The sequence below is a fragment of the Amphiura filiformis genome, chromosome 11 (genome assembly GCF_039555335.1).
Source record: "Amphiura filiformis chromosome 11, Afil_fr2py, whole genome shotgun sequence".
NCBI classification, from domain to species: domain Eukaryota; kingdom Metazoa; phylum Echinodermata; class Ophiuroidea; order Amphilepidida; family Amphiuridae; genus Amphiura; species Amphiura filiformis.
In genome coordinates this window covers 17176826-17248914 of record NC_092638.1, presented here as the reverse complement: position 1 = coordinate 17248914, position 72089 = coordinate 17176826, and the positions used below count along the sequence as shown (strand labels likewise).

General features: G+C 36.8%; 2 protein-coding genes across 2 annotated transcripts; one reads left to right on the top strand and one right to left on the bottom strand.

The window, feature by feature from the left end:
* Positions 1–794: 794 nt before the first annotated feature.
* On the bottom strand, positions 795–11566 carry LOC140164456 (uncharacterized). The gene is made up of 5 exons (XM_072187739.1): positions 11500–11566; positions 8164–8450; positions 5459–5694; positions 3556–3681; positions 795–2403 (listed from the first exon to the last, which is right to left on the bottom strand). Exons 2-4 carry the CDS (start codon positions 8412–8414, stop codon positions 3587–3589), a joined length of 582 nt encoding a protein of 193 aa, XP_072043840.1. The 5' UTR covers positions 8415–8450; positions 11500–11566; the 3' UTR covers positions 795–2403; positions 3556–3586.
* Positions 11567–19724: 8158 nt separating this feature from the next.
* LOC140164119 (sphingomyelin phosphodiesterase 4-like) lies at positions 19725–50071 on the top strand. Its single transcript, XM_072187364.1, has 17 exons — positions 19725–19858; positions 23634–23720; positions 26556–26768; positions 28269–28371; positions 29937–29998; positions 32062–32228; positions 32684–32716; positions 33108–33345; positions 34455–34600; positions 35959–36049; positions 36718–36833; positions 39588–39751; positions 41188–41459; positions 42766–43008; positions 44507–44623; positions 45864–45992; positions 47247–50071. The coding sequence occupies exons 1-17, from the start codon at positions 19790–19792 to the stop codon at positions 47637–47639; spliced, it is 2643 nt and encodes an 880-aa protein (XP_072043465.1). The 5' UTR covers positions 19725–19789; the 3' UTR covers positions 47640–50071.
* Positions 50072–72089: the final 22018 nt, after the last annotated feature.

Genomic DNA, 72089 nt, shown 5'->3' with positions numbered 1-72089 from the left:
TCCTTTCATGGGTGTTTCTTATAGTTGATGTTGAGAAACTCTTCACAAGTATTGGTTGAGGTGCTTTGAATGTTTTAATTTGTATCTCCTATAGATGAGTTGACAACAAAGGCAAGGGACCGGTATATCGATATGCTTCAGCGAACAGCATACAACCACTACACTGTTCAATCGCCTTATTGTGATGTGGCGGAATGTTTAAAAGCACATGCCCTGAACAAAATATGATGCACACACATACTGCCAGGCAAAAAACAAAGGAAATTGTGATGATGCGTGCGCATACTGCCACAGCCAGGCAATGACTTCAGAAGTCAACTAATCTATAGACCCTGTTTGTATGCAATATATACCAGAACAGTATAAATTTGTAACTGTTGAAATGGCAGCCATGTTGGAGGACATTTCTAAGATGACAGAGGGACAGGTCTCTAGCTTGATATTCCACAACCATTCATATCTATCACCTGTTTACGTTGTATCATCATGCATATAGCCCCATGGAGGCTTCCTGGAGGACATCATTTTATTTATCTCACTTGATGATGCAGAATTCTTCAAACAGTAACTACACTGGAAAGGTTTCATGCATTAATTGGTATGCATCCTTCCATATCTAGTCTTGGCACTTGTCTGTGAGAAACACCAAACACAGTACATGCATTTGTATGCAAAGATGTAAGTGGCCTGAATTTGCTTTGCAGAAAAATGTGTGAATTTGGACTTCAAAGCAGGCTGAAAATGGACAAAAAGTGCAGACATTTAGAGTAACAAAATACCGGAAAACTCAACTCTTTGTAAGTTTCTCTGCAGTACACTGGAAAGTTTCTCTTTGATATGCACATTCTTTTTATGCAACGTCGTAACACTTGCCTATAAGAAACTCCTATCATAGTATTTGTATTGGTCAGATTTCTCTTTGGTATACGTCCTTTCATGTTTAGTCTTCCGACCTGCCCATGAGAAGCTCTTATTGCAATCTTTACATTGGTATGGCTTCTCTTTGGTACGTGATCACTCGCCTAAAATGAAGCTGAGGAGAGCTTTTTATCACTAGCCTACATTTGGTGTAATAATAATACAAGTGATTAAAATCATTCGCTTACAGCTCACCTGGTAAGTTTTGAGGAGAGTGATTTGTCACTCGCCAGCAATTTTCAAAAGACAAGGCCTGATATACAATCGTGTTACTTGATAAGAAACTCTTCACACAGTATTTATAATGGAAATGTCTCTTTTGTTTCAGCATTCCGTTCATGTAAAGTCTTAACTTGCCTGTGAGAAACTTATTTCACAGTATCTACATTTGTAAGGTTTCTCGTTGATGAATCATTTCATGTTTAGTCTTCATACCTGCCTGTGAGAAGCTGTTGTTGCAATATTCACATTGGTAAAGGCTTCTCTTTGCTATGAATTTTTTCATGTACATTCTTGTTACTTAAAAATGAGAAACACTTCGCACAGTATTTACAATGGAAGGGTTTCTCTTTTGTATGAATCCTTTCATGTTTCGTCTTGCCACTTGATGATGAGAAACTCTTAACACAGTATTTACATTGGTATGGTTTCTCTTTAGTGTGAGTCCTTTCATGTAAATTCTTGTTAGACGTTTGTGAGAAACTCTTGTTGCAATATTTACACTGGTAAGGCTTCTCTTTGGTATGAATACTCCTTTCATGTACATTCTTGTCACTTGATGATGAGAAACTCTTACCACAGTATCTACACTGAAAAGGCTTCTCTTTGGTATGAGTCCTTTCATGTAAATTCTTGTTAGCTACCCATGTGAAACCCTTGTTGCAATATTTACACTGGTAAGGCTTCTCTTTGGTATGAATCCTTTCATGTTTAGTCTTCCCATCTGCCCGTGAGAAACTCTTGTTGCAATATTTACATTGGTAAGGCTTCTCTTTGGTATGAATCCTTTCATGTACAATCTTGTCACTTGATGCAGAGAAACTTTTCATACAGTATTTACACATGAAAGGTTTCTCTTTGGTATGAATCCTTTCATGTGCAATCTTGCCACCTGATGATGAGAAACTCCTATCACAGTATCGACATTGGTACGGTTTCTCTTTGGTATGAATTCTTTCATGTACAGTCTTCGTACTTGATTGTGAGAAACTCTTCACACAGTATTTACATTGGAAGGGTTTCTCTTTGGTATGAGCACTCCTTTCATGTAAGGTCTTAGAACTTGCTTGTGAGACACTATCACAGTATCTACCTTGGTATACTGCCTGTTGGAAAGACCCACTCCTGTACTGATGTATCCAATGTTCATGGTGCCTTAAATGAAGCAAATATCTACTAGTATCATAATAGAATCTTTGCCTGCAATACTTGCATGTATGACTTGGTAAACGGTCCACCCAATGAGTTGAAATATTCACCATGATTCTGCAAGAACAAAACAAAAGAAATGACTTTGAATATCAACAAACGGCAGCCCGTAGCCAGGAGGGATCAAATGGCTCGATCAAAAACTACAACATATGAAGAGCTTGTTTCCAAACCATGTTAAGTCCACAACCACATGTTTCTCATTTACTTGTGGATACAATCAGGCGGCGGATGACATGATCGCGCCCGACAACTCGTGAAACCGCCCGGCCGTATGGCATTTTCCATATACTCGGTTAGTTTTGTGGGGTTCATTATCGAACCCCAACGGTTTTAGCTTGTATTTATATTATTTATCAACATAGGCCTATTTGTTTGTGATATTTCAAGCGATTTAAAATTTCAAAATAATCCCATTCAATTACACGGTTGACGATGAAAATTTACTGAATTTAGGGACTGCATGTCATACACCACCTGGATACAATAACAATTACTTTGACAAGTTTGACATTGGCAACAAAATTGTACCATCAACAAGCCATTATTTACCACAACAGTGCTGCTAACAACACAGAGACTATTGTTTTCATTTGGGAACCAAAGGCCTCACAAATTATTATTACTGTGCATCCATGCACTGTTTGCTTTATAATGGTGCATCCAAATGCAATTACTATACCTATAGCATAACAATCCATTGCAATATCGCACAGGTAAATCAGAAATATGTGTTTGTAAACAAGCTCTTCATATAATAAAACAAGGTAAGAATAAAAATCTGTTTAACAAGGAATGTGCCGGCAAAGGATGAATTGAGTAATATGAGCTTTCATTTATAATATAAATATAATGGATAAAATAATGATAAAGTTAAAGATTATTTGGGTGGAAAATGTGTTTTTTATGATTCTCTCAAATAGGGCAATTTGAATTCTGATGACTTGGTTGCAAGGGCATCAATCATAGCAAGGGTTCAATGTCTAATGTCGCCCCACAGTTTGGCAACTTTAATCATAAAGTCACAAGCACAATGTTGTTGACTTCGAGCAAGCACAACATTATAGTCTATAAATTATAATGCACCAAATGGCTTAAATTGGGGCTTCATTTTGAAAAAATCTGAAAAAAAAGCAATTTTTTTTTGGCAGACTATTTTGAGAAATCATCACCCCAGGGGTAAACATAAATACTGCACTCTGCACCTACCTGGACTTCTTTTCAGCAGGTCCTGATGATGCTAGTGCAGGTACAGCGTTGGTTGCCTCCTCTTGAATGGTGTCGATGTCAATTCTTTCTTTGAAGTTGGGAGCAAGCTACTAATACCTACTGGTTCTGAAAAGTGAAAATGATTTGTGTAAAACTGTACATGAATACAATCTCTGCATGTGTCAGAGGCTCCGGAAGATTTAGAATATTGGGGGGGCCCAAAATTTGTGGCCTTCTCCGAGACATGAATTGTACCTTACATTTTGTATTATACCCTAAAATAATGAATTTTACCTTAAAATTATGAATCTGACCCTAAAATTATGAATTTTACCTGAAAATTTATGAATTTGACCTGAAAATTATGAATTTTACCCGAAAATTTATGAATTTTACCGAAAATTATGAATTTTACCTCAGATTATTGGGGGGCTCTAGGGTACTTGGGCCCCCCCCACCAAAATTATTGAGGGGGCCGGGCCCCCCCAGGCCCCGGCGGTTCCGAGCCACTGTGTGTGTTTTGTAAGAAACAAGGAAGTGAGAATGAGAGAGACAGGATAGAGCCCCGGGGGATAGAGACTGAGATATATAGGGTCCACAAGTTCCCCCCTAAATACTTTTAAAAATAAATCGAAAAATATTTGACGAAATGCAAACGTATAAAAAGTTATAGTAGCCTTATTTGTTTTACACATATGGACCAAATTATAGCGTCGCACGTCATTGCGTTCATTCACAATGGTTCATTATGTAAAAAAAAGAGACCGTTTTAAACAGTGTTAAAAGTGGCATCTGAGTCCATAGGAGTCAGATCTCAAACAATACAGTAGGCCAGGCCTATTCATGTGATTGTTAAAGAAACCCGACTGCTATGGACTCAGGTGCAACTTTTAAAACAACCTCTTTTCTTACACAATTAACCATTGTGACTGAACGCAATGATGTGTGACGCTATAAATTGGTCCACAGGGGTAAAACAAATAGGGCTATACAATGTACATATCTTTTTACATTGTTATATTTCGTAAAATATTTTTCGACTTATTTTAAAAAGTATTAGAGGGGAACTTATAAGTTGTGGAAGGGATTTACAAGTTATGCCAGTTATATAAAAGTTGCATAAAAAGAGTTATTGGCAAAAGGTCAAACTTGGTTGGAATTTGGGCTCCATCCATATAGCGGTCAAATACAGAAAAGTTACCCAATTTTTATGAAAATGGTCTCAAAATGTTTGTAATATTGCAATCATTTAGAAAACAAAATATTTTGTACCATCTATGATGTTTCGGTATCATGGTAACACACAAAAAGGAGTTGCTGCCTGTTGAGTCTAATTGATGTTGACGTATTTTGGTAACGCAATGTCGCACGGCGCACACACATAGTGAAAACCCTTCTTTTTCTGAAATATTATATAATAACAAGACGACATTTTGAGACCATTTTGATCAAAATTGGATAAGCTTTATGTGCTTGACCCTCATGTAGCCCAAATTTCAACCTTAGACCTAAGAACTCCAGACTGATTTGTGTGACAAACTATATTATATTCCGAGTCCTTGTGACCTGAGGAATATTTTGGAATAGCTTTTAACCAAACCTGAGAAATGTTTGACCTCTGTATAACATTTGACCTCATATTTCTTTTATTGCTCAAGGATGCTCACTGGGCACCTGTCATTTTTGACCTCAGCATGTTAGGCATCAACGTGAAACAAGAAAATGTTACTCATTATGCAAATTTACACTAAAAGGGTAAAGAAATAAAAATCCCTTTAAAAAGGGATGTGCTGGGACATGGTTGTTCACATTGAGTAACTTTATATTTCTTTTTATAAAAAAAGTCAAAATAATTTGAAGGGAAAAGAAAAAAGGGCATCTACTCGACTAAAATTATACTCACTGTCTTCAAGCTGTGAGCAGTCTATTGTTACTACTTTCTGATTAAGTCCTACTGGACTGAAGCAAGGGTCATGTACACGTATGTCTTCTGCAGGGTTGGCTGGGTTTATCCTATCTGGTATGTGTACCTCTTGGTTCACTGGTGTGGCTCTCTTAGATGAGGACCTGGATACTGTTTCATCAGACTTCGTGGTGACTGATGTAGGAAAGTCAACCTGCATTTTTGCATTTTCATTTCTGCATATAATGAAAAAAAAAAAGGACACATGGATGCATTCATGAAAACTGGTCTTGGGAAAAAAACACTACATTACAATTTTCTGTGTGTTTGATTCCAAAATAGCCTGAAAAACACTGAAGACAATAACAAAAAATGCTCAAATCAGCTAAAACGTTGAAAATTTTCAAACCTGTGGATGGAAAATTATAGCTTCAGCTGTATAAAGCACAAAGGTCATGCAGATGGGCCAATTTTTACATGCAGAATTCTAAATGATGTGTGCAGGCAATTCTCAGTTTTTAGGGCATAACTCATTTTGTATATATTTTAAAAACATTTTGGGTTAGGACAGGCTAGCGATACTCATTATAAACTGCCTATACCGATTTGGAGGACAGAAATTGTTTAACAGTCTCTTATACCAGCGGTTAGGTCACGGTCTGTTTACATGACAAGCAGTGAAGGTAGTGAACTGTGCCATCCCTCTAGGTATAATCAGGCCTAATAGTCACCTTTTTGTACCGCTCTCAGAACAGGATATCTGCATAACAACAGCCTAAAATATGGGCATAATGGCTCCACCCAATGAACTATGCATCGCTGTCAATCATTATTAATACGTCATGAGATACATGTGTAAGTCATAATGCCGCATTTTCATGGCCTATGTCTTATTATAGCTCATTAATATAATTACCTATTGCGAGTCACTTTTGGGCATGGCGGACAGACTTATACACTGTCTATGCTCTTCCACAAGGTCCTGAGCTCAATCTATCCTCACTTTTGCGATTGAAGTAGCCCCTCTCTTCACTTAGTACTCTCAGGTTAGGGTATAGATAGGATTAGGCATCATAATTAGGGCAGGTTAGGGTAATTACGGGTTAGGGTCGAAGTTAGCATTTGGGTAAAATAATTTATGCCCCTAAAACCATGAAAGTTTTCAAAAATTAAAGGAGTATTTTGTGATCTTAGCATCCTCTTTTTATGACATTTTTCAGTAGATATCCACGAAAGAAGCTTAATCCAAACATTTCAGCCGATTCTGATTTTGCGAATTATGCATGATTATGTGTATTACATTGCTGTATAGACAATGTGTTGTAATTTCATGCTGGTGTACCAGAATGTAATTCAAAATTCACAATATTTTCGCTAAACAAATAAATTTGCAAGAAATTTTTTGCATTCACATTTTGAAGCCAGAGGTTTCCAGTGGTATAAAAATCTCAACTTTTTTGGAGAAAAGTGGCGGATGAATGCTGTAGATCACGAAATGTCCTTTTCAAAGGGCATTTCGTGATCCACAACCTCATCCCCCCACTTTTTTCAAAAAAAATGGAGATTTTTATACCACTGGATACCTCTGGCTACGTATGTTTATATACCAAAATATTCTTGCAGATTAATTCGTTTGGCAAAAATATCGTCAAATTTGAATTTCGTTCTGGTATCAGAACGAAATTACGTATCAGAACGAAATTACAACACTGGCCTATGGAGCAGTGTAATACACATAAATCATGCATGACTCGCAAACGCAAAATCGGAATCGACTGAAAATTTGGTCATCCAACAGGTCATCTGGGGTCAGGGTTCGATTTAGAGGGGTTTTACATGCACAAATGCATGTAACTTTGGCTCTGTGCATGTAGAATTTTGCCTGTGCATGCAAAATTTTGTGTTATTCAACCCTTTTTGAGGAAAAAATCAGAGTTGTGCATGTAAATTTTATTTTCTAAATCGAACCCTGTCTGGGGTCAATGGTTATATGGGGTCAACGGTATGAAACAGTATCCTATCAGCTGGATTGGTCATTTGGGCTTAAAATTGGTAAAATAAATCGGAGGAATCGGGCTTAATAAATTAAAAAGTCTCTATGATTAGGCCTATACCATTTTGAGCTGGTGATTGCATTAACCCTTAAAAATGAAGAAAGAAATAGTCAGTTAAATAAATACATTAATTAATTAATTAATGTCAACCAAGGTCAAAGGTCATCAAACAGAGGATAAAGGTTATGGGTTCATGCTATGTTGCTGTTATGCATACGGGCATATTGCAGTGGCGTACCGTGGCCGCCCCAACCCTGGGGGCTGAAGAAAATTCAATTTTGCCGCCCCTTCCTCAACAGCCCAAAAAAATTGACCCAATTTTTGTATCGGTCGTTTGAAAAGTGAAGAGCAAAAAAAAAAAAGGGGGGGTTTCAGGCGCTAGCGCCCCAGCACATTTTGATGTATAGTACCATTTTTTCTAATTTTTTTATGCTTTATCAAATTTTTCCGCCCTTTTTTATTTACTAATTCTTTTTGCCGCCACCTTCGTTTTTGCCGCCCCTGTTTTTGCAACCCGTCTTCCGCCGCCCCTTCATTTTGGCCCCCAAAGGCCCCCAAAAATATGCGCATGTATTGAGCTTAATAATCATTTACGCATACGGGTATTAGCTCTACATGTAGTTATATAAACATTGAAAAACAATAACTCACCCTCTACACATGGAGCAGAATTTGGCATGAATATCAAGGAGATGCGTCAAGAATTCCGATGGTGGAACCTGTGATGTTTTGGATTGAATTGGTTGTTGTCCATCGGGCATTTCAGGAAACATTACCACGCCATATGGCAAACTGTTCCCTTCACAAAACTTGGCATCAAACAGTTCTTTTTGTTCATACCATCTAGGAGATGATTTCCCCAATGATATACGTGTAGGGGGTCTTTCGATTTTTTGCACCATCTTTACAGATTTAGCATCTGAACGCTGACGTTTCAACTGTTAAACACATCAAAAAAAATCACAAGTATTTAGCATATATAATAATGCCTCAAAAAATTATTGTTCTGGTAGATAGGCCCTCTCTAATCCCGGAGGGGCCAGGGGTGGAATTTCGTAAAGTGCCACAGGAGTCCAAGTGGATTCTCGCAAGAGAGTTTTGCGAGAGTCCATGGATTTCCGTAAATGGATTCTCGTTGTACAATCTTGCGGGAGTCCAAAAGGTATTATATGTAGGCCTACATAAAATGCATTCAAACTAACAAACTAACTAAACTAACAAAGTTAAGTTTTTAATATATATGTGTCATCGTACTCTCACTTCCATAATGTCATTGCATCTTTGGCGACTTTTCCTTTATATTTTGCTTAAACTTAAGTTGAACTTAAACTTAAGTTCGCTGAGCCGATCATTTCCAGCGCGAGTCCACATGGACTCTCGCAATAGGACTTTTACGGGAGTCTCTGAGAGAGTCGACTCTCGGACTCCCGCCAAAATTCCACCCCTGAACTCACATGCAAAGGTGTTACGTGTATGTGCAGTGGTCGAGGGTGCCCTTTTCAGGCTCTCCGGCAGTTCCTTAGGCACCACCTCGAATTTGGTCCTATAAAACTATTAACATTTTTAACATCACTCCCTGGAGATGTAATAAATTGCATCAACGTAATAAATAACAGTTGTATATTGTTATTGTTAGTCATTGAAATAAAAAGCGAATGCACTGTACAAATGTTCAGGGTACGATAAAAGGTGCCATCGATAACGACATAGGACCAAAAAAGATGTTGTGCCTTAAGGCTTGAATCATGCTTCAGTTCTTTGAGCCTCAAATTCGTGACAATTGTAGGTCTTTCGTTCAAATTTTGAAAAATTCTTAATCTTTTTAATTCCACAGCCTATAATTTAGCTCAATGTTTAGTTCACTAGAGCTCCAATACTGTTGAATTTCATTTCATCAAGCCCCTACTTTCACAGAAGATCAGAGAGAGGACACGTTTCGCTGGGTACGCATACAGAAGCAAAAATGAACCTGTAGCTAAGCTGATCCATTGGACACCAAAACATGGAAACAGAAAACCTGGTAGACCCCCTCTAATATACGTGGATGTATTGAAACAGGACACTGGACTGGATGTTATGGATTTGGGAACGGCCATGCAGGACAGAAGGGTTTGGCGTGCTGTTGTAGTCAGACCACAGCCTCAACCCCCCACTTTTCCCAAAAAAAGTTGAGATTTTTATATCACTGGAAACCTCTGGCTACATAATGTTTACGTTAAAAATATTTCTTGCAGATTAATTCGTTTTGCAAAGATATCGTGAAATTTGAATTTTGTTCTGTAGTCCGAGGTGCTCTGACGATAACACTCCGATCGCCAGGCAATCTACGTTTACGCACATAAAAAACCTGCGGCGCTGCCCCGGTATTGGCCTATTCTGTCGGTCCAACATCCGGGCTATCTCTAGTCTTGGGCCCAAGCTTCACGTAGCTCACGGTTTGTAATGAACGACATAAACCAGCTGTGAAGGAGACTAGTCACTCCAGACTGGAGTGGCAACATCGTCAATTTCGGAAAAAAACAACACTCGACCATGGACTTTAATTGTCGGTTTGTCATTATATAAAACGATAAATCAAGTAAGTAACTTCCACTCTGAAAACTTAAAAATTGTTTGATTCCACTGACTATTTGCGATCGAAATATACACAACACCAATGACAGAATTCATCAAGAAAAAAATCGAACCAAGAACTTGTTTTCACTCAAATTTGAGTCGCATCATCAACCGGAAGTGACGTGGCACGGACCGACAGAATACTATAATACGTAGCGTTGTAGTAGGCCAGTGGGACAACGAAAACGCTACGTCATGTACGTGAATGAGCTATTCGTTCTGGTGCACCAGAACGAAATTACAACGCATTGTCTATGGAGCAGTGTAATACACATAATCATGCATAACTCGCAAACGCAAAATCGGAATCAACTGAAAATTTGGGAATAGGCTTTTTTCATGGATGAAAAATGTCATAAAAAGAGGATGCCTAGGATTATACCTGGTCTCATGTACCCATACCTAGTGTATGGGTACATGGTATAACCAGGCATTCAAACAGGCACGGAGAGAGCTGTCAAAGAGTGTATATTTCAGAACCTGATAACTGCACCAGTTATAAAAATTCCCACACACACACCACTTTTAAAATGCACTCAAAGTCCTTATTCCATATCTGAAAAATATGATCCCCAATTTGTACTTACTTTATTGATAAAAGTCTAAATATCCACATGACAAATTCAGCTGTACATGTCCATTGTATATGTTCACAACATGACCCAAAATCAGACCTTAGACACATGCACAAGGCCTTGATAACACTGTCATGTAGTAAATAGCCCAATTCATGCTGAACAAGAGACTGGTTGAGAGTCCACATGTTCATTCACCCATGCACCTGCACATGTTAGCACATGCTTGAACAACTGCTGATGTGTCATCAACCTCATAGTCACAGTCTCTGTTCTGTGTGGTATTGGTAGAATAACACATGTCTTTATGAAAGGTCAAAAGTTAGGGATTGTTTTGTCAGACATTTTGAGAGCTAGATTTGATCAACACCATTTGAAGCATGGTGTAGCTTACAAGCAGGACACATAATTTCAGGATATTGACTACAAATTTGGACCAATAAATTTCCAGAGACATAATACAACCAAGGAAGCTTATTTCAAAGATGTTTAGGGCAACAGTGACATGGTAAGTGAAATAGTTGGGGAAGAATACCTTGGTGTACATTTGAAATGTAATTCTGGTCTTTGTACATGGACTTCATGTCTCCCTATTCCACACATTATAGGTCGAGGATCACGAAATACTCCTTTAATGTTTTTCGTGGATATTTACTGAAAAATTACATAAAGAGGATGATAGGATCACGCATGATCACTATTAAATTAATATCGCAACTAATTGGTACATGTACAAAGATACAAGTACAAACAGTACAATCAATATTATATTGTAAGTAAGCCTAAAAAATCCAACCTGGGCGGAACCATCGTCTCCGTAGTGGACTGTGGAAGTTCCTACTTTTGAGTAGGAGCACCGAGTCGATCCCTTTCTAATTCTCGCATAGACTTGTTTCAAGTCCTTTGGCGTCCATAGTTAGTGAATGTAAAATTGTAAAAATCTTCCAAAAATTTCTATTTCTTTCCAAAGTTTTTAAGTCTATGTTTTCAAAATAATTATTTACCATCATCACTTTGTGAAAATCTATTTGACATTTGAATTGCTAGATAGTGGACTTTCTTATCATACTTTACCCCAGGCATACTGTGCACTGCAGGGGTTAGTGTTTTAGCAAAATGCACACCATGCCCACAAGGTATACTTCCTCCCTAGCTCGTCCTACACACAAATTCTGACCTGACTAAAAATCTGAGGGAGTCCAGTACCAGTATATGATACTTTGACCATTGCGGGTCCTAAAGAAGAGCATGAATAGAGAAAAAGTAAGGCGGAATACTTGATCAAGGCTAATTCTCGCAGGGTGGCGCATGATCAGCAATTTTGACAACTTTTGAGCAACTTCAGCCAATTTCCCCGCCAATTTCAAGAAAATTTTAGGCGAGTTTGTGAAACTTTGAGTAACTTTATATAAATCAATTCAAAATCAAGTTTGCCAACTTTGGGCACGTTCTCCTGTAGGACTGACTAGGCCGGTCACATGTGACAGGGGAAATCATGCCCAAAGTTGACCAAATCGCCCCAAAGCAACTCAACTACTTTCCCGCTGACGTTTCACAACATTTCATACTGGGATTTCATAATGCTGAGACGAATATCCTACCTGTAGGTAGGCCTATGAGTCAGCATAATGTTATAAAAACTTGCATAACTGATTAACTGCCGGGCCGGGGCACTCCCACTTTGGAGGCCGTGTATGCCCACTCCCTATTCCAGAGAAATACAGAACTAATTTTTTTGAATAAAATACATAGGCCTATTTGGCCTACCCTGTTTTGCCAAATGAAACATAGCTAAATCCTAATCCTTTTACTTAGTCTTAACTAGCAATAAAAGTCAAATTTTAATATTTAGCCAATTTTTGGACCTAAGGGCCAAAAACATGCGTTTTTAAGGTGTTTTTCGTATAGTGACAATCAAGCCTAAAGACTTGTAGGCCTACTAAGACTAATTTCAGTTTATGCATTCTAAATTTTAGAAAAGACATGTTTTATTCTCAGTATAACGAACCATTTAATTCAAGTAACACCAAAAAGTGATTAGAGCAAAATTTCGGCATATAGGCCTACTCAACATTTTGAATGGTAGACTGTAATTTTTGTGACTCGATTGTCAGAAAACATGTCAAAAATGCACGTTTTTGGCTCTTTTTCAAGAAATTTAAGTAAAATAGTTAACTTTTTCTTTATATAAACGATTAGGATTGAGCTATGTTTGATTTGGCAGAACTTGATAATATTTTTTTAGTCCCAAAAAATTAGTGCTGTATTTTTCTGAATGGGGAGTAGGCTAGGATAGGGCTGTTAAGAATAAGCCCCCGCCCCCTTTTCAGCGTCGGCTGCTGTCACCGTACCCAACGGACCCCGTGTTTGTTTACGAACACATGTTCTGTCACCCGAAGAGTCAAGACCCCCTGTTTTTCCATTTGATCTGTCTCCCAAAGACCCTTACATCAATTTGAACAGCAACTTTCATTCATCACTGATTTTGCTGACTTATTTAAAAAAAAGAAAAAAAGAACTTGAAGCCATAGAACTAGAAATTCAAATTCAATGTTCGAGGTTTCTGTGGCGCTGTTTCGGTTCTCACCCAAAGCAGTTTCCAAAAATATCATGTTCTCACCCAATGACCCCATATTAGTCCCCAAGGTCCAGCCCTACACCTATAGCCATTTAAAGTGCCCCCGGAAAGCTGTCAAGAGAGCAACTGTACCGGTATACTTTAATATACCGGAGTGACCATGGTGCGGTGCAGTACTAGTGTGGCCATAGACGTAGATCCCGGGGGATACGGGATGGGGGGATTTATCCCCCCCCCCCCATATTTTTCCAGGGGGAAGGCCCATAGGCATAATCGGTATTGTAAAACCCGATAAACCGTCTATGTAAAACCGATATAAACCGAAAAATCGGTTTTTGAAAAAAAAAAAAAAAAAAGACATCGATTTAAAAAAAAAAATTTTACACGTTTTTTAATGTTTATCTTACCCATAAACAAACTCTACACACCCCAAACCTTACTACATATATACAAGCACACCCAGGCCTAACTAGTCTAACACCCTTGCCCCAAACCCCAAAATGGAATTAAGGATGAAATTGATTTCACCCCAAAATCGGACCTATATTTAGCATGTTTAGTAAATGCATGAATATATATAGTTTCAATTTATTTAGCATCATCTCATCAAAATGACAAATTGACATTTTTATGGCTAATTATAGGAAGGAGAAACTTTTCCCATAATTTTGGAAATTTCAAAATACATTCTAAAAATACCAAAAAATACATTGGAGGGCAAAAGCTTTTTTCTTCTGGGTAAAATTTCTTTTCTTACATGCAACAGCCTTTTTCTTGCAGGTTAGAAATTTGATAAATAGGTCCATGCATGCATTTTGTATATGATGCCCTATTTATCAAATTTCTAACCTGCAATAAAAAAGCTGTTGCATGTAAGAAAAGAATTTTTACCCAGAAGAAAAAAGCTTTTGCACTCCAATGTATTTTTTTGGTATTTTTAGAATTTTTTGAAATTTCCAAAATTATGTGAAAAGTTTCTCCTCGATATAATTAGCCATAGAATAGCCATTTTGTTGAGATGTGGTTAAATAAAATAAAGTATTTGAAACTATTGACATGTAACTATTCATGCAATAACACTAAACATATAGGTCCGTTTTAGGTAAAATCAATTTACCCCTAATGAATTCCCTTTTGGGGTTGGGACAAGGGTGTTAGGTTACTTGGGCTTGGATGGGTTTGCATAGTTATAGTAAGGTTTGGGAGAAGGGTTATAGTTTGTGTAAGGTCAGAAAAAAACATTACAACAAAATAAAATTTGGGAAAAAATATATATAGGTCCGATTTTTAGGTAAAATCAATTTCACCTCTAATTCCCTTTTGGAGTTGGGGCAAGGGTTTTAGGTTAGTTGGGCTTGGGTGAGTTTATGTAGTTAAAGTAAGGTTTAACTATACAAACTTACCCAAGCCCAACTAACCCAAAACCCTTGACACAACCCCAAAAGGGAATTAGGGGTAAAATTAATTTCACCTAAAAATCGGACCTATATTTATATATATTTTTCAATTTTTATTTTGTTTTAATGGTTTTTTTCTGACCTTACACAAACTCTAACACTATTCTTAAACCTTACTATAACTATACAAAAACACCCAAGCCCAACTTACCTAACACCCATGTCACAATTTCACCTTAAAATCGGACCTATATATTTTTTTATAAAATTTTAATTTGTTTTAATGTTTTTCAGCACCTTACACAAACTATAACCTTTCTCCCACATCTTACTATAACTATACAAACTCACCCAAGCCCAACTAACCTAAAACCCTTGTCACAACTCCAAAAGGGAATTAGGAGTGAAATGGATTTCACCTAAAAATCGGACCTATATATATTTTATTCTTTTTCAAATTTCAAATATTATTTTGTTTTCATGTTGTTTTCTGACCTTAAACAAACGATAACCCTTTTCCCAGGCCTTACTATAACTATGCAAACTCACCTAAGCCCAACTAACCTAACACCCTAGCTCCAACCCCAAAGAGGGAATTAGAGGTAAATTGATTTCACTTTAAATCGGACCTAGACATGTTTAGTGTTATTAAATGCATAAAATATGTCAATTAAGTTCCAATTACCATGTTTAGCCTCATCTCATCAAAATGGCTATTTTTATGGCTAATTCTAGTAAGGAGAACCATTTCACATAATTTTGGAAATTTCAAAAAAAAATCTAAAATTCTGAAAATACAAAGAAAATACATTCGAGTGCACAAGTTGTTTTCTTCTGGGTAAGAATTTTTTTCTTTCATGCAACAGCTTTTTCTTTGCAGGTTAGAAATTTGATAAATGGGCCCATGCATGGATTTTGTATAATATACAAATTATCATATTATCATATTATGATGGCCTATTTATCAAATTTCTTACAAGCAAGAAAGAAACTGTTGCATGAAAGATAAAAATTCTTACCCAGAAGAAAACAACTTGTGCACTCAAATGTATTTTTTTTGTATTTTCAGAATTTTAGAAAAAAATTTGAAATTTCAAAAATTCTTTTAAAATGAGACAAAATAAAGTAAATAAAGTTACGTTATTAACACATTCATGCATTTAAAACGTCAAAAATTAAATATCGGTCCGATTTTCAAGGTGAAATCAATTTCTCCCCTAATAAAGCGGGTAAGGGCAAGGGTTTTGGGTTAGGTTAAAGGTTAGTTTGGCTTGAGTGGGTTTGTATAGTTATACATGTAGTAAGGTTTGGGTGGGTTAGAGGGTTATAAGGTTAGGAAAAACATTTAAACAAAATAAAATTTGAAAAAAATAGATATAGGTCCGATTTTTAGGTGAAATCTATTTCACTCGTAATTCCCTTTTGGGGATTGGGGCAAGGGTGTTAAGTTAGTTGGGCTTGGGTGGGTTTGTATAGATATAGTAAGGTTTGGTAGAAGGGGTAGTCGAAAGGTTGGGGTGGGTTAGGAAAAACATTTAACAAAAAAATTATTTTTTTCTTTTCGGTTTTCCGAAAAACGGTCGGTATCGGTTTCGGTATTGATTTCAAACCGATATAAACCGCGAAATTCGGTATATCGAATATGCCTACAATCATCCCCCCAATGTTGACGCCTGAATAGGCCTATGGGTTTATGATAAAATTAACCTCATATTGCCCATTTTAGCCCCAAAATGCAAATTTTCTAGCGCTTCGCGCGCATTCATTCCCCTTTGGCACCATATTTCATCAGTTTAGCTTCAAAATAGCAAAATTTTTCGCGCGCTTCTTGCGCATTTGTACCATACACTTATTTTGTCGCCAAAAGGTGTTGGATTCACTATATGCCTACTTCAAAAAAAAAAATTTCAACTCCATCCCCCCAATGTCAAAAAGAAATCTACGCCACTGAGTGTGGCACAATTTTTAGCAATTTTGAAAACTTTTGAGAGTGTTTTCATATGAGAAAATTTTTATAAAACTTTGAGTATAATATTTTGACAACTTTGTGCACTTTTATGGTCCTATAAGCATCATCTTTAGGCCTATAGGCCTATGGCCTAGATAGGCGCGGCCTAACCACGCAAAGCTTATTCCCAAAATTTTAGTTAATTCCGATTTTGCGAGTTATGCATGATTAATCCCGGATTGATTATGATGATTAGGCCTACTATAAAGATTAAAGATTAAACTAAAATAAACTTTGCAGTAGGCCTATCATGTAGGCCTAGGCCTACTGCTCCATAGGCCACTGTTGTAATTTCGTTCTGGTATAGGCCTATAACAGAACGAAATTCAAATATGACGATATTTTTGCTAAACGAATTAGGCCTAATCTGCAAGATATTTTTGGCAGGCCTATAGGCCTAGGTTAGGCCTACATCATAACATTATGTAGCAAGCGGGGATGAGGTTTCACGAAATGCAAATGCAATACAAATAATCTATAGTAGGGTACCTGCAGGTAATATGGGACCATTAAGGACGTTTAGCTTATTTGCATAAAAACTAAAGAAGATATGCCCACAAGAGATTGTTATGATGAACAACCTGTCCTTTAAGATTAATAAAACAGGCAATGTTACCTTGTTTTTATGTTTGTTTGGACGCTATGACGTCATCGTCAAGTGTCCCATATTACCTGCATGTGCAGGTAATATGGGACACTGTGTTATCTCTATGGTGAAAATCAAAGAGTTCAGATAATCACTCTTTTGTTCTAAAAACATTTTTGTTACATGATTTTGAATGTTAAATGCAAATTTCTACAAGAAAATTCAATTTTCTAAATAGTTTTGCTTTTCGCATTGACAATACACACAATTTCCTATGTGTCCCATATTACCTGCACCCATTCAGTTGAAAATCAGAGAAAATAATCATTTATAAAAGGAAAGTGCCACTTGTCAGTGGAATTTTACCTGCTGATAAGCTTAACCCATCACCTAAAGATCATAAAAAATGACAAATGCCCCCTCAGAGTTTTTGGATACACATTCATAAAATGTGACGTCATTGATTTTATATCAGGCCAAAAAAACGACATAATTTTTTTGGGCAATTTCACTCTTTTTGGCATTGATTTCCAAGAGTTTGATACACAGACTCCAAAACTGCATTTCTAGAAGCACAATTGATGTCTCTAAACACTTAACAAATCAACTTAAAGTGTTTACCTTCTCTAAGCTACTTTTTGTTAAAATGAAAACAGGTGTCCCATATTACCTGCTGTCCCATATTACCTGCACCTACCCTATAGGCCTACAATCGTGCAAACCTGGTAGAGTAGGGGAGACTGGGAGTGCAGTATTATAGGCCTACAAAAGGTGCAAAAGGGCATGTTTTGCGGCAAGTTGGCCTATTCGGCATGCGGCACTGGCAAGGTATTGCGGACATGTTGTTTAACTCTTAGGCCTACAAATTTTCAATCGAAAATGGTCTTATGTCAATGTCTCAAAGAAATTGCATTATAACATTATTGCCTAAGAAGGATTTAGACCAATTTCTTTAGGCCTACTGACAGTTGATTATAAAAAAAATTTGCCCCAAAATTGTCATACGACAGTAGGCCTATGCCAAAACAACGACGAATTTATAGTAGGCCTATTCATCATTAATTGCAACAATTGATAATTCATTCACTTTTTAATGAAAAATCAATTAATATGATTTGACAAATTAATGGATGACAAGTGCTGTTTACGTCACGTCATTTTTTATTTTCTAGTATGACAAATTAAAATGACGAATTGAATTGACATGAGGGTCTGACATGCATGAGGCCTATCATTGACTTTAATATCACGCACTTGAATTTGAAGAGAAAAAAAGAAGATCCATATACCAAAATTGGCCTCGAAAAAGTGGTCATTGCTGGTTGAAAAAAAATGTGAGGAATGAGCAATTTAGGAGTCTTTTGAGGCACTTTTCTAGCTTTTTCTGTTCTGATAAAAATGGTCTCGGGGGAGTATGGAGTAGGGTAAATTGGGGTAAATGGAACGGTGGGGTAAATGGAACGCTGAGAATACAATTCCCTCAATCAAGAAAAAAATTTGGCAACACCATACCGACTGTTCCATTTACCCCAACGCTATACGTTCTGCTTTCGTTTCATACCCCAAGCGTGGGTTTACTCGGTATTTGAGTAGAAGAAAATCTCAAATGTTGTCACTGACCCTGAAGTGGTGCTACGGTTCAGTGAACATTACTAATTTAAGGGTATTGATTCCTAAATATTTGAATGTTGTGCTGAGAGTTGTCTTACAATATTGGCAATATGTTTGTTTTCTACAATAACATAAATGTTTTAAACAATAAAATAGCAGATTTTAATGATGAAATTATGCAAATTAATATGCTAATTAGCTAATTAATTAGTTTGGTGTTCCATTTACCCCACAACAGATCCACTTGGGGTAAATGGAACACGGTTGACTGACTTCAAATATATATAACATGTTAATATTTTTTTTTACTAATTGGTTTAATTATTATGAAATTATATACTACAAATAACTAATTCATGGTAGATTAGGCCCTCCTATTGATTTTTTAAAAATCTGAAAAACATTTTTTCTGTTATGTACCGAGAGAAAGTGTTTTTTTACGTGGTATTTTACCATGTTTATAAAAAAACATGAAAACAAAATTATTTTTGTTAATCTTTTGTTTAGTCACAAAACATATGTTAAATAAAATATTCTGATGTCTTTTCAATGTAAATATAGCTATGAATGTAGGTTCCTTGCAAGTAATGCCCTTGTTCCAATTACCCAACCCACTGTTCCATTTACCCCAATTTGTTGGGGTAACTGGAACACCATGACCATGCATGTATTTGGACCGATACAAGAAACAAAGCCATAAAATGGGAGTTTATCTGTTAAAACAAGTTGTAAAAACATATTATCTACTTATTGAAACAAACAAAAATCATATATGGATACCCTCCTGACCACAGAAAGTGATTTATTGCTTAAGCGTTCAATTTACCCTATACGAGTTGGCTCGAGTCATATCGGAAGTTTTACTTACAGGTGCACCATGAAATAGCGGGAATTTCATTTTCAACAATGGCTGCGCCCTGGAGTGCAATTAGCGGTGGAAACTCAACAAATTCAAACTCAAATCACACACCTACGGTGAGTGGAAGGATAAAGAATGTAATTTTAATTGTTGAAACTAAAACATCTCCACTTGTTAATGTGTCAATATTATGAAAATGCATCGTAGGAGGTGAATAAAGAATAAAAAAAAGTCTGTAAAGTGTAAGCTTATTGACAATGACAGGTTATTCAAATGAAACTGCCGAATTTTGCACTTGACCCGGAGATGCCGTTTGACTTCAGCTAGCCCTAGAACTCTGGCCATAGTTAGTACAAGGAACTTATACGATGTCCTCATTCACAAACTGATACTATCTGTCCATCGACATGAGACATGATCTCCAAGCTGAACTGGGAGCCGCTGGCAATGTCAATGAGAAGAAAAGAGAGAAGACTGCTGGTATTACATCAAGCTTTGCATGGTCACCTGTCCATCCCGGTAAACAAAATCCTGCGCTCGACGACACGTCCGTCCCGCTTCACCAACGAAGTTTACATTCACGAGAATACAAGCCAGAAAAGATTGCTTCAAGTACTCTTTCTTCCCGCGGACAGTGGTGGACTGGAACAGTCTTCCATATAACATAATCTCAACAGACAAGAAAGCAACCTTCAAATCAAAACTACACAAGTACCTAAGAGAGTAATCAATAGCATTGCGCACTCACAACCCTGTCCGGCTTACTTCTACCATTGCCAAGCAACCAAGGAGTGTTGGACAGTATCAAATCAGATTCAGATTCAGATCGTATAAGACTGTTACCGCACGGCAACTGGTTGAAGGAATATTACACAGTCAAGAATAGGCTCCATCATTTTTTTGTTCTGAACCCTCCCAGTCTCCCAAAACATCAAAACATCAAAAGCGTTGCACTAAATACTTACTTAAGAGTTATTAAGACTGTCCTTTTTCATATAACGCAGACAAAGTAGGGCCAACTTGCCTAGAAATGGTCAAATTTTGGCAAGAAATATCTGTGTAATCCTATGTAAGTCCCATATCACATCGTTATCGGCGATCGAGGTTTTTTTTTCTTCTTAAGTTTGGTTGGTACCCACCAGCGTCATGCATGTGGCGTGACACGGCTAAAATAAGCGACCGGGAATCGGGGATCGTTAAAACGTCAACAAATTTCAAAACATAGAAAGCAGTAAACTTATTGGCGAGCGGTCCGAATTTTGAGCCATAAGTTTACGTGGTGAACTAGGCCATAGTATCCGTTTTTACTTCTACCAGGGCCAGAGGCACTTACAATTACATTGAAAAATTTGTTGGAGATGCTTGAACGATCCAGTACAAAAAATGACATTAAGTTTACTACTTTCTGTGTTTTGAAATTTGTTGACGTTTTAATGATCCCCGATTTCCGGTCGATTATTTTAGCTGTGTCATGTCACGTGCATGACGCTAGTGGGTACCAGCCAAACTTCAGGAAAAAAAAATCACGATCGCCGATATTAACGATGTGATATGGACTTTACATAGGATTACACAGAGATATTTCTTGCCAAAATTTGACCATTTCTAGGCAGGTTAGCCCTACTTTGCCTGGGTTATATGAAAAAGGACAGTCTTAAGTAAGTAAATGTACAACGCTTTTGATGTTTTGATGTTTTGGGAGACTGGGAGGGATCAGAACAAAAAAATGATGGAGCCTGCCCTATTCTTGACTGTGTAATATTCCTTCACCACATTATCGTACGGTAACAGGCTTATACGACGGACAGATAGTATCAGTTTGTGAATGAGGACATCGTATAAGTTCCTTGTACTAATCGAGGTCACTAATTAACATGATAAAACCCACTTGAGAACACACAATCGCCGGTCATTTCTAAAGATGCATTTATACTCAATCGCTTTTGGAGAAACCTGAATCGCACGCATGGTCAGTGTACTAAATCGCCGTCGTATTTGCCTGCTAAGCATGCGCATGATTCGTTGTTTTTCAAAAGCGACATGTAGGCCTATATTCACACCCTCTGTCGGTCAACGTTCTTTAAATTTGCACACATAACTTGTGTAGTTGGCGACAATGATTCAGTCTGGGTACGGGTATAAACACAGCTTTACACAATGACTAATTTACATAGGCACAAAAGATCGTGTTCATGTACCGTTACTCAGCCAAACATGGCAGAGTAGGTCCCGGATCTTCTGTACATGTTCCTATCTCCTCAACGTTATGCCTTTCCAACAAGGGCAAGGAAAGAGATACGAAAAGCGAACGTCTAACTTCAGCCAGGAATGTTGGCCAGTAAAACTACCAAGCATGCAAGTACCAAGGTGTTAGCATGAATTCAGGATTCAGGTTTTTGTGAGTGGAAATTCACTGTATTCTAATTCTAATCTTTTTTTAAATTTCAAACCGGGCGTTTAAGGGGGTACTACACCCCTCGATAAATTTGTGTCTATTTTTGCATATTTCTCAAAAACAAATAACACAGTGGTAACAAAATTTATGTATATTATAGGGGCAAGGAATCCAATTACTACACTGGAATTTCAGTGACCCAAGACAAGTGGTTCATTATTTATGATAAGAAATAAGGTACCAATAGGATGTACCTCATTTCTTATCATAAATAATGAACCGCTTGTCTTGAATCACTGAAATTTCAAATGTAGTAATTGGATTCCTTGCCCCGATAATATACATAACTTTTGTTAGCAGTGTGTTATTATTTTTGAGAAAAATGCAAAAATAGTCAAAAATTTACCACAGGGGTGTAGTACCCCCTTAACATTTTGTAATACCACCATACATGTACATGCCTGCATTCACATGCTTTTTCAATTTCAGGTTTTTCTGCAGGGTGTTTAGGCAATAATGTCTTGTGCCAATAGTAAGTCCAAACATGGTCCAAAGTTGTAATTTTGTATTTTTATTGCCGATTCGAATTTTGCACCCAACGTGAAGAAGGGTGCAGAATTTGTATGCGTATTGCTAATAATGGAACCAGACATAGTCCTATTAAATATACATAGGTACATGGTGTATAGGACTGGTGAGCGAGTCTAGGTTGCTTGAGATTCAACTTGATTTAAATCAACAATGTGATCAAATTTGGTGCTTTTCTCAAAAATTGCCCATTTTTTGTAGAAATGTACCATGCTACTTGCTGGTTGGATTCTTTGCATCATTAATTGCTAAAACGAACAAATATGGTCCTTTTTTTCTTTCTCTTTCTTTCTTACGTATAATATTTTGTAGTCACATACAGTTTTTTGGAAATTTGGTGTGTAGCATGTACTAGCAATATGTTTTGGAGCTCTTCAAATCTAACAACTAATAGACCTTAACTCTTTCTAAATGAGATATTAAACTTTAATTTTAATCTATTTGCTAGTTTTTTTTATTTATTTTGTGTTTCACATACAGTCATACAGAGCTATTCAACGGCATAAATTACCCATTCATATAAAACATAGTGAGACTGTAGCATAATAAAGCAACACTGTAAAAAAATCGTTTCACATACAGAGCTAAAAGGTTAACATGGTTAACAAAACAATATTACTTGAATGATGGACATGTCAATTTCACTAAAATAACAAAATGAAATTTCCAAGTCTCTAATACTCTGTTAGCTGTTTATAAATTCTAGTGACAAATAAGTAAGTATGAAGCCAAATTCAACAACAGAATTTTCATTCATGATTTTCTCGAAAAGTGTGTTGCATCAAATTTAAATTCATTGTGATGCAACCGACGAAATAGATGTATGGGTGTGAACACAAAGTCATACCGGTTATTGAATAGATACAGACATGTAAAATAGTTTTGATTTTAATTTTGTTCTTGATTAGGCCCAGATCTTGTCAGCATGCAACAGGCCAAGTTTACGACAACGTTGTGATGAAATTACCAGCATAGTCCACAGATCATCAAGCAAGGTAAGAAAGCGGCTTGATCAAGAATATTATGTGTACAACTTAAAAAACGATTAAGGTAGGCATATTACAGGTTTTGGCAGAGAAGAACGGCAGTTGTTTACATTTTGAGAGTGTGCAGAGCGTAAACATGGAAGTGGGGTTCTGATTGGCTGAATCAATCGTTTGACAATCATAGCAACAGACCGATAATCTGATTACCCGATTATGCTTCAAAACTAAGGGTGTGAATGAGCCCCAGGAATTCGAGTCCCGCCGAGAATCCTATTACCGGGCAGGAAATTCCCTGCCCGGTGCCCAAAATAAAAATAAATAAAAAAAAAATTTAAAGGGCACTTCGTGATCCACAGCCTCATCCCCCACTTTTCTCAAAAAAAGTTTAGATTTTTATATCACTGGAATACTCTGGCTACATAATGTTTATGTACAAAATATTTCTTGCAGATTAATTCGTTTAGCAAAGATATCGCGAAATTTGAATTTCGTTCTGGTGCACCAGAACGAAATTACAACGTATTGTCTAGATGGAGCAGTGTAATACACATAATCATGCATAACTGCAAAGCAAAAATCGAATCAACTGAAATTTTGGGAATATGCTTTTTTCGTGGATATGTACTGAAAAATGTCATAAAAAGAGGATGCTAGGATCACGAAATACTCCTTTAAGTTAAATTTATTTTTTCGGTTTTGTAATGTCCCTGGACCTAGACCTAAATGCTAGGATCATTCATGGTTGACATACTCTATTAATGATATCAAAATGCATTCAAATTCCATTTTTTTGGTTGCAATTTTGGGTACACAAAAATTGCCCGAAAATCACACCCCTATTCAAAATATTGTTTGGTGCAGATCGGCGCCGTGAAGGAAATGCAAAGTTCAGTGTATGTCGCTCATTAACAGGTGGCTTGTGTTAATCTTGAGCATGCTTGGCGTATTTTGGGGGCTTTGGGCGCCAGCCCCGGGATCAAAGTAGAGGCGGCCAAAAGCGAAGGGGTGGCGGAAGAAGAAGGGGCAAAAAGAGGCGGCGGAAGAAGGGGTGGCAAAAATCATTACGCAAAAAAAAAAAAGGTTTGTCTCAAAGCTCACAAGAAATTTAAAACAAATGCGAAATGTGATTTTTTTTTTCCTTTTTTTATTCCGACTTTTTCATGGTATTTTGAGAAAAAGTCTGATTCAACTGAAATTTTGGGAATATGCTTTTTTCGTGGATATGTACTGAAAAATGTCATAAAAAGAGGATGCTAGGATCACGAAATACTCCTTTAAGTTAAATTTATTTTTTCGGTTTTGTAATGTCCCTGGACCTAGACCTAAATGCTAGGATCATTCATGGTTGACATACTCTATTAATGATATCAAAATGCATTCAAATTCCATTTTTTTGGTTGCAATTTTGGGTACACAAAATTGCCGAAAATCACACCCCTATTCAAAATATTGTTTGGTGCAGATCGGCGCCGTGAAGGAAATGCAAAGTTCAGTGTTTTTCGCTCATTAACAGGTGGCTTGTGTTAATCTTGAGCATGCGCGTATTTTGGGGGGGCTTTGGGGGCGCCAGCCCCCCGGGGTCAAAGTAGGGGGCGGCCAAAACGAAGGGGTGGCGGAAGAAGAAGGGCGGCAAAAGAGGGCGGCGGAAGAAGGGGTGGCAAAAATCATTACGCAAAAAAAAAAAAAAAAGGTTTGTCTCAAAGCTCACAAGAAATTTAAAAACAAATGCGAAATGTGATTTTTTTTTTATTCCCGACTTTTTCATGGTATTTTGAGAAAAAAGTCTGATTTTCACCCGATTTTTCTGGAAAAAACTATAAAAAAAAAAATTTCTGCATCTGCATTTCTTTTTTGTCAAATCATGCGATTTTACAAACGCGCGCGCAAGCTTTGAGACAAAATTTTTTTTTTTTGGCCTTAGTGGAAAAGTAAAAAAAAAATGTGCTTTTAGGGCGCTAAGCGCCATTATTATTATTATTTTTTTTTTTTTTTTGCTCTTCACTTTTTAAAACCACCGAAAAAAAATTGGGTCAACCTTTTCGGGCTTTTGAGGAAGGGGCGGCAAAATTTAATTTCCCCCTCCCCCGGGGTAGGTGCGGCCACGGTACGCCACTGTTGAGCAAGGGACTGCTGTTCTTCTCTGAAACCGAGTGTATACAATTGTCCGTGAAGATATGGACGGTCATCAGCATCATATCCTTTGAAGCTACTTAGTCTGGCCTGATCACAAAGACAAGATACATTGTAGTCTTCTAACCTGCCACCAAATTGATTTACAGTCCAAAAGGTCAATAATTCAACTCTCCTCCATCCACTCAATTGCATTATCAGTCAAAACCAATGGAATGTTGCGCTCTGAGCCTCCGTTGATGTTGAGGCTAGGGCTTAGATGTCGCAAATTAAACTCATGCAATGTCAGAGTTACAGATACTATTAGAAAATTGCAAAGGTGGTATGATGTAACTTCAAACTGAATCAAATAAATGTATTTGAGATGTGGTCTCCCCATCAGTCCGAAACACTGTCAATACGAACCACCATCAGCTGAAAATCTAATTGAAGTTAGGGCTAGGGTTAGGGTTGACGTCTTTTTCAATTAGACTGACGGGGTGTGGGTTGACGGTGTTTCGGACTGATGGGGTGTCCCCTTTGAGATGTGGTGCTATAGGCAGCTGCCGGGAGTATTTTGGAAAGACAAGAACACAAACATCTGGGCCTTGGATAAGATTGGCACGAACTTAAAAAAAAAGTATTGTAAAAAAGGATGGTGGAGTTGAGAAGCAGATTCTTCAGCAAAAAGCTTCCGTCCTAATTATATCAAGTATTTTCATGTGTTCTTTGCAGGAGTTGCATGCATCTTTCCAAGGTCTCCTTGACAACATCTTTGGTTTTAATGGCTGCCCTGGATGGGGAATAAACACCTTAACACAACATAACCATGAGGACTTCAGAGTACTGCAAAAGTTTATGGAACCAAAAGGGGCTCTGCTGTACATGGTGTATAAACTACAGGCAGATAATTATCTGCGATATGAGTTCCCTATATCATCTTTACCGGTGAGTATGGATTAAGTTATCCATTAATAGTTTAACCCCTTGAGCACTACCTGGTGATCTAACATTGCCTCTGATTGGTCACTTACATGATATCTTCACTTTAATCACCAATCAGAATGGAGCTTTGCAAATAATTCACCCCAATTTTTTTGCGTGGTGAAATTATTCTAACAATGTTGCTGATTGGTCCAAATGATAATTATAAATTCTTTTTGGCCAATCGGCAGGTAGTTCTCATATGGTTAATGACTTGATATTTGCCAAGAAGTACATTGTAGTAGCTTGTAGCAAGCAAGTGAGTGGTTGTGAATAAAGACTTTTATAGGTGCCGGTGGAAAACATGCGTAGAAAGAAAAAGTTAAAACAAGTCTCGTCAAGATTTTGTTCCAGATGTTTCAGGGTAATCATCCATTTTGAGTGGTTTAAGGGGTGGAGTATGAACGTTTGGTCAGTATTTATTGTGGGACATTAGAGCACATCAGACATATCGAATTGCATTCTGAATATGAAGAATATCCTTCTGATATCAAATAATTTTGATTTTTTGAAATTCGCAATGTAATACACATTTTATGGCAAATGATTAAAAATTGATATTTTTGATATTTAACAGTATTCAAAGTAATCTGATGATTTATACTTAAAGTGTATGTAGGTGGGATGAAAAGCCGACGATCAATTGCAAATTTTGACCTTTCGTATTGAAGATATGGATTTTTTTCCCAAAACACAAAAAAAATGTAAGTCTTTTTGGGAAAAAAATCCATATCTTCAATATGAAAGGTCAAAATTTTCAATTGATCGTCTGCTTTTCCTCCCAGTTACATACATTTTAAGAATATGTCATTAGATTGATAAAATTTACTTCGAGGACTGTTATATATCAAAAATGTGAAAAATATCAAATTTTAATAATTTGTCATAAAATTTGTACTATATTGTGAATTTCAAGAAATGAAAATTATTTGATATCAGAAAGGCATTCTTCGTATTCAGAATGCAATTCGATATGTCTGATGTGCTCATGTCCCACAAAAAATACTGTCGAAACGCTCAAAACGTTTATTCCAGAGTGTCTGACGAATGACGATCAGCTCATTTCACAGCTGATGGTGGCGCTGTACTTCTGGTGTTAGTGCATACTATAATATTTGAGATTTCATGGTCACAATAGTGCATACATAAATTATTTTTAGATTATCTTTGAATTTTCATATATAACACATATTTGCTATCAAATTTGCAAAATGTTTAGCCTGTTTGTAATTCAAACTGCACAACTCTGGGTGGTGTTTTTTCGTCCCCTTACTATCATATATTGTGGTGAACTGCGTTTTTTAATATTTTATGCGGCAAAAGGAAAAAAATGTAAAAAAATATTAAAAATACTGATCGATCTACCCTGACTTTGGAGATTTAAGAGCAATACACACTTTTTTGGTTAAGCCTTTAATACTTACAAATTTCCATTTCACCATTTTGATCCTTTTTTTTTTGTAGGCACCAACCAGAGCAGCTTTGATGGAGGGTGTGATGCCACCATTCTATAGTAACAAACTCAGCTACCAATCACAAGGCAGAACACCTGCTACACTCATGCTCAGTATCCTTTTAATAATACTGGTTTTTGTGTGTTTATTTGTTTGTTTACTGTTATTAGGCGACAAAAAACCCCCTGTTCTGTGGGCCCGACCGGCCCAGAATTTGCATTTTCTCTTTTTTTTTGGTTTGCTAAAATTGTGTAAAAGTAGCAGTTTTTGGGTCAAAATTGATTAAAAACACCACCTGACCGACCGACTGACCCTACTTGCAAGGTCCATATGCCCGTAGAACAGGGTTGTTGTTTTTTTGCCTTATTGGCAGATTTGTTTGATGGGATGGGTTGGTGCCTGGATTTAGTGATATATTTCGTTTATATTTATGCGGAACAATATTCTTGGTGAAGAATTGTTGGGGAAATTGTTGTTTGATGAAAAACTGGGTAGTGACTTTTTTGTTCCATACTGCATGAGTACTGGTTGAATTTTTGTCTTTCCCCTTCTCATAAAAATTCTTTCCCAGTACCGAACTGTACATGTGCATAAAATATTTGGCTAACTTTATGTCTAATATCAATCTGTTTAATGAAAAAATAGGAGACATTTTGGCCAAGTCAACTGTATACGGCCTAGGGTGCATCAGATGCCCCTCATGTCAATGGATTCATCTGTCCCTAGTCTTAAAATGTTCCTATTGTCACAAAACTAACATGTGCCAAGGTTGAATTAATTCGGAGGTCGTCCTGGGGGGCCACCGAGAGCCTAAAGTTACAATGCGTGTTTCTATGTAGTAAAGTTCGTTGACCCCTGTACAATTCCAATTAGAAGCCGATCCAACAATTTAAAGTAGCTGCCATATCAAAACCGTTTGGATTTAGAAGCTCAAATCTTGGGAGCTAAGCGTACTGATAATCATCTTTGAATCTGTGATGAAAATCCATCTCCAAAGAAATGACCGTGTGTGTTTATTGTCAAAAGCGCCCCCACAGTCCATATTCTTGGGAAAATCTATAATTTCTGTCTTAACCAAGTGCTATAATACTTTATTTCACACTGAAAGTTGTTAATATGTATTATATATTGATCTAAAGTTCAGAAAATCTGCTTTGTAAAAGTGTAATGACAACCAGGACATCAACATTTGTAAAATTTGAGGTAAAAATTACCACAAAATGCCTATTTCACTGAAATTTTGTATCGAGGGCGCTTGTGCCAATTCCACACATGCTCATTTTGTTGGTGATTAATTTTTATCACTGATTCGAAGATGATTATCAGTACTATAAGCGCAAAAGATTTGAGCTTCTAAGTCCTAACGGTTTTGATATCGCAGCTACTTTAAATTGTTCGATCGGCTTCTAATTGGAATTGTACAGGGTCAACAAACTTTACTACATAGGAACACACATTGTAACTTTAGGCTCTCGGTGGCCCCCAGAACGACCTCCAATTAATTCAAACTTGGCACATGTTAGTTTTGTGACAATAGGAACATTTTAAGACTAGGGACAGATGAATCCATTGACATGAGGGGCATCTGATGCACCCTAAATTACGGCCTCATCCTCGCCAAGTGTAATTTAAAATTCTGATCAGTTTCATGTTAATTCCTTGACCAGTTTTCCTTTAGGTGCTTTTGAGTATTACATGTTCAGCTTTGCCTTCTTTCTGGTTCACCCTACACATCAACAGGTGAGTTAAACTCTCAGAGAATGGTTCCCATAATTAATGCAATGTGATAGTTCCCATAATGTGATTTTCACCTGTTAACTTGAAACTCAAACTTAACATGTTAACTTAAACTGTCAGTATATATATTACATATTTATGTAAAATGCCTTATTTTGTCTTAAATATGGCTTTCAGCCGAACCACTGGCAGGCTATGTTAGCACATCTATGACAATGAAGTACCAAAATCTGAATTTTGATGATTTTTATGATCTTCCGGATGAGCCAATCACCTTTAAGTCAAGCTATGGGCCTTTAAGTCAAGCTATATTCTGGTTTAGAAATTCTAATCAACAGATATTTCTAATCTTATATTCCACATGGTAAATAAAAAAAGATTCAGGTTCCACTACTGTCTGTTCAATTAGCTTAGATTCTTGAATTTTTAAGATATTTGAAAAAATAAAAAATTGCGCCAAAGTCATCAAAGAAAAGTGTTAGCACAGTCTTAGACCTAACGTGATTTATACTTTTCAAATTGTCAAGTTCAATTTAAACCCCGATTTCTTTTTAATTTTGCCTCATTTTAGGCAGTTACTTGGGTCCACCCAAAGGGTTCGCAACCTTTTTACAAATCGAGTGGGACGGTCCATTCTCAACTTAGGGCATAGACCCTATCCAATTTAGCAAAACAATCTGTACACCAATCTGTCCTGCCATTTCAATTGTTATACCGTTCCGGTTATTGGATAGGTTCTATAGGTGATGGTCCGCCGGTTTTTGTTACACGAAATTATATGGCGCGATTGCGTTTTATGCATTATTGTTTTCCTAAACAATGACATTAAAATTATGGATTTCGTTCTTATTTCAACTGGTTTACAATGTAAATTCAGTTTTGTTTAATACCACCATTCCTTCCCAAGAATATCAGCATTCGCTTGACATTTTCAGGTACAGTGACGTTACAAGAATTGTTTTCTGTAACCTGATTGTTTTAAATAATATTTTCTTGTACAAAAGTTCTTTTATTTCCAAATGTCCTTCTCATAGTTTGTATATATTCAACAAACAAAACGAAATAACAAATTGAAAATAAATATGTAGCTTTATAATAGGCCTGCACCTTCTCATACCCATTCGCAATAAATAAATAAATAAATAAATAAATAAATAAATAAATAAATAAATAAATAAATAAATAAATAAATAAATAAATAAATAAATAAATAAATAAATAAATAAATAAATAAATAAATAAATAAATAAATACGCAAGGAATGTATTTTATATAAGCTGGGCCTATTTTAGAAAACTTAGTTCATAAATAATAACGTAATGTTTCAACAGTAGGATTTCAACACAGGCATACTGGCAAGAATGAATAATTCTCTTAGCATATGTATAGAAAGAGAATTGTTATCTCATTGTTGTGTGAGTTCGAACACGTATTGTTGCGTAAGAGGTGATGATCGGTGTTGCGCAGTGGTGCAGTTAGCGTGGTGTATTGGGCATTCGCGGTCACAACATCATACTAGTCACACGTCGTTTAAATTTCTTTAAAATCAAGGTTAAACAATAATAATAATAATTATATAAGTCAACATGAGTTGTTGATGTTGGTTTTTGTGTGCGTCTGTGTGTTACGGGACAGAATTGAGAATTGAGATTAGCTATTTTGCTGGACAATACTTCTTGATGCGGATGGTTGAATAAATACTATCTCAGCGCATTATGACATTCGTCCCCATTGCTCTAAATGGATTGATTCAAAAAAGTTTATGGTACCCGACGTTCTACGGCTTGTTATAAAAATATCGCGGGAAAAGACCAAAATTGAAAAGAAATGAGGTTTTAAATTGAACTTTAGAATTTAAAAAGTATAAATTATGTTAGGTCTAAAGGCTGTGCTAACACTTTTCTTTGATGACTTTGACCACAATTTTGTATTTTTTCAAATATTTTAAAAATTCGAGAATCTAAGCTAATTGAACAGACAGTAGTAACAAACTTTTATATTGCAGAAAAAAAAGTGAAAATTATTATAAATTCACAGTTTCACATTACAATCAATTTTTCTTCCAGAGCATGCAGAATTGGACCCAGCCTCAGTACTGTTTCTTCCCCTGTTTATTAGATGAATATCTGCAGTATTTCTTGCCTCTTGATGGTGGTACGGTACCACCTATGCCAGTCACTCAAGGGACCTCTAGACCTTCATCCCCAGGGCAGGGATACTCACCACCATATAGGTATGTATTTTTCTTAGTCATTCTTTCCTCTTGATAATGATGGTGGTACGGTACCACCTATGCCAGTGACTCAAGGCACCTCTAGACCTTCATTCCCAGGGCAGGGATACTTACCACCATATAAGTAAGTATTGTTCTTGATTTGATTTGATTTGAGTTAATTCATGCATATCATTCAATTTACAGAGTTCACATTAAAAAAAACCCATAGAATATAAAAAAGACAATAAAATATAAAAGAGACAATAAAAAATATAGTCATTCTTTTTGATTAGTGAGTGGGAAGTGAACCTTTTTTACACACGCCACATGTAACAGTATTGGGCCTTGCATGCCCTGAGTCACCACCAAATACATTAGTTTGTTTATTATATGAAAATCTACAGAATCATATTTGCAATGTCTCAATGATGATGTATTGTTTTCTTTTTCTTCTTATTTCATTGTATTTACAGGCATCCACAGTATGGAGTCCTCTACGACTATTTGTAAGTTAAATTAAACATTACATTTTAGAAAATTAGAGTGATGAATTAAGTAGGCCTAATGCCCTTGTGTCCTCTAAATTTGTGCAAGGGGGGATGTCTCCCCTAAAAATCATGACAAGAAAAAATAAAGCAATATTTGCCCTGATTATTTGCCCTTTTATATCGAAAAACACTGTGTTTTGGGCCCAAATAGGGCAAAATAGCAAAACACACATTATTTGCGGTTCAAATGGTTTGAAATTGACATTTTTCCTGTGGTTCGCCTACACAATAAAAAACCCAGTAAAACTGGAACAAAATATGCCCGTCCCCGAACCCCCCTAAATTTTAATGTTTCAGCCGCCACTGTCGATGTGACAATAATCTTATTCAAATTCCTCATCATTTGCAGGCATTCCAAGGACACCTACAGAGGTCACATTCTCCGTAGCAACAGCTCCATGACTAGTCTCCATCACAGCTCCTTCTCACGTCAAGATTCAGTGCTAGGAAGCATGAGCATGACCACTACAGAGCTGGCTAGCAGTGAGACTTGGAGAACAGAGACTTTCCTGCATGCCCTGATGGAGTTCTGGTTCAGTCAAAATTCATTGATGCCTAAAGAGTTTGGACTGAGACAACAAGTGCAGGTATGCAAGGCTATTCGCTGCTCGTACAGTCATCTCAAATCAAGGTTCTACCTGCAAAGTGTGTGATGTGTGTGCGTACACCTGTCAAACGCATTACAGAAGCCATCTGGCGTGTTGCTAGAAAGCGCAAAAAAAACCAAAAATGCACATTTAGCGCATGCGTTTGTAGGGAGAACCTCGTTTTGGTAGCAAGGACGAATAATTCATTGTGTAGTGCAAGCTGTATAAATTGTTTGGTCATTTTGCAGGTGTATTTTTTTGTTCTACTCTGACCAATTAGGTAGAATCAAAGAGTACCGACTCTGCCATATTTGCATGTCAGTCGTGAAGGCAGCTTAATGTACCTCTGGATTATTTCACTATACAGCCTGCAAATTTCAGTTCAAAATGTGCGGTTGTCTATGTTCTGCGTATAACACATTGTGCCAGAACGCCCGCTAAGCGCTGTATACTCAAATCTTTGGCTTTGTAACAAGCTTAAAGACGCAAATTATCGTTTCATTTTGGCTCTTGCCTATGAATGCCAAAGGTACGTTATTTGCCCTCCATGAGGGACAAACCAAGATGGCAGATTTACCATAGCGTTACGTTTATGGTGCAGTTTTGAGTTGGTAATTTTTGGGTATAATATCTTTGATTCTGACTTAGAAGAAACCAAACGGATGAGTATGAAAGGTCAAAGTTAAATTTAAATTTTCATTCGCACAGTGTTTTTTTTAATACTGACTAATTTAGATGAAATCGAATAATAAAGATGTTGTATCTCCATATTTATACCTGTTGTATTTATGTTAGACTTAGGCTGTTTGGATTTGCACTGATATGAGGCCTGTCTGCTTGAAACTGGTTAAACTGGGCTTAGCATGGCTGCAAGGTTATTGCTTGTTTTGACATGTTGTTTAAATAAAGGAGCAGGCATCAACAATTTTCGATTTAAACCTGAATTCAGGGTTTTCTGTTACCAAAGTTTACACATTTTTATCAATTTTCTGTCTTATTTTAGTCTTTTTGCTCAACTATACTTGCTTTTTCAGGTTTTCCCACCACTTTCAGGGTTTCCATGAAAGTTCTTTCTCATGTATGAAATACAATTTTCTTCTTTTTTACAGGAGAATTTCATGCCCAGCGTAGACCATGTAAGAGCTGTACGTATTGTGGTGAAGCATCTTCACTTCTTTGCTAATGCTGCTAAACCAATGTTGAATATCTCTGCATACCAACATGCTGAAGAAGCTGCTATTGATGAACTAAGGAGGTTAGCTAGTAATCTGATGGACATGAACATGCCAAAATGTCCTACCTGCAATAGCTGCCATATAGACATTTGACATATTTTTGCATTCTATATTGTATTAAATCTCAGAATATAATATCTGGCAGCTATTGCAGATAAGGACTTTTTGCTCTAATCCCCACAATTTTATGAAGTTGCCATCAATGTCTCTTACGTAAATGTGATAAGGGGTGTTGTTTGTTGACTTCAATGGCACCCTCTTGACCATAACTCAAAACATGCAAAAGAAGTATTGTATAACAGATTGTGATCTTAAAGTCGGAACTGGTTATGCCCAAAAGGGTATAGTTGTGATTTTGTACACCATTTTAGTATTAACTTGGACATGGTTTGTGTTGCAAATGTGTCTCTGTCCTTTGTTTGAAAATTTTACTTTGGAGAACTGCAGAATCATTGTATTTGCTGGAGCGTCTGATTTTGCAGAAAAAAGTATACTTTTTAATCAAAATGTCCATTTTGGACATAGTCAAGGGCATTGTACATCATGAAAGGCTCTATGCAGGTCGAATGGTAGCCACCCCAGGAGTGTATTACACTAAACTTCAAGCCTTTGTATCTCAAGTTACCAGGCAATACCTTTTACTAAACGTAACTGTACAAAGGGTTCCTGTAGTAAACCTGTATTGCTTACAAGGGTACCAATTGTAAGTCATTTTAGAGCAATGGAACTTTTGATACATCGTACTGTAAAAGTAGAAATTTTCGCGAGGTTCTTATTTTCGCGAATTTCGCGAGTGGACATAAAATCGCGAAAATAAAAACTGGCGAAAATAACCTTTTGCATTAGGTTTCTATTGTATCAATATAAAAACTGCAAAATTTAATTCTCGAGCTATTTACAAAATCGTCAAAATCGCGAAAATATTGACTTTTACAGTAAGTTACGATTAATTTTGAGACTTTCGAAGCTTGGTAAAGTTTAGTGAAATAGACCTCTGGTGTAAGTTCTAATAGACCCACATAAGCTTTTTAATATTTGGATATAACTTCAGCAGAGCTTTGCAAACCTTTAAGAACCACTTGTTCATTGTCCAATTTCTTCAATGTGTACAACACAAAATAATAATGCAGATTTTGTCAGTACTCATGTATAGACTGGGCTATACTAGTTCAAATATATACACCCCCTATGGAAGGCAAAATCTCCCACAGAGGGTATGTAGATTCTAAATGGAGTAACCCATTCATGTAAGCCCCATTTGATATTCACACTCCCTATACTCATGACTCATGAGTGTATGGATTTCAACTGGAATCACCCAACGTCAGCAATATAAAAGTCAGTTTTCAATTACCTATCAATTTCTTTCTGTTTGCAGATATGTTCTGTCACATTTTCTTCAGAAGAAACTCTATGTGTTTCTACGCCATGGATTTGATCATTGGCCATTGGACTCATCATTTAGACCGGTAAGTATTCCCAGATATGCTCTGTCTCATTTGACATTTTGCCTGAGCCATGCAACAAACATGTGGCATTTAACAACATGAGATATGACAAAAGTATACACCAGAATAGATCAACCCATTCTTTGGAAACGGCACCTTACATACAACACCTCCCCAAGTTTAGAGAGAGGATTAGGAAAAGAAGGACATGATTTGCTGGTCATTGCTGCAACAGTTAGAAGTCGGTATCAAACCGATTCACTGGACCCAAAAATATAAAAAAGGAAGACTTAAGCAAGCTGCCGGACTTCATGCAACAGATCTTGACATAGCAAAGGCTATTCCAGTTGAAATCCATATGGAAGATATGACCTTAATCTTCCACACATGGATTGTGAATTTCAAATGAGCTACCTGAATGTGTGACTCCTTTTGAAGTCTACCCCCTGTGTGGGAGATTAAGGTCATGTTTTCCATAAGGGGTGTATGGATAGCTCAATGCAGGACAGAGAGGAATGGAAGGCTAGCGCTTGAATTAAACAAGTAAACACGTATGGCTGCCACCTGACAAGTGAGATGGTTGTAGTTTTTTTTGTTATAAATTGGTGGTTTGAGATTGCAACATGTACTCGTATCTAATTTGAGACATTGTTTTTCATCAGCTTCAGTACTATTACAATTTTTTCCAGATGCTTGAAGTTTGGTTGAGTGTCATTCAGCCGTGGCGATACACATCAGGAGAGTTGAGACACAGATCATCACCACTCAGAGAACACAGAGATATACCAATTAGTAAAGAAAAATGGTAAGACAAATTTTAAATCAAGCCAGGAATAATATTTCGTCGCCAGAGTGCTACACTATCGTAAGTGACATTTTTGGCCAAAATGAGATTTTGACGAATTATGATAGGCCATATAAAAACGCACATTTTAAATCAGGTTTTAAGTTTCAAAATTGCTTAATTATTTTTTAATTAATAAAATGCAATTTTAATTAATGCATGCAAGACTATCGTATGTGCCACTTACGATAGTCTTGCACGCTAATTTTGTTTTTCATTTGCTGCAAGACCATCGTATGTGCCACATACGCTACTTTATTGAGCCTAAACAGCAAAATCACGGAATGCTACACCATCGTAAGTGCAAAACAGTCTCTAACACATCACTGGCTGTGACGCTGACGGCTGTATGCGTTGTCATCATGCTGGCTAAGTTCATAGCTCCCATGACTGGTAATAGAGACGATAAATCCGGTGTTTTTAGTTTTAGATTCAGTAATAAATCTTGAGAGATAACATTACAGCAAAAGGTGTCTTGCTATTGTAAATATTATGTGCCAAAATAAATTAACACTTGTTAAGAAACATAAAATGACAACATATTAGATATTTGAGCCGATATTACGCATATCCTAATTTAGCAATGAATGCTACACTATCGTATGTGGCACATACGATAGTGTTGCACTCTACACTTATTTCTATTTTAGTGCAACACTATCAGTATGTGGCACATACGATAGTGTTGCACTCTATCTCATTTCTATTTGAGTGTAACACTATCGTATGTGGCACTTACGACATCTAAATCAGTAAATAATTCATCGATTTATTAACTTTAACACCATTTATATAGTTTATATTATTAAAATCAAATTGCTTTACATTCCCATGTCATTTTATGGCTACTTGGAAACAAACGGCTATGTTAAACACAAAAACGCTCCTCCTGTAAAACTGTCCAAACTGCACTTACGATAGTGTAGCACTCTGCCGACGATTTGTGACCCGTTACAATGAAAGGTACCTTATGTCGGCTGCTACGTGTGTCTCTTTGTTGTTGGAAAAAAATTCCAAACAATCATGACAATCTGAAGTGGCGGTCATTTCAAATCATCCCCAAGTCAATGAGGTCAAAGAATGTCCTCTCATTGTTAGTGGGTGGCCAATACATACCTACACAAATACAATACAATGCTTTTACCACTTCAAACAGGGACTACCCATAGTAAAAAAAGACTGGCGCTGTATGACAAACATTTCTATAGACTATTGGTACAAGCTTATTATCTTCTTCAGCAATAGTATTAATGATTGGTTTAAAATGTGCTTGGAACTAGAAAATGAGACATATGTAGCACCCGACTTAAGGTACCTTTTGCTGTAACGGGTCATATTTTTCTGTAGTGATACACAGTCGCAGCCCTCAAATTGCGAATAATATTTTGAAAATGCAGCCAATCCAAGACAATTTGAAAAAGGCATCTAGGCAAATACATGCTTTTCAATGGTCAGAAAACGGCCTGAAATTTAGGGCATCACGGCAATAGCATGGGGCATCGACAGCAATTACTTTGGTGCCTTCCATTAATTTGAGTCCTGGTGATACATGAGCAGGTTATCAGCAACTATTAACCTTTGCAAAGACACTAATTAGTTCTAGAAATAAACTAGTATTAGATGTAATATGTCAGTATTTTTCTGTTAGTGTCATGATACTGGGCACAATTTCCATATGGGATAGCAAGATTGCAAAGTTGTTCTGCTGTCCCATTCCCAGAATGATACTGCAGCAAATTTGCCACAAGTTATTACCACATGAGGTTAATTTAGGTCTTATGGAAGGAAGGTGACAATGGAAATATTGGTCAATTTTATTATGGAAGGAAGGTGACAATGGAAACATTGGTCAATTTTATCCGAGTTTTTATTAAGTCCCTGTACCCTGCAGCTTGGCACAATATTGCTAGGTTATAGAGGAAGACCAAATGCTATTTGTAGGTAATCATTGCAGGTAATCATCATTATTGATCAGGTAATAGGTATTGGATAATGAAAGTGTTAAGTGGTGTGGGCCGATTTATTTTCATGTTCATTCTTACATTGAGGCGTACTATTAAAACAATCCGTTTCCGAATTTGGAGTTATGTTGCTCCGGCAGTTTTAATATGAGAAACAAAAACATGTATAGCAATGCCCCATAGGATAGTACATATTTCTGGTTGTGGTTACCATAATTGGGGGCATGGTGGCGAAACAGTACAGGCTCTACCTCGCAATCGTAGGGTTTCGAGGTCGAGCCCTGGCGGTGGCATCGTGTTGTGCACTTAGGCAAGGCGCTTTATCTCACTTGCCTCTCTCTGCCCAGGGTTAAATGGGGAGCTGTTATGAATATTGTCCATTGAGCGCCGCCCAAAGGTATGAGCATGCCTTGGGCATTGTATGGCAGCTGGCATATTATAATGACAGCGGAATAAATGTAAAATGCTTGATACATGTGGAAGGCGCTGTATAAATGTCAACATTTATTTATATTTATAATTCATCACATTTTAGTTAGCACCATCTAAATGAAACATATCTCAGGCATTAAATGTTACTGGAGAAGCAATGAGAAAATTATGAGATTTCTTCTTCAGTCTTATGAAGAAAAATGGTAGAGGCTGTTGATCATCACATCCCTTTAAAGCTTATGAAACTTCAGATTCACAGAAGTGATACATGCATTGGTAATTCATTATAAACCACTATTATATTTACATTTGCTTTATACAGGTTCAAATTTATATGTGATAATATCCTCTTCTACACGGCTCTCCTACAAGAATACTTACCTCGAGCGTTTAGACAGGACATGAGCAGCCCAAAGAACGCCCTCATGTTCTTCCGTGTGGCTAAAGTCTACGGTCAAAGTAATCTACCAGAACTTCTGGAAGAAGGTATGTATACTTGAAATGAGAAAAATCATTTCCCGCTATTTTTATTTATTTATTTATTTATTTATTTGGTGATTTGTATCTTGTATCGTGGAGTCAAGTTAGCTCAATCGATAAGGCGTTCGACTATGGTATGAGAGGTTGCGGGTTCGAACCCTGTCGGTGCCTAGTACGCTCTCGTGAAAAAAAAATTGAGTTAGCTTGAAATTCCCCTGGACACGGAACTAACTGCTAATTGTCTCGTAGTAACCCGTACGAAACTCGGGGAGCTGATCCTGGTTGCGATGGTTATTTGTGGTATGTCTAGGGTGTGCGCTCTTGAAGCAGCAAAGTCCCTGAATTGTTGTTTAATGGTTTATGGAATGATGTGGGCCGTATAGTGGTTAGCGACAACCTGTAAAGTGTGCTGAGGCTTGTGGATCAACATCTAGGCGTTGTGCCTGTGCGTAGCACACTATAAATCACTGCACTTTTTTTGTGTACTTATAAATTTATTTCTTTATTTGGTGATCTGTATCTTGAATCTTGAGACAGAGGGCCAATAAACTTGTTTTTCAAAAAAGTGGATTTAAGAACCAAAATCCATCAAGATGAAAACTGCAAATGACATTTAAACTACATGTGACAAATAAGCTATATAATAAACAAAGTCGAGTAATAAAATCAAGAAGAGGCAGCTTCTTTGGTTAGGACACCTCCTGAAACTACCTGATGATACCCCAGCAAAGCAAGCTCTTCAAGAATACGAACGACACATAAAACGACCAAGAGGGAAACCAAAAACTATGTGGATATCGGCAATTCAAAAAGAGCTGAAAGAAATCAAAGAAGACTTAACCATAAAGAAAGTGACTGAACTTCTGAGAGAGAGACCTACTTGGAGAAACTTTAATATTGATAGGGCTATGTCTGCTGGCGAGAAGCGTTAATGACGATGATGATGAGGATAGGCAAATGGCATTTTGTAGCCAGACACAGAACCAGTTTAAGTGTGTCGACATCATGAAATGATTCTATATGCCACGCCTACAGTTGAAAACACCAGAGGTGTTAATGCTTGATGTTTTTCTATGGGGAAACTGATCAAAACTGCTTGAACACAGATTGTTAAAAATCGGAACTGTACCCGAACCAAAGTTATATATCTATATGGTGAGCAGCCGTGGATCCAGGAAGGTCAAAATGATGTGGGCTGGGTGGCACTAAAATTGTCAAAATTGGGCTGATTTCACCAAAAATATGAGGGGTATACATGTAGGATAATTCAGATTTCAGGATTTTTTTATAGTATTTCTTGATATTGTGTACGAATCCTGACTGAATCTGTGCAGTCGTATTGCACTATTGATAGTCTTGCCGATTTCTGCTTTGTGGTTTTTGACGAATCAACTGGTGGTGTGACAGCCAGCAGACTAATAGAACTTCTATTTGTTTTTCAGCTGAGAGGCTGTTATTGGAGCATGCTAGCCCAGGGTATTACAGGCAAGCATCTACCCCAGGATATGGTGCAAGCTACCTGTCCACATCACATCATTCTCCTACTACAACCAACAGACTAATAGTGTTTCTATTTGTTTTTCAGCTGAGAGGCTGTTATTGGAGCATGCTAGCCCAGGGTATTACAGGCAAGCATCTACACCAGGATATGGTGCGAGTTACCTGTCCACATCACATCATTCTCCTACTACTACTAGCATATCGACAGGACTTATGACACAACTGGCTGAGTTAGAGGTACCAGGATATGTCTATAAACCATTGTTTGGACAGCAGACGAAGATGTCAGTAAGTATACATTCAATAATTTAATGCTTTGTGTGCTAGCCATAGGCTTCAACATAAAAAGTTTAAGTTTTGAGATATTTTCTCAAAATATCAAGAGCTATCTCAAGAATCAGTGAAGTAATACTGGGCTTGTTTGTACTCGTTGTTGTGCATTTTTCATGCTGATTCCAAATATGGTCATAAAAATTTACAATTCTGAAATTTTTGAATTTTTAAGAAAATTTGGAACTTGTCGTCTGCAGTCGACATCAAACATGCGATTGGGCTATTCCATTTAAAATCCACACTACCTCTGTGGAAGATCTTTGAAATATCTTTCACATTGCGAGTATGAATTTCAAATGGAATGAACACATTATAGGTGTCTCCATTTGCATTTCATACACCCTCTGAGAAAGATTCAACCTGCAATCATCCACAGAGGGAGGGTGGGTTTCAAATAGAGTTGGTTAATGAGTTAATTCCATTTGAAATTCATACTCCCCCATATGGAAGATATTTGCAAAATCTTCCACAGGGGGAGTGTGTACTACAAATGATTTAGGCCATTTGGTAGTCCAGTTAGGTGACTTAACTATCATTCCACGACTTGAAAATAGTCCTCTAATTTCTTGAATTTTGAGTGACTTCAGAATACACATTAATTGAAGGTCCACAGAAAACCAAATAAATTTAGACTAGCTAGGGCATATTGTCGTATTGGCATATTATCTTTTTGCATCTTAAGTGTGTGACCCAGGTACCTCAGCTGATGGAATCTGACCTGATGTATTAAATGTAGATGTCTGCATTCAAAACCCGATCCAGATGTTGGATGTTGGCATTATTTTATAACATGATGTGGCAAAGAAGTTTACTTTATACCTTTTGTCTTGTGAGATAACTCAAGATTCACAATTGTACAGCAAGATTGCAATAAAAGTAAAGAGGTTAATTAAGATTGAACAACATGATCAGCCTAGAATTCATAGGAAACAAGAAATTGAGTCAAGGTTTTGCAGTTCTTGAGTTCAGGCCAAAAATGTATCAAAACAAAAGTTTGGGCGTTTTTTCCCCTCCCGAGTAAAATGACACCCCTTATATCAAGCCCTTACGCAGTGATCTCCTTCATAGAAACCTTACCATTCCTCTTGTGTGTCAGCTTTATTTGTCTCAATATTTGATTGCAAACACCAGTAGGTCATGCTCTCCTAAAACCATTATTCACACATTAACTGTGATTCTCCTTTCAGATTGAGCAACTTCTGCAGATAACGGTGCAAGCTCGTACCACAGTGAGGAGCATTGGCCGCAATGACTTCACCAGTATGAGCGAGAGCTGCTGGTCATGGGTTCAGCAATTCTTTCGCGAGTTATTCATGTTCGACGGCAGCTCGTCACATATGGCATTGCAAGATGATTATGGGCCACAGGATACATTTAGAGTGGATAGCTACTTGGATCAAGCCACTCAGTTTATGGGAAAGACATTTGATGTAAGTATACGGACCAGGGGGAAGCAACTTCAGAAAAACAGAGGCAACCACCTTGGATAGCAACCTAAACCAAGCCATTCAGTTCCTGAGAATATGTGATGTAGAGGGCAAAGTTGTTGGAACCTTTTGGTCCACATATGCATTCATTACAGCAAACTGAGACTTTCATTTTATTTTGTAATTTAGTATGACCGAGAGAGTGTTTTGATAACGTCATCCCTCTGTAGTCAGTAGAACAAAAAGATGAACGAACACAGAATGGTGTATAACTGTCTGTTATTCATCAATATGCAGTAATCAGGACAACATTGCAATCAAGTAAATCGAGTTGGAATTTAATTAAGTTCAATTTGCATTTTTATTTATATGAAGAGCTTTGTTTCAAAACCCCTTACATCCACTTTTGGCCAAATTGAGTTATTGGCATAATATTATAGTGTGGGTAAAAATACACATTTTGGTGGTTGTTTGACCTTCATACTACCTTCCCTTCGGAGTTATCGCATATTTCCGTTTGGGAAATCTTAGGAATTTCCGAAATCTGAACTTAAAATGAATATAGAATTGTTTTGTTTTAAATTGTTTGATGTATAATGGTAGCCTGGAATGTTCTTTACCTATTAAAACCAAAAGGAACTGTTTTTGGGTCACTATGTTTGAAAAAATCATTTTAATTAACAAAAGGTGTAGCTTCGAAATACCCAAAAATGCCATTTTCCCGAATTTAATTAAAATTCATAATTAAAAAAGTAAATGAGATATTTCCATTTTTCTTTTTGATTTTCAAAGCATTAGTCAAGTTACATAATGTAGTGCAAACAAATGGGCTCAAATTTGATTGCAAATGTGGATTCTAGAAAAGGGGTAAATTTATTTTGTTGCAAAACCCCTTACATCCACAAAAGGTGCGATATAAAAGAAATAATAAAATAAATAGGAAGCCTTGAAAATTGTCCCAAACCTATTCTTTTAGTTTCTATTCATCAACACTTTATCCAATCCCAAATTGAATCAAATCGAACAAGTAATACTTGCACAATTAAAAAAAGCTGTTTTTCTCAAAAAGTCAAAAGTGGATGTAAGGGGTTTTGCAACAAAGCTCTTCATATAAAGAATAAGATGTTTTGCAAAAACCAGCAAGTAGTTTTATAAATAGAACAGTTATAATTGTGAATCTGGTCAATGGAGGCTAAAGAAGGCATTTTTGAAAATTGAATTACTATAATTATTACCTTATACTTAAACATTGGGCTATCATATACTGAAACCACCAAAAGTCTAGCATACTTGGTTCTAAAGTTATGAAGTTTTGTGATGTCTGTTTTCTTATGTATTTTATTGGTTTTTTACCCCATATTTGTGCCTTCATCTCAATTTTAAATTTTGCTGCCTCTTGCCTCTATGGACCAGATCATGGCACATATTAACAATATTTGCAGGGTTGTTTGCTGTTTGTTTGTTAGTTTAAAAAATCATTGAACACTTGAAACCATTGCAGGTTGATGTGCCTTCAGTGTATGATGAGATGGATGGTGCTCATAGGAGGGGAATGTATGATAAGGATTCCTCACCAGATTGTATGGATGGAGAGTTGTCTTCACTGGGAAGATATCAGGTCAGTAAAAAAGGTTATGTGTGGAAGAGAGTAGACTTAATGACGCATGAAGAGATTTATATGTGTTGGTAGTAGACATCAATAGTATAACACTGAAAAGTTTCATCTGTAGGATTGTTTGTGAAAATTATTCAATTTTTGATAGACATATCCAGAGATTAAAACTCACATTTCTTAGCTTTCGATAGCAGGGTATGCCATCTTGATCACAGGTGCTTTCCAGGCTGACTGCATCTCCCGCGGGAACTGGTAGTCTCGTTCATACCATGTGATGTGTACTATGTGCTTAATCAGAGAGTCATATACGTGGTCAAGAGAATGCATTCCAATGTCTCTGTTCATGGTTTTGTCGTGGATCTTCCAAGTGTACTGATTTGAGTCTTTGTCTATGATTTTCGCCCCCTCCCAGTTGATAACATGGTTTTCTTTAGAAATGTGGTCAGTGATCAAGACGGTCTGTGATCATGATGGCATACCCTGCTTTCGAAAGATAAGAAACATGAGTTGATAATCAATAGTATGGTTTAAAATACTGTTCCAACAACACTCAAAAAATTTTAACCGAATAATTCACAGAAACCATTCCTTGTCAAATGCGTGGGAGAAGCTATATACATAAAATGAGAGATCACCAGCCCACCTTAAATAGGGATGGGGGCTAAGAACTTTCCAGAATATAATGACTCTCTACTAGAAACACCATCCCAGAGGGCAAGAAGGACATTGTCAACATCTAGAAACACTAGAGGATCATCAGTCGGTCTACCAACAGCATTGCACTGCTGATTATGGAGAATAGTTTCTCTGAAATATTATGTTAACCTTACTTTTGATAGACTTATTAATTGAGTCTAAGCTCTGATTAGTAGAGTGCAAAGTGCTATGGTGAATATTGGATTGGCACAGCACATAACACGCAGAACACATACTGTGCGCAAGAAGTGTTAAGTGTATTAAAGTGATCAAGCAAATTGACGATAGAAGTTCCTCAGCCAATTTTCACTTTAGTTTGATCTGTTCACCAAAATGCAAGAGCTGTACTGTTGTGATGCCAATGGTGGATTTGCATGGGGTTGTTATGGGGTAATTTGTATTCTTGTTTCAAAACACTGATATCCAACCTTGAGTGCATTTGTACAGGTAGTGAGTGTTTCATGTTACTATAAACTTAGCACAAATTTAACCCCCTCTGTCTATTTATGTTAACATATTTTGATTGTTGTGTTATTGTGTGTTTCAGTTGGTGAATGGTCTGCGTAGATTTGAGCATGTTTATCACGGTGACCCAGACTTACAACCAATCAGGTCATATGAGAGTACAACACTTGTCAGATCTCTCTATAGACTCTCATGGCACATCAATGATGTGGTAAGTACCACAGCTTTCTTGTAGACAGAACTCTTACTTAACAAAGAAACCTTTTTTTTTTCTGAAAGGCACACATAAAAATAACAGATGTGGAAATAGGAGTATAAACTGACCAGTAGATACCAGTTGTAGTCCAACTAATTCATGGCATATTGGATGGCCTAGGGGAAAATTAGCCCATATTTGCAAGACTATCCTTGCCTTCAAGGTAAAACAAACCTACTCATGTTACCCTCTGGCCATGGGCTGGCCTGCTGTCAGATCTTACCCAGGGAAAGATGACATTTGAATATTCCCCTTTATATTAAGAAGGTGGCATGAATGCTTCAACCTAGCAGGGCAGGAGATACAAATATCCTCACACATATTATTTGTGTCTGCATTATCTTACGCCCTGCTATAGAAGCATTCTTAATTTAACCTTAACAGAACTGAGTCTCACTAAAGCTCACTATTAAAACCACTGTGTGTGCATGCATTCTATATGACTTGATGATGCAATCAGCCTAAGTCATATATACCCAGGGAATCGCTGCACGGGGCAGCGTAACCTCTGTGGCTACAGGTCGGTGATCTTCTGTGTGGCCTGCAAAAGGTCCCAGGTTCGAATCCCGGGGGTACCAAGTGGCTTCTTTCTTCACCCTCTCTCCTTTTTCATTTCTTCTTCCCCTTCCGATAGCAAAAAACCACGGAATGGGTTAGGGTTAGGGTTAATAAAGATATTTTATTCATTAATTTTCTTTATAAATCTGGGTGTGCTGGTGTAGATGTGTGTTTAGAACGAGTTCTTGTTATAAAAGCAGGTATTCCAGGCTGTCTTGACGAAATGGTTTTATCTCCAGCATGATGAAGCCAACCTCTATAATGGTACTTCCTTTCAGTATTTCTACTGCTCAACTTATACTTGTAATGTATAAAATTGTGCACAACTGCACATCCATATCAAAAGGATGCTTTTTTCGGCTGCACATGTGTCTCTTTTAACATAACAGCTAGGAATAAATGCCAGATTCATCTCAAGTGGAAGTCACTTTAAATCATCAAGTCATATGGTTTAGGATTGTTTTCTGTATTCCTAAAACATGTGACTTATGGATGACCTGTAGTGACCTCCACTTGAGATGACTCTGGTATTTATTTCTACCTATTATGTTAAGAGACACATATAGCAGCCGACAAGTGCATCCTTTTGATAAGGATGTATACTAAGGTTTATAATAATTAACATCTGTATTTTGCATCATTTATATACAGTTTGCTGACAAGATCGCTGAATGGTACCTCAGACCCGGCTTCTGGGGAGCCGTAGCCAAACAATACTTTGCGCCACCCGTCATCTACCCAACTCACCGTAAACGATCATCATCTTCATCTCCCAACGTCAGCCTCTGCCACGACGACCACGAAGCATTGGGTCCAAGGGTCAGCTTGCGATTCTTGGGGAGTTACCAGACAATTGGTCTGCTCTTAGCTCTGTATTTCTTTTGTTCTTACGTACTTGGACTTGGACCTACTGGGATGTTTGTACTAGTAATGGTAGGGTTGGTCATATATGGGTTCATTGGAGGCTTAGTGAGGACTATTAAAGGAGATGAGCACTCCACACAGAATCAGCAGCATCACTATCAGCATCATCATCTGAATTGAGATGGTGTTGTAAAGGATGAGCTTTGCATGCTTTGTGATAAAGATGTCTGTGACACAATCTGATCCAGTCTGACCTATGTAATAATGACAATGAGATATAGGTAAAATTAAGGAGCAAAAAATAATAAAAACACACAAAAATGGACATATAAAAGGCTCATAACTTTGTAACCATGTATGCTAACAGAGATGCAAGTTTTCCGGTATTAGCCGGAATTACGTTTTTTTTACATGCAATAAAAAAAACCAGGATTTTTTAATTCAAAAATCTCAAATTTCCGGCCAGAAATGAGCCGGAAATTTGTTATTTAAATCGTATTTAGTGATTTTCAATCATTAAAATTAACGTATTTTGGTAGGTAAATGGCAACCCAAGATCCAAGATATACCACGCTGGTTTGCAAGTGCGTGTATCCTCAGTATTCTAGTCCATAAACAGTGGCAAGATCCCGGTGTGAGAATTGCTTATTTCTCACGCAGCTTACCTTGTCACAGAGGAAATCCTGATTCAAAACTAGGTATCATGTTTATTATACAACATTGGTACACTATGCTGTATCGCTATACCAGTAACATACTTGAAGTCGACTTCATGTGCAACATCAATTTCAGATTGCGACTACGGATTAGCATAAATTATTTGTTGACGGGGTGTTTACTCGGTAATCGACTTCAAAACAAACTGTGAATTGGACTTTTACGTCATCACTTTCTCATGCTTCAAATAACCATTAAGCATTATGAACTTGACTTCTAATTGGGTGTTAGTTTACACTGCAAAAGTTGAGTTTGAAGTCCAGTTTGAATTTGACAAAAGTTGATCTAGGTCGCCATTAGAAGTCGACTTCTGAAGTCTGGCTCAAAGCACAGCGACCCTGTTTACACACAAATGAAGTCAAGTTCAAATTCGACTTAAGTCGATTTCAGATTCTGTGTAAACATGGTCTAAGATTGCGCATCATCAGTTGGATAATTTCGATCCACAGGTTAAAGATATTATTTTTTTGTTCTATCAAGTGTTTCCCATTAAAACCAGAATCATTGAAAAATTCAACTTTTTGGATACTAACATACCCTTTGACCCTCGGGAAAAAGTACACTTGTGTTGTGCTGCCAATGACAAGAATCTGAAATATGTAAATGCAGTTATAATTTGGTTCACTTCAAATTTGGTAGTGACGTATGTGCGTGTATTGCTCACCGCAGTATCGTATTGCGTGCGTAAAGTTTAACACGACGAGCGTGCACACACACGTATAGAGGCGGTTTGTTGGCACCATGGCACGCTAGTGGCGCAACTGTGAAAAACCATTGACATCACTACCGAACTTGAGGTGAACCAAATTATAGGCAATGCTTGTAGTTTTTTCGTAGAAACAAACAATTATAACAACTTGAAAAAAAATATTTAAAGGGAATCTGTACCATAAACTAATCAATGGCTATATAGTTGCAGCAATAATAAAAACAACAAACAGTAAAAGTCCCAAGCTTATATACGTCCAAATAAAGGAGAAATTCTTAATTCCTTACGACGATTAGCGGTGAGTTTGCGATCCATGGTGGCTGCCATATTGATACCTGATTTATTTTTATTACGCTGTAACGGTACCCCGATTTTGAAACCAGCGAAATCCGTGCCACCAGCCTCGTCCCTCGTGAACTTTGGTGACACGGGCGAATACTACCAAAGTTCAGATTCAACATTCGTTCAAAAAAAAACGCGACAATTTCTACCCATAAAACTACAGAAAAAAAAAAAAAAATGTATTTTAAGTAATATTTATGATCAACAATGTCTTTTGAGAACGAAAAGTAAAAACAGCACTAAAAACCAAAATTCACTGTAGGGGTCACGAATGCCATACAGCAACACACACTCGCCGTGGGTCTGTGTGAAAGGTTACACTACCATTTGTGGCAGAAAGGATTCACAAGCAGCTATCATGGCGGCTCCCTTGAATCGCAGAAACGAAGGATTAAAAGTGCTTTTTCTTTGTTAGGAATATTTTCCTAAATTCATTTAGAGCGTCTGGTATGTTTAATTTAGGGGTATATAACTATATTAGCCATTGATTAGTTTATGGTACAGATTTCCTTTAAGAATGGCAATGGGCTATTCCAGTTAAAATCCTTACACCCCTATGGAAGACATGACCTTGATCTCCCACACAGGGATGTGATTTCAAATGGGATTACCTGAATGGGTGACTCCATTTGCAACATTTGACCCCTGTGTGGGAGATTAAGGTCATGTCTTCCATAGGGGGTGTATGGATTTCAACTGGAATAGCCCAATGGTCAACCAGTTCTTCTCATATTGTGTAACAATTGAGTGGGAGTTTAATGAAAATAAAGAAGTTCAAAACTTTTATACTAAGGTCATTTTGTGGAAGGAATATGCTTTTGATAATAAACAAGACATGATTGATGTATTTTATGTAGAATAAATCATTCTCTGACGCGTTAATATTTTTAACTAACACTAGAAACTCACAAAGGCGGGGAAGTACCCATTTTTGACGAGAAATGGCAAGGCTAGGAGATTAAGCGTGGAAAAGTGAGGTAGCCTATTAAAAAGGCGAGGAATGGCGAGCTTGAGATACCTAAATTAAGTCCTGCTCAGATTCTGGGCAAGTTTGGCGAGAAATGGTGAGAAATTGCGAAGTACATCCAGACCTGCCACTGAGAAATTGGTACTTTCTTGCCTTTGTGGGTTTCTAGTGATGTTTAAGTGCTAGATACTAAGGTAATGGAGCCAAATATATTTGAGCTTTCAATTGACCATCATCAATGCTTGGTTGATCCTTATATTAATATCAATTGACTCGTTAATAGTGAAAACATGTAATCTTTCTTGTAATATTATATATTGACCAAAATTTACATTTACTATTCTGATTAATCAATAGTGTGTCTCATTTCAAGTTGAGAGTAACACCATGTTGGATTTTGCAGTGGCAGATTTGAATCACACACGTTAAGGGATCTAAAATGAGCGTTTATTGCGTTTCGACAGTATTTTTTGTAAGACATGAGAGCACCTCAGACCTATCGAATTGCATTCTGAATACTGAAGCATGTCTTTCTGATATCAAATAATTTTCATTTTTGAAAATCACAATATAATACAAATTTTATGACAAATTATAAAAATTTGATATTTTTCAAATTTTTGATATATAACAGTCCTCGAAGTAAATTATATAAATCTAATGATATATTCTTAAAGTGTATGTAGCAGGGAGGAAAAGCCGACGGTCAATTGAAAATTTTGACCTTTCATATTGAAGATATGGATTTTTTCCCAAAAAGACCTATTTTTTTTGGTGTTTTGGGAAAAAAAAATCCATATCTTCAATACGAAAGGTCAAAATTTTCAATTGATCGTCGGCTTTTCATCCCACCTACATACACTTTAAGTATAAATTATCAGATTTATAAAGTTTACTTCAAGTACTGTTAAATATCAAAAATATCAATTTTAATGATTTGCCATAAAATGTGTATTAAATTGCAATTTCAAAAATCAAAATTATTTGATATCAGAATGACATTCTTCGTATTCAGAATGCAATTCGATATGTCTGATGTGCTCTGATGTCCCAAAATAAATACTGTCCAAACGTTCATACCCCAGCCCTTAACCTAATCCTGTGGTGTGTATACACACGCTTTGAAGGGTGATTTGTCCATATGCTGGCGATGCAACCGCATAAACGCACTGATTCAAATCTGCCACTGCGAAATCCAACATTGTATTTCTCTCAACTTGAGACAAGACACACTATTATATAGTAGCTACTCCCTATTCCAGAAAAATACAGCACTTATTCTTTTGGGTTAAAATATTATCTTGTTTTGCCAAATGAAACATAACTAATTCTTAATCCTTTAGTTAGTCCTAACTGGCAATAAAAGTCAATTTTCAAGCAATTTCAGGGGGAATGAGCCAAAAACATGCAATTTTGCATGATTTTTGACAATTTTAACCACAAAATTCATTGACTTAGCACAAGTCTAAGCATTCAAAATGTGTAGTGTAGGCTATGAGTTTGCATATAAATTTACTACTTTAAGTTGATTTTGATAATTGTTTATAAAAGATAAAAGAAAATGTATTTTCCAAATATTAGAATGCATAACTTGAAATTAATCTTATTATAGTACATGTTTTGGCCCTTATTTCCAAAATTTGACCAAATATTAAAAATTGACTTTCATTGCCAGTTAGAACTAACGGAAGGATTAGGATTTAGCTATGTTATTGGCAAAACAGGATAATATTTCTTTAATCCAAGGAAATTGGTGCTGTATTTTTCTGAAATAGGGAAAAGCTAGTTCATTATCGATGCAGCATCGACGGTGGATCCCAAGATGGAAGAAATTTGGCTCTGGTGCCTATTCATCAGCAAAGTGGTTGCATAACTCCCTGGTAACTAGATCACACACCTTTCGAAATTGGTAGCACATGCCATAGACTTCGTGTTGCGATCATTTCGATCGTGGTGCAGAACTCAAAAGCGTGGTCCAGTTAACATAGTGATAATTGGATTGCATGTTATACTTCGCTGGCGAATTAAGAACCACAGGAATGCGCTTTTACATTTATAATCCCCACACCCCTGTGGAAGATGACACTGTCATCTTGAATCCAGTTGCATCGTATGGTCAACCCAGCTGGATTTTGGGCCAGTTTTATGTTAAATTCCGGTTGAAAACTGCTGAATTGATCAAATCTTGTGGGATTTTACACAATTTCTCCTCAACTGATTTAGATTCCAATCCAAGTCTTCCACACTTTTGCCACTTGTTGTGGAGGAAAATGGTTGGATCTGGAATTGTTTAACTCTCTCCATGCGGGTGTCGACTGCAGATGACAAGTTTCAAAAAAATTTAAAAATTCAAACATTTCAGAATTGTAAATTTTCATGACCATATTTGGAATCAGCATGGAAAATGCATTAAAATGAGTACAAACAAGCCTATTATTAATTCAGTGGTTCTTGAGATAGCTCTTGATATTTTGAAAAAATATCTCAAAACTTTAAAAGTTAAAGCCTATGGCTAGCATGCAGAGCATTAAACTGTCTAGTTGGAATTCCAAAATTCTTCCTCTTATCAGTGGGGATATGGATTTTAAATGAATTAGCGCAATGTACTTAGTAAAAAGTGCTTTGTAAGCATAAATAGATATAAAATAAAATAAATAAATAAATGTAGATATTTATATAGCGCTTTATGTCGTAAACAGCCTCAAAGCGCTTTACATTTGATATCCCGTTTCTTTTTGGTTAAAAGTAACATTTACTCTTACCCATTTTATTGCCACTTTACCTGGTCATTTCAAAACAAGAATCTGACCCCATGTATGTGGGATGTGTACTTAATGCTTTTAATATAATGAGTCAATGAATGGTTAATTACTGTGAACACTATGCAAAAGCCTTCTAGCGTGTTGCTGAATAAGGTTGAAACAATGCACATTTTGCGCATGTGTATTTCAGGGAGAACCCAATTTTGGAAGTAGGTTGGTAGACCGAATTAATGAAAGGGTACTATTTAGGTCAAATGTGATATTTGCCAGAACACTATATATAAACAGGTGCACTCTAAGAAAAAAACGGTTCTAAGTAGAACCTAAAATGGTTCTTGAGCTGTCCTGTATGTGGAACCTTAAATGGTTCTGGAAAGGTTGGAAAGAACCATTTTAGACATGAAAGGGTTCTGGAAAGGACAGAAATAACCATTTTGGGGTTCTTCAAATTTTCAAGAACCCTTTTCTCTTGAAGGTACTAAACTCATCCCAAAAAGAAAGTATCCAGTTTGATTTTGGCTCATAAGTCAAAGATGGGGTCTTAAATCAAGACCTACCAAAAGTATGTTACAGATAAATTTATTCCACACAGTTTGATACCTCATTTGTCCAAATCGATGCGGAATTGATTACACAGCGACCTTTTAAACGCATACCCAAAGGTACCCAATAACAGAGACGAATGAAGACTGTTTGACTTCACTTCATGTGTTTTATTGAATACAGATACTCTTTTACTCCTTCCTTAATGTTTTGCCCTTCACTCTTTACATCTTCTCCTGCTGCATCAATGACTGCCAGACAGCTGCGGAGCATGCTCTCAGTGAGACGTCTGATGCGCCCTTGATCTATCGCTGCCCATAATTGAGTAGCAGGACCAAATCAATAGGAATTACTGCAACTTTTTAAATGGAGGTGATTGCATTCAAATGGTCACTGTGTCATCAATTCTGCGTTGATTTGAACACATGAGGTATCAAACTGTGCGGAATAAATTTATCTGTAACATAGTTTTAGTAGGTTTTGATTTATGGCCACATCTGTGACTTATGGAATAAAATCAAACTGGATACTTTCTTTTTGGGATGAGTTTACATACAAGCCGGGCATACAAGGCAGCTGAGAAACCTTTTTTCTAAGAGTGACATGTTTGAAATCCAAAAATGGGGAATATTTCAAATGTTATTTTGCAAGTTTAGAAGTTCACAAACCAAACTGTAATTTTTAAGTAACGCCAACCTGACTCCAGCTGTGTATGTGGTGCAGCTCCCTCTATTGATATCAAAAGTATGCAAGCATGAATGACATTTTGTTTCAAGTGAGGGTGTCTGCCACACTACTGTACTGCTTACATACACTGAGGATACTTTCAAAATGATCGATACAAACAGCTTTACTGCAAAAATACTATTTACTGTATTAATTTGACAAAACTTGATCCGCTGTATGAAATTATGTAGCAAAAGGTCAAAATTGCAGGAAAGAAAAAAAAGTTGATGTTTGCAAATTGTTGATTGTTCATTATCCACAGAGATACCAACTTTTAGAGAGAGAGGCTCCCCATTTTTGTAAACAGTTTTGTCCATTATGACACCCAAATTTTGCAACCTCCTATATCTGGCACGTTTTGTGCCTTTGAAATTGCATATCATTTTGAAAACCTCCCTCTTTTTTGTTTGAATCCTCTCTATTTTCTGGATGTTAATGTTGGCATCTCTGTATCCATGTCCTCTAGTTTGAGCTAGTTGAAACGAAATGGAGAATCATCTCCGATTTGAATTAATATTAGGCTATATAGTATGTTTAATTTTATATAATATTTCTTTATATGCTTGGCTTTTTTTTTATCTGTGCTGAGTATTTGTATTGATTTTGAATATTTCTTTGATCACCATATTCTTCTTTAATCAAAGGAAACTTATAAGATAGAATTGAAGTCTCCCCGGGCAAGCCTCCTGACAGTCAATACAGAACTACAGCACTTAAGGGTTGATGAATATTTGAGACAATTTATTTTTGCTTTCAGTACAGTAAATCCAATTAGATCTATCGCCTCTGGTCATTATGACATTGGTTAACTGAATTTTATTCTGAGTGCTATGATGTATGCGGGAATAAGCAGCAATCAGTTGGGCTAAATTAGCAGTCGGTCCTGTGATGAGTGATGCCAATGACCTCATTCTGGGGGTGACTTATTTTCTTATACAAGAACTCGGATGGAGGGCGCTGTTTGCAGTCATTGCTGATTCTATTTTGGTTCACCAACAGTTATGTTTCATGCCAATGTTTGTTTCTTTGTTTGTTTGTATGTTTATTTATGTTCCATGCCTGGAGTTCTGAACTTTGGTTCTGAAAGCGCAGCCCCGTGTAAAGATACAGTGGAAACTCGTTATAACAAAGTTGTCAGGGACAGAGACATTACTTCTTTATATCCAAATTTCGTTATATCAGGGTTGTAAAAACAATAAATAACAAAAGAATTATGTATCTTGGTTCTGGAAAAATACTTCTTTATAACAGGGTTTTTCTTGTATCAGCTTTGTTATAATGAGGTTTTACTGTACGTCCATGCCCCGAAAGGTAGGTGAGGAACTATAGAAGATACATAAATATTCACCAAAATGGTTGAAAAATGCTGGTTTTTTTTTAAAATCATCAAAAAGCATGATTTTGACAACTGTTTTTGGTAAAATTGATAAAGAATGCTTTTTAATAGCCTACTTCATGAATCTGACGTCCATTCTAAGTATACACGTACATTTATACTAGAAAGTCTAAATCCCAGGGTCTAAATAAGAGTTTAGACCAACAAGTTAGCAGTAATGAGGCCCAATAGTTTCCAGGATTCATGCTCTGAGTGTACACCGAGTGGTAAGAGTGAAATGGAGGACAACCCCTTTTGTTGAGTGGGAAAATTTCGTTCTTAGTAGTCTGTATACTCTCAAAAGAGTGAATATTGCCTAAGAAAATGTACTTTCTTTCATTTAGAGTGTTTTCCACTCAAAAACAGGTTGTCCTTCATTCAACTCATTGAAAGAGTTGAAATTCACTCTTACATTTAGAGAGACCAACTTAAAACTCACTGCATAGTTGATGGGTACTAATCAATTTGATATAAAAGCTGTAGAAAGATTACAGTTACATGTACGATTTTCAACAAATATGGGGATATCGGGTTCTTCAATTATAATGAGAACCCATCGAATATACAGTGGCAACTCGATTGAGCCCATAATTAGCTATGAGGTTTAAAATATTAAATAGTGCATGGAGACTAATAATAATAAATGTTTTATTATAATTATGCTTTGGATCCAATATTTTCACACAATTGGAATCATCAAAACATAATAATGGAATATATTGAGTGTTTCAAATAATATATAGAACCCAACGTGTAGACAGTTGCAAGAGCCAGTTCTTGACGAATGTTTTGGAGATATAGGTTATTTTGGTGCTTCAAATGATTTTGAAGAGGAGTGATGTAACTGATTAAGGCTTACAAGAGGTTTCTCCACAAAAAGGGTGATATTTCATGCATACTATAGAAAAGAAAGCCGTTATACCCAGAGGTTTAAAAAAAAGTCTATGAAAATTTAAAACGTGTATTTAACCAGTTCTTGGATAGCGTTTTAAACTATACGGATTTATGTTGTGGGGTAAAAATGACTTTTTGCATTACAACTTTTCCCTAAACCTGTCTTTTGTACATCCTCAAAATAATACCGCAAGCCGTTGCCATGATTCACAGAAAGCTTCTCTTGTTATTTTTAGTAAATTAGCAACAACACAATGCACAATATTCATCATAAAGAACTCTGGAATAAATCTGACGAAGTGAAAAATATTAAGGAGGAATGGGTAAAACTGGCCCCGCATACAGTGGATCTCTCAACACACGGCAACGGAGTAGGCATGGAATAGCCCTGGTGACGGGCATGGATTACATGATCATCTTGTATGATGTACAAAATATCTTGGTAACACAAGTGTTTCAAATCCAATACTAGATCGGATGTTGCTCAAAATTACTCTTCAGCTTTAACTTTACCTACTTGGTGTAGCTGTATAATGTAAGGGATATGTGAGGTACGGAGGAGGGTTTGAAGCCCGTCAGAGATGTGCATAGCTTAGGTGTATTGGGTTGATTTGAGGACCACACGGTTCTCGGTAGAACAGTTGTGTATATGGTATTACTAAAACTTAAAGCCATATTCATGATATTATAACATTTCTGTAAAAATAGATTAGTATTTATTTTCCATAAAAGGTTAGCTTTTACTGTCAGATATGTCCCCTTTAATTTTGAGCCGAACAAGTGAGGTAAAGCATAGAAAATTGGAATTTACTCCTAGCGCCCATGCATGCTCGCCGCGGTTGTAATACGGTACGATCCTCGGGTGTGCGTGTATGTAGTATCACGCACGCTGTGTACGTAGGCCTACTGTGCATGTGTTTATCATCGATTTATCCATCGTTTTATTCAAAACCTCGGATTTTGACAAAACTACAGCACCTAAAGTCTTGATTTTTGCAGAGTATCTTTATTGACTAACATTACAATCGTGTAAAAAACAGAATTTAAACTTTTTTGAGGGCGTTCTCCTCAGAAAATGTTATAATATGGCTTTAAGTAAAAGTCATATTTTGTCCAGGATTTTTGGAAGTATGTTTTCTATTTGATCTGTTGTAGGCTTGTAGCTGCTGGAGGCACTTTGGAGAATGTAAACAGCCCCCTATGAAAATAATTTCAGGTGAAACAAGGACAGAATGGAAATTGTTACACTCTTTTTGGATAATAATGGATCTCCTTTGTGTCATTTTATATAACCACAATGCCTTTGTTTTTAGGCCTAGGCCTATAGGCCTACTACCCGGAATGTAGAACTATTGGTCAGTGTTTGCCCGTTGGAACCTGGGGCATAGCAAGAGCCTAGTGGCGATAAGCCTAGACCTATCCTTTATCAGCCCTTCCTCTATCACTTCATTTTCGCTTTTGCACTTCGTCCACTGTCCACCCGCCTTGCTATACGTTCCTGCTTGGAACATGTGGAACGACCATGCAGAATTGTTGCACGCGTTCCCCTCCTTCCCATCCCATCCGTAAAAGTCTACATTTTTTTGTGCTGTAACATAGGCCTAATTATGGCGTATGACACTGGATTAATAATCCTATTCTCAGACCTGCCAACTGTCCCTCATTTTGAGGGACTCTCCCTCATTTGGAGTTTTCCAAATTGAAAAAGAGGGAGAGTCCTGCTTTCTGAAAATTTCCGTGATGACAAATGTAAGAACAGCAGAAAATGATGCAGATTTCACATTAAAACTTTGCTATAGCATTCTCTTTAGTCTATTGTGATAAATTTAGATCTGCAAACCTTCCCTGAATTATTGCACACCTCAAGTCTTTGAATTTGTCGGTACCTGGTTTGTCTACATGTACAAGGTTTTGACCTCAATGTCCCTCTTTCTGACTTCGATAGGTTGGCAGGTCTGTATTCTAATCAGTATTGATAAAAATTATGCCTACCCATAATACAGGCAGCATCAAAATAAAATTGATCCCATCAAATTTGATGTTTATCATCATCAGGTTGAAACGCATGCATGCTGCTTCCAAAAATGCACCATTGGATCCTGAAATCCCGGCTTCAATTGACCAGAATTTATTGTATATTAAACGATAACTGTGAGTAACAATCATTTTGATACAGCCTGTATATAGGCTATGTTATTTTCAATAGTAATTGCATAAATAATGTTGTAAAATTAGGTCGTATTATTGTCTCCTTTGACTTCGCCATAGTGTCGTTGTAGCTAATTAAAAATCGACCTACTTTTAATAATTGCTTCTATTTCGGCGTAAAGGAACTACGAAGTCTGGTTCTAAGTGGTCTGGAACTTATTCCCCTTATTATTAATAACGATGACCCTTATCAATTATCAAGCAACTATTTCAGCAGTAAGCAGATAAACAAGGACATGAATATCATATCAATCAATCGGGAGTAATAAGTGAAAACGGTCTTGTTAAATCATATGTCTCCGCTAATTTATTGAACTTAATTATCTATCTCATTTTGGAACTTTTTTGCACCCACACGCTAAACATGTTTGTTTATAATAAGGTATTCCGCATCCACCCGAATCAAAGCAGGGGTGCTTGAACTTTTCTCAGATTGCATTTGTGTTGAAGTCGAACTTTGGAAATTTGTAAAGCAGTTACGTTTTTCTGAAACAATTTGAATTGTTAAACTTTCTGTTACAATTCTGTTACAATTCAATTCGTTGAGCTTCGTTTATTAGAATTATTCAAATAAATAAACATATTCAAGATAATAATTAAGTCTGTAAATTTTAAGCCGCATACTTTTAAGTTACAGACATTGCTCAGAATCTTAACAAATATAAGCCAAAAACATAAATTGTTTGATTTGTTTAATATTGAAGAAACACTAAGATTATTTGACAGTTTATTAAGTTTATTAGTTGTAATTTGTCAAACACCAACAACTTTCCGGGCAACTTTCTTTGAAGATGATGGCTAATTTGCCTAAAATTGTCAAAACAATAGGCAACTATTTGGTCATTGCTTCCTTTTGTCGTGATTTTTCAGAGAGTGTCCTATAATTTCTGTACAAAATTTCAGGAAGCAAGTCTTCAATATGGGATTTTCAACTTTTTAGAGACATAACTAAGCTATACTTTTATTCAGGGGAAAAATACTTGTATATAGGTGTAATATTAATAGCAACTATATATGCATTTTGAAAAAAATTTGTCATTAGGCCTACTTCCTTTTGCCATGGTAGGGCAGTATAGTTTACGGAAATTTCCAGCAGCAAATTATAAAATGTTTTTGTAAAACTGAATTTAAGAGTGTGAGATATATAGTAACTAATATATAATAAGCCTATACTGACTATTTATACTTTTAACGAAATGTTAAGCATTTAGGCATATACAGCACATTTTTACAATAATATTTATGCTGGAAATTATTATTATTTTTTTTTACAACTTAGTTGATTGATGTTGCTTTTTTTGAACATCACGTTTCGCTGTCAGGATATGTCATTTGTACAGCGATGACAAAGCAAATTGTCCAATTTGAAATGCTGATATTGGACGAAGGTTAAAATTAATTCTGTTGTAGTTGTAATCAATGTCCGAAGTGTAATGCATATCACTAGGATCCACAATATGCTCATCTATCAGGACAAAGTTTTTTAAGCCCAATACATTTGTACATTCATTGCATGACCTTTGAAATTTTGAGTACAAAAACTCATACTCTGCAACTTGAGGTCAAATTTTGCACTATGATTGTTTAATTGAGGTGATTGGACTATGCCATAGGGATGAGGCCATAGTGGTCCATAGTGTATTGTTAATATCATCTTTCAGTATAAAATAATGATTCATTAACATTGAATTTGGACATAAATAGGTTTTGAACTTTTTTTTATTTAGGCCAAGTAAATAAAAAAAAACATGTTTCTCGTCCCCTCCCGCTTCCTTTTTTGAAGATTTTGCATTTTTCTTTTTATTTTGCAATCTTTCTGTTATAACTTTTTGAAAAGATACTAGAGAAGTTACAACTTCTTCTTATAAGCCTTTACAATAGTATTAGAAGCATTTGTGAAGTGTTTTGTGATGACCAGAGGGGTTGACATCTCAAAACAACAAAATAAAAAGAGCCTCTTCATGTTTTTCAGCTTCTAATCTTTACGCTATAGAAAGGATAAAAGGCGTCTAAATAGGGCAATTTTTCAATAAAAAATAAAAAGCCCCTCTTCCTCCTATTTTTCCAAAACCTGGACGAGAAACATGTTTTATTTTTTACTTTGCCTTAGCAGGTGTTTGAAAACTGGTAAAGTCACTCAAGGAGAAATTTGTAGTGTGATACTTTCACATTGGCAAGAAGAGACCATTAATGTACTTGTAAATGGAAGACTGAAACAGTTGCAACGATCCGAGCGGCGGTCTCTTGGATAAAGCCCGGGGGGGGGGGGGGTACTCAAGTTTGGTTTTGGTAGATTTTGGAAGTAGACCCATAAATATACCAATTTTTCAAGAAATTTGGACCCATTGATATATACCAAAAGTCAAAATTTTCGGCAGAATTTACCCAAAATTGTCTTAGTTTTTACAAATTTTCCCAAAAATTTGGGAAAATTTTGGCTAGATTAATAAGGAAAAATTAGGCTGTTTTCCGAAAAAATTGAGAAAATTTTGAAAAAGGACCCATTCATATACCAAAATAGGATTTGAAAAAGGGGTCATTGATATACCAGAAGGCTGAAAATGCTACCCATGTTTGCGGCACGTCCCCGTATGGTCATTTGTACTGAGTACCCCCCCCTCATGCATGTCAAAATTCATTTTAACAAAATGTACTGAATGGTTGTATGGGTAACTGCATGGGACTCTGAAGACATGTCTTACAGAGTTTATGGTGGAATTGGGACGACTTTGGGAGGATAGCAAAACGTTTTTTTCTATTCACAGATTTTCAAATTGGGCAGAAAATAAAGGAAAATGCGTGATCAGATGAAACGCTAGAAACTTTCAGGTCTATAATATTATGTTACTGTAATGTATTTATGTAAATGTTAACGGCAAGCCACGGTACTGTTAATGTCATTATTGTCATTGTCATCATCACGGTGACCAAATGATCATATCCATGAATTTTAAAGTTATAAATCGCTTGCAACTTCTCATTAGGAGAATGACGTCATTCCTGGACGGTATACATTATAGTAAACCAATGACAAATTAATAATTACTATAACACCAAATAGATAATTAGTAGCGCACCTGTATTAATCCACTTCAAGCAGCCACAACAAACGATTGTCCTTAAAATGGAGGTCAGTCCACTCCTGAGGTCACCTGGCCACAGATAATTCAAGCAAACACCCACAAAATAGTACAAAGTCCTTGCTAAACTTGGCGGACATGCGGTAGAACTATCTAGGGACGATGTAAGCCAAGAAGGCGATGAGAGGCTGTGAATGACCGCATGAACTGCTGCCGTGTTAGCTATCGAGGGAGGACCAGGTGAGATGAGTCGAGAGCTCATCAGACACAAAGTTAACCTGCTTGTAAAATTGACAATTAATCGTTAGCAAGAAGTGGGTCAACTGCCGATGCAGGAGCATTCTTTACTCAAATGTTTTATTGGCATCAATATCTTACTAACTACAAGTTCGTGTAAGACAATCATTTGTGCTTACATTTTACAGGCATTTGCCTTTATTGTCTCCTTACCTAGCACTATCACAAAAAGGAAACATTGTTACATTAATACTAGTATTTGGTTTTGCAAAATCAGACAACATTTTCAAAACTTAGAACACATATGTAACACCTTTTGAACACTTGACACGTGTTCAAAGTTTCCTTATGTCTTTCTTTGTTTCATTTGAACACTGGTGTTCTTGTAGTTTGAACACTGATGTTCTGAAATACATGTATTTTAGAACACTTTTATAACTTGTGTCATGTGTTCAACTGTATATAGGTGTAGTGTACTTTAAATAAGTTGAACACGTGTCATGTGTAAAAAAACCGTTACATTAATGAACGCGTCTTGCTTGATTTATTGTTGTTAATGAGTTAATAAATTGTGTTTGTTTCAGCCCTCTTTACAACATAACTCAAGAACCACGGGACCTACAAAAGTATATCTGTGATATTTGAATTCTTCTGCACACTCGCTATGAAAATGATCATTGCATTTTTTGCCAAATCTCACTACCATTCGCAAGATGCTGTAAACTACCCAAATCGCAACAGTTTAAAATAGTTGCTAACCATAAGATCGTGTTTTTTTGGCAAACTGTTTATTAATTGAAGTACGGTAAGACATGTTTGATATAGACTATGTGGTTGTCCTGATGCAAAGTTCTTCTACTTAAACTGTTGAACTTAAACTTCGCAGATTTCGTTTGACACTCACTGCCATTTTGATATGATATATTGCGTATACCTGTACCACAATTACGTGAAACAATTAGAGGCTATTTTACCAAAGACAAAGGCAAAGTGACAACGTGCAATTTAAAATTCACCTTAAATTGCATGCACGTAAGGTCATGTTAGTACCTTTTTCCCCTTAAGGGTACCATCATACCTCATCGTACATACCCTTTAACCACCATTGATCTGAGAGACCTATAGTAAACACGGTGTTTTAAGCAGTCACAATGAGACCCTTTACTTTTCAACACCTTAAATTTATGCAACAGATGGAATCAATGGATCGCGGCTACACTCTTCCATACGATTTTGAGGTTAAAAATAATATAGAGAAAATATGAGTTTTGAGGTCGAAAGTTCGCACTCAGTAATTTGTCGCTTTTGAGTGTTCACCGACACTTACTACCGTGATCATCTCATACCCCGCTTTTTTGCACGCTTCGTAGATCACATAGATGTCAGCAATCTGGTGGAAGGATCGAGTAGCGATGGGAGGGCTTCGTTGATGGAAATCGCAACGAAGCTTGCGGGTAAAGCTGTTAATGAAAACTTGAAAACTAAACTTGTTGTTCTGATTTGGTGCCGATGAAAGTGCAAACACTTCTAGTGAGAGTTGTAAGTGTGGGGGTAAATCCAGGTTTTTTGAAATTGAAAATCTGTAGGCCACGACCTCATCTCCTATATAAACCCCTCCCTACGGCTGAAGTTACAAGTTTGGTTTGGAGAAGGTTTTAACGCTTAACCATGTTAATATAACGGTCACACGTGTGTGGCCCCACTTTCACTTTGTAAGAAAAACATTTCTCGAGCCTGTGCCAAATGTGACAAGACTGATGAAGCTCAAAAGTAATGCAAATGTTCCATTCCAGATCACCTTTTCTTTTTCCCGAAACAAATGCTCCCGGGAACCTGCTCCTTCCTCTTGTTCTTCCGTCTTTGCTAGGTTTTGCTTTTTCTCATATTTTTTGAGTAAAGTTGCCAACTTCACTGCATGAAGACCAACGCACTACCATTATTTTGAAGTCAAGATTCTGAACGGGACTCACTATAGATCCACAACATGTATTCATCTATCAGGGCACAGTTCTTTAACCCCAATACATATACATTCATTGAATGACCTTAGAAAATTTTGGTACAAAACTCATACTCTGCAACTTGAGGTCACATTTTGCACTATGAGTGTTTAATTGAGGTTATTGAACTATGCCATCGGGATGAGGCCATTGTGGCCCATAGTGACTGTTGGGAGAGTAGCACTCACTCTTTTCGGAACTGACGCTTCCAAAGTCGTGTCATCTTGTATATCATGTCTACAGTCTGTCTCAATATTTTGCATATTTTTGTATATTTGCATGTTTTGGACTCTTTCACACTTTTCGAAACTTTTCATGAATCATTAAGAGATGTGCCAAATGTAACCAGAAGCATTTGTTTAATGAACTTGATAAAGAACTTGATAAAGAGAGGATGCAAGAAGAAAAAAGAATAAGAGAAAATAAATCCAATCAATTTGACAACAAGTGTCATCTTTTGGATCTTTGAAGTCGATTTCCGTTGTCAGTTACCATCTCAAATGATCTCATTCCAGCAATGATTTGATTTATTTTGGAATAAAGTACAGCAACATGTGCGAATTAGAGAAGACTTAACAAATAGCTGTGGTAAAATGAGATAATTCAATTATCCGCCAAGTGAAATTTAAGGGAGTATTTCCATACGGTCCAAGCTATTGTTGACATATTGTTTCCTATCTGAAGTCCCATTTGAAGCAATATGTCAACTGTTTATTCCGTAGGTCTACTTCATCCTCGTGCTTAACACTGCTTCCTCGTTTCTTGTTTTGTTTGTGTGTTTGTTTGTTTACCATGCATGTTTACTTCATCCATATTTCCATACGGTCCAAGCTATTGTTGACATATTGTTTCCTATCTGAAGTCCCATTTGAAGCAATATGTCAACTGTTTATTCCGTAGGTCTACTCCATCCTCGTGCTTAACACTGCTTCCTCGTTTCTTGTTTTGTTTGTGTGTTTGTTTGTTTACCATGCATGTTTACTTCATCCATATTTCCATACGGTCCAAGCTATTGTTGACATATTGTTTCCTATCTGAAGTCCCATTTGAAGCAATATGTCAACTGTTTATTCCGTAGGTCTACTTCATCCTCATGCTTTACTGCTTCCTCGTTTCTTATTTGTGTTGTTTGTGTGTTTGTTTGTTTACCATTCATGTTTATTTCACCCATATTTCCATACGGTCCGAGCTATTGTTGACATATTGTTTCCTATCTGAAGTCCCATTTGAAGCAATATGTCAACTGTTTATTCCGTAGGTCTACTTCATCCTCGTGCTTAACGCTGCTTCCTCGTTTCTTATTTGTTTGTTTGTGTCTTTGTATGTTCAGGTCATCTGAAGAGCAAAAAATGTCGCTAAACGTCGCTAAACTTTAAACAAGAAATGTGTGGTCAACTCAATGTATTTTATTATCATCGTAAAATCATTTAGTGCTGATTAGATTATCAAATGCAATCAAATGTAATTTTGGTTTTGGTCACGAATTATGTGACTACTTAGCTCTACTTTTTCACCCCCCCTCGTCAGCAGATGAAATAGTGAGCAACCGTATTTTCTACATTACGAATTGAAAGAACATATTTTTTAAAGTCATGTTGGCTTCTAGCTCAGATTGAAAGATAATAGAGAGCTTGCGAAATGACGTTACTTTAACTTTAACTTTAACGTCTAGAGGATTATAGAGGATTATGTATTCAAAACCAAGGTGGTTTTGAATACATAATCTCTATAATCTCTAGACGTTAAAGTTAAAGTTAAAGTAACGTCATTTCGCAAGCTCTCTAGTACTTTTCAAATGTCTTTACTTTACTTTTCAAATGTCTTTACTTTAATTTTGACCATAAGCGGTAACAATTGCCCTGATTCAGAGCTCTGGCCCTGATTAGAAAGAATTCAACATGACCATGATGACGATTGCCTTGCTTAATACCATTTACATGATTTATGCCAAAGTTGAAGGTATGACTTTCACTCTTTGCCTTTCCAAATTACAGATGAATAAGTGAGAAATAAAATCACTCATGAATTGGAATGACAAATTGAAGGTGTCAGGATCCGAATTGATAATAATTGAGTTGGGTGGATATATAGATTACGGACCATCTTTTGTCAAGTTAACACCTGGAAACGCCTCGTCATATGACACAAAGGGTTTGCCTATTCAGAAAACTTGGTAATAAGATATTTAAGATGTTTCAAAAGAACTGAATTAATGGTTACTTTTGCAAGACGTAAACGCCTTTGTTTTCCCAAAGCTTGTCATCTGACACAAAGGAATTTTATACAGATTAGAAACATTTAGACCTATATTCTTTCATCTTCAACATTTACTTATTGGGTTCACAACCTGCAATCTTGGAAAATATTTTGGCACACTTTGCCTGTCTTTTGGTGATTTCTCGGGCCCGCTCGCTTGATAACCTGCAACCATTATGGGTCGCAATACCATGTACCACCAACCCTTAGGGTTAGAGTTTATGATTAGGGCTTTTATTGTGGCCCAATATGGTTACATAAAATAAATACGCGCCTCTCGCTCGCCCAATTCAATGTTGGACAAAGCCATGTTGTCGGCAAGTCCGATCCGTGAGACCCTCCAATATTGAACGATGGGGAAGGGTGAGATACAGGGGAGTCTGTTCACATATATTGCAAATATAATGCACGCATGATGCAGTCATGTCTACCGTAGAATTCACCACGACCTTTGCAGGACTTAAACCCCATTAAAAGCTATTAAACCAAGATAACACACATTGAAAATAGCTCAACTGATTAAATCAGATCTTCTCTGGTTAAATCCACACTACACATGTTTCTGTTTTACCTGTGCAATGAGCAATGAGCTGGTATTATAGTTTCAGTTGGGTGGTGAACGATTATAAAGCGAACGCAAAGTAACAATACTGTGTATGCTTTTGTTTACGAAATGAGACAATAGTCTGCTTATTGTTAACCAGCGTTCTTGAAAATGAGAAACATAATGGTTTGCAGACTTAACACGGTTTGGAAATAATTTCTTCATATTTTTTGGAGTTATCTGTCGTTTACATATCCTTCCTAAAACGCAAAAGTGCGAATATTTCCAAACACCTAAATTAGCTAAAAATTTAGGACATGTTACAAAACTATATTTTCTAGAATTTCAGATTTCAATCAAATCTTGGAAGCAATTCGCCAGCGAAGTGGTTACATAACTCCCTGGTATAACTGGATCACCCACCTTTTGGAATTGGCAATCCATGTCATAGACGTTGTGTTGCGATCATTTCGATCGTGGTGCAGAACTGAAAAGCGCGACCCAGTTGATAATCGGATTACACGTAACACTTCGCTGGCGAATAGTAGAAATCTCTATAGTAGAAATCGATTCACTAATCGTGCCCATATATTGAAAACAAGTAAAAAACAGTAGGGGCCTATTATGTATATGTGTGTTTGTTTGTTTAAACGGTCGATCCGTGTGAAGACACTTGGGTCCTGATGGGACCAGGCTTAAATAAAATGCTCAAGGCAGACTAATATAAAACCTATAAACATACGAGCGGGCCTCTATATGGAAAGAGAAGTGAGAAACAGATTTGAAGATTTAGAACAAGGAAAGGGGGCCCCTCCCAAAAATCAAGCGAACAATTTTACTGTCAGCGTTTGGGTCAAGAGAACCTAAAGCACTAACATTCCTTAGATCAACACCAATGGACGGTGGTTCTCAATCACCATACAGTTGATTTTGTTAATACTCTTAAAATCCACCATCTTGTGATGTTTGTACACAGCCAAGTAAGACAAATAATCATGCTAAGTATCCGCTGTACGTTGCTCATGAATCACATCCTTATAACGGACCGAGAGTAAGAAACTTACCGGATTTCGCACCTCCAATGGATCAAAACCACACCACAATATTATACCTTCCCATAATGCATTGCTGAAAATTAGCTCGTGAATTATGCAAATATGCTAATTAGAGGGCGGGTATAGACAATATAATACATTAGAATACTTTCACAAAGTTTCAAGGAAAAGAAGTATCATGAACATGCAATTATTTTTAGCAACATATTGGTCAAAATTAGCTCATTAAGGGGGCACGGCACAGAATCACTAGGTGGGACATTTTGGACATTGCTTTGTATTGTATCTCGATGATAATGATGATGATGATGATGATGATAAGTACATAAAAGTGTATATTTTCAAAAGGAAATGATGCAAGGAATCCAACTAGCACGGTAGATTTCTACAAAAATTAGCAATTTTTTGAGAAAAGCGCTAAATTTGATTTTGTATGCCATTTTTTGTCGACCGTAACCACTTACCGTCCCTAAACTTCCAAATCGATGAAAATTGCATATTAATGTTTTATAGGCACAAAGCTTAGTAACCGCTTTCTCAAATTTTAGAATTTTAGAATCGCCGGTGAAAGTGTTCTAATGTGTGCTAATGTATTATTGTCTAGCAACATTTAATGTTATGCGCTGGTTTATAGAACGATGCATGACGGGAAAGCATACTTCTATACCATGGATCAAAACATTGTGTTCTTTGCTTTTCTACCAATCATTCCTCAATTTGACAAATTTCGGAATTGACTCAGACTAGTATAGAACGAGTTAGCGTATTAATGAAATACTTCGCAGTTCTTGCAATCATTTGTGTTGAAAGTTTAGTTTTCTTTTGAGTTTTAATATGTCAATTAAGACTAGCCTATCAAATTGCCAGTGTTAACAGTTTAATACTGTCAGTAAGTGGTTAACAAGGTGTTGTTAATGAGCGGTAATTTTGAATTGATAACAATAAGAATGTGATGACAATAGACTGGTAACAACACCTGGAAATAATGCAACGTTATCGTTCATATATTGTTTAAGGGATGAAATCAAAACTCGACAGCCCGTTGACCGACGGTTGACGTTTGAATCGCGTTCCATTGTTTAGAACAATGGAAACCGGCTATAACCGGACGAAACCGCCTGGAACCGGCGGTCAACTGCCGGTTGAGTTTTGATTTCATCCCTGAGATGTGTGTGTGTATTAGCGCATTGGGCTATTAATATTACAGTTGAACATGACCTTAATCTCCCACACAGGATTTTCAATGGAATCACCCATTCAGGTAACCCCATATGATAATTCATATTCCCCGTGGGAGAATAAGTTAAAATGTCTTCCCTGGGGATGTTCCCATTGGCACGTTTTGGACCCATCTTGATGGACTTCTGTCCGAAAAAAGCAGTATTCATAATCACATGAGTGCTGAAGTATAAATGACACAACATATCAAGGAAAATTATTATGTTTTTTAAAAGCAAGTTTATATTTTTTCCATCCCAATTCTGTTATTTTCTGGAAAAAAAATAAACGTAATTGGTCGCCTACTAGTATATATATATGTGTGATACATAACTATAAGCATTAATCAATGATTATTGTGAAAACCCAAAACTATTTGAAATTTGTAAAAATAGCCTAAATGTGAAGGACAAGTCTATGTAACAATAGCTAACAATAGGGTATTTTTTCCTGTAAAAAATTTACAAAAAGGAAGAAAACAGCATTGCTGAAAATGTGAAGCTCAATTCAATTGTGTGTAATGGGCCCTAGCTCTAGACAAGCTGTACCTGTACAGAAAAATCCTAAATATTCACTCAAATTACAAATTGTATCTTTTATATTCATCTTATTAGTTAAGTGCGCTTTGGGTCACATAACTTATGTTAGCACTCCTAATACGAAAATCTGAATTTTGATGATTGGTTAGATTTTGACGAATCACTGCTTTTAACTAATAACTATAGATTCATGTGACAGCATCATACATCGGTTGTCAAGACAATCACATAAGTTCAATACCTCTGATTACCCGATTAAGAAAAGTTCATTTCCCAATATCATGTCCGCCTAGATATTCCAATAATCCCTAAGAAAACTTTTCTTTGACAAGCTAATTGGTAACTTATGCCCACTCTGATGGACGTAAGTGTATCTTAAGGTATACTCTATGGATTAACAGATATTTCAGTAGCTGTGGAAGGATGAGAAGTTATAATTAACCTTAATGCTGGTTTCATACTTTCTGCCGCTTGCCGCTGAGCGGCATGACGCTTCATCATGCCGCTTGTACTTTTCTGCAAGCGGAGCGGCACACCGCTGAGCAGCAGCGGCATGACTCTGAAAGCCACTCTTGCCGTTCAGCACTGCTCCAAAATCGTATTTTGTTCTCATACGTCAGAGCGGCACCGCTCCGAGTTGACTTGAATTCAACTCCCGGCGGTGCTGCCGCCGCGGCAAAGCGGTGGAGTGATCGATATATCGGCTTGCCGCTGGTCACCGCTAGCGTTTTTGGTGCGACTGCGCAGTGAAGTAAAATCATCTTCCGAGCGGCAATTCAAGCGGCAGGAAAGTATGAAACCAGCATTAAGCATATTTAAGTCTGCATTAAAGAGAATGCAAGCGATATGGTTTTGGTAAGACCATTCTTTTGGAGAAAGGTCTTGCGATATTATTGTAGAAAACATTTCATTAAAATAATAGCCAACATTTGATTTTGTGTAAGCACTGATATACTAATTTAACTTGTTGAAACGAACTCGTTGATTGAACAATACGCTCAACACACAGCCATCGTCATGATCGTGATTAGATCCAAACTAATTCAAGTCAAGTTTATCGTCAAAATATTGAAACACGTTCTTACATCCTCGATGTACGCCAGTCCGGGTTCTGCTGCCTCTGTCAAATAGCATTGCTGAGGTTTCTAGGGATGAAATCAAAACTCGACCGCCAGCCGGTCAATCCACGGTTACCGGTAGTTGAACCGCGTTCCATCGTTAAGAACAATAGAAACCAGCTCCAATTGGACGGAACCGCCCGGCAGTATTGATTTCATCCTTAACACAACTTGAGAGCTAGGTTAGCCATAACCTAGATTTTTCATTATTAATTTGTGGTAAACCTTGAATGGATATATTTTTTTACTTAAAGAGTGCTGTGTTTTTCACGAAAGATTGCATTTTTACAATCACCCGCATGTTATGTGCGTCAACCCAGATGATCTGTATACTCTACAGCTGGATACTTTGTTATAGAAGCTTAAACCCTAACACCGACCGTGTTTTTTTTCTCGGAAGTTAAAGAAGATAATTAAAAGGAGAGAATATGAACAAAGAAGTCACTTGGTACCACCGGGATTCGAACCTTAGACCCCTCGTGTGCCACGCACAAGATCACCTACCTGTAGCCACGGGGGTTTTCTCCATTATGCTGCAGATGGTCTGCAATATTGTGCGAAAATCGTTGGGACAGATGATGTTTTATAGATCAAATTCCAGTGAATTGAACATAAGGCTGAAAATACATGATACGTTTCATAGCTCACGGTATGTACTTGCTTACTCCCCCTCCCCTCCCCCTGGAAACAATGTTGGAGCAGACATTGAGCGCAACCACTTTTTACTATTTTTCAGCATTCAACATTGAATAAGGGGAGCGGGGATGCGTAAAATAAACAAACTGTCCCAAGCTTTTCACGCAGGATTGTGGATTAAAGATTCAAAGATGAAGAAGCAATGTTACATCTTGTTGAAGCTACTGCACTGATAGCCGGGACTGTAGTCGTCTGGTATAAAAAGTATTATACCAAGCCAAGAAGACCGGACAGAGATCACACCACTAAATAAGGTCCAACCCTCTCTGACTGAAGAAATAAGCATTCGCTGACCATACCTGATACATTAAAATGCGAAAAAGTGTGGAATGAAGGCTGATGTGCCCATTTTTGATAGTTGTGCTCTGTGGATGTCATCCTCATCATCTAGACATAAAAAGATTTAAAATATTACAAGAAATATTATACAGAAAGAGGAAAGGAATGAACCCCTGAAGAAAGTTGATGGTACAATGTCTATTGGAAGCTTGACCACTAACAACTGATTTCTGAGAAGTTTAGGGCCACCCGGCTGCCCGGGCCCGGCTGAAGGCCAGCTGTACCAGGAAATACTAAACAAATAATTCTAGGGTCATTATGTAGCAATGTAAGCAACTAAGCATGCTAGAAGCTTTCTTGTATAA

Excerpts from the sequence above, each read along its gene's own strand:
- LOC140164119 (XM_072187364.1), top strand. The coding sequence starts at position 19,790 with ATGGCTGCGCCCTGGAGTGCAATTAGCGGTGGAAACTCAACAAATTCA. Across the intron at positions 26,769-28,268 it reads TCCCTATATCATCTTTACCG|GCACCAACCAGAGCAGCTTT; the intron begins GTGAGTATGGAT and ends TTTTTTTTGTAG. Across the intron at positions 36,050-36,717 it reads TGGACTCATCATTTAGACCG|ATGCTTGAAGTTTGGTTGAG; the intron begins GTAAGTATTCCC and ends AATTTTTTCCAG.
- LOC140164456 (XM_072187739.1), bottom strand. The coding sequence starts at position 8,414 with ATGGTGCAAAAAATCGAAAGACCCCCTACACGTATATCATTGGGGAAA. Across the intron at positions 5,695-8,163 it reads TTCTGCTCCATGTGTAGAGG|AAATGAAAATGCAAAAATGC; the intron begins GTGAGTTATTGT and ends CATTATATGCAG. Across the intron at positions 3,682-5,458 it reads CTGCTCACAGCTTGAAGACA|AACCAGTAGGTATTAGTAGC; the intron begins GTGAGTATAATT and ends TTCACTTTTCAG.